A 71,656-nucleotide genomic window follows, 5' to 3' on the forward strand; every position below is an offset into this window, starting at 1 on the left:
AGCGTATTTTGTCAGGAAGCATTTATAGTACAATATTTTTGAATGAAACTCCACAGCCATATTCTTTCCTTTATCAGAATTGTGTAATGATGGAAGTAGAGATGTGTACCTTGAGTGAAACCATGGGGCCTTGAGTTCAAGTTCCACTACTGGCATATGTGTGTGCTTGTATACACACACACACACACACACACACACACACACACACACGGGGGGGAGGGGGAGAGAGAGAATTGTGGAATTGTGGAATGTGTACTGGAAGTTAAAACTTTTTACTCAAGAAGCCTAAGGGAAGTAAAAAATTTCTGTGGTTCCTCCAGACAACCTGGAGACTTTTTATATACCTGTCTACATAGTCTGGGCTCTCCTGTTCAGTTACAACATTTATGGTCCAACAGGTAAGTCAGAGTGCTACTATGGCCTGGTCATATCTGATTGTTGCCCTCAGTTGTCAAGCCCAGAAAGCAGCCCTAACAAGGTGTGTACTGTTCAGCTGGCAGCCCACCCTGCCTCCTGCCAGCAACAAAGCTCTAAATCCATCAAATAGCAGTCTGTAGCTAATTAATGAAAAAATAGGTCATGTAGATCTTAAATCGCAACATACTGGGTAAAATAGAATACAAATTCTTCAAATCTGATTTCATACCAACTTGAGTTTCTTACCAACTCAAGCCAAGCACCAGGTTGGATTTTTCATAGTTGGTTGGTTGATCACTAGACTCGAGTCCCAATCAAGGTAAATATCTCATGCAATTTTTTTTAATTTTAGCAATTTTTGAGATGCTTACAACAGTTTAAGAAGAGTTACTGATGTAGAAATTCAAATTTATTAAGTTTTTGTCCTTAAATCAAAGCCTAAAATTTAAACTCCTTCAATACCAGGCTTGTAAAGGAGAAAGCCACCCATTCCAGGTCTCTCCACTCTACTGATTTGGGTGCTCTTTTCTGCAATGTTTCCACATACTTGTAGTCACTGTGTACAATGTTGTATTCTGGTGATTTTCATTCACCTTGTGCTTCTATAAAGCCCTCAGAACCTCTACATCCCATGTCTATATCCCCTGTAGAGAATTCTCCATAAGTTGCTCACTTATTTTTCATTGGTTATCATAAGGAATGCCAAATGAAATTCTACAAGGTTGTTGTGTTTCCAGATGTGCTCATATCAGGTCAAAACCATGCCTCAGCCTTTGTCTCAAAGATAGAAGGTAACAAACAATAGGAAGCTTATGGCTTTTACTAAGTTTTTTCAGGTTTGGTTTCAATTTAAGAACCACTAGATCATTAATGATAAAGTTTTGGTTTACCGTTGTTTTGTCTTCAGGAAGCTTAGTCTTCACATTCTCTGGCCTCTATTGATTTCCACCAGGCCCTGCCAGAAGCTGCACCCTATCCCTGTCCCCTGCCCGCTGTTCTTCCAACACCCTGGATGGTAACCATCTTGTCATGTCATTATGCAAACTCACTTTTGCCAATTTCCATGCTTTCCCCACTATAACAAGATGAAAGCACTGGGAAAGAAGGCTGTTCTCTGTTTTGATTGTTGCTACATCCAGTGCCCTAAACCCAGAGAGCCACGAAGAGCTGGCAACACTGCCCTTGCTCACATCCCTGGCTTTGTGTTGTGTCTGGTGGGGTCTCAGCACTCAAGCCCATATCTAGACATATGTCCCTACATCCTGTTCACCATTCTTCTTGAGCACTCTGTTTCTGGGTTCATCTCTATGAATTGCTATGTCTGTAGAGTTTATTGTATGAAATATCCTAATAGCATAGCCCAAATAGTAACAAATATGCAAATTCTGATTTCTCAGAAGAGCATATCAGTACCCAGTGCCCTCACAGCACAGCAATACTGGCTTTGCTTGATCACACTCTTGTCAGAGCCCTCAGAAAGGGCAAACACAATTTCATGGCTCTAACTTCACAACCATGTCTTCTTGTCCTTTGTGCTTGTTCTCTGATCCTTTGAGACCACACTGCTTCCTGAGGAATGCTTACCTTAAAGAGAGGCTGTAAAGAGCATCCAGGAAGAGTTCTCCGTGGTCTCACAAGGAAAGCATAAGCTCCCTGTAAGCGTTACAATGTTTAAGGATTCTCAGCCTTGGAGCCTTGGAGCTCAGAAGTGAAACACTGGCAAGTCTTTTGTAGGCTGTGCCTAAGTCCAAGAAGGTTCCAGAGCATCTGAAAGCAGACCCTCCCAAGAATAGTGAGGACAGAGTGATGAAGCTGAGAGGGTGACTTTGAAATTACCAAGTTCTGAGGTTTTGCAGCTATGTGTTCTTTGCACTCTAATTGAGGAGCAAAATGGCAAAACCATAGAGCAGCAATACTCTTATTTTCAGTGCTATCAAAGGTTTTCAACAATTTCTCTTAAAAAGTAGGTAAAGCAGGTGTTGGTGGCTCATGCCTATAATCCTGGCTACTATGGAGGCTGAGATCTGAGGATTATGGTTTGGAGCCAACTCAGGCAGAAAAGTCTGTGAGACTTATCTGCAATTAACCACCAAAAAGCTGGAAGTGGTGCTATGGCTCCAGGGGTAGAACACTAGTCTTGTGCAAAAAATAGCTCAGGGACAGTGCCCAGGCCAAGTTCAAGCCTCAGGATTAACAACAGCAAAAACACCAAAAACAACAACAATAAAACACAAACAAAAATTAAACAGAAACTCTTTAAGTCTATTACAAGTGTGGTTTGTGCTTGTTTGTTCTTCTGGGTCTGGCCTTAAACACTCAACTTCCCATTTCTGCCTCCAGAGTAGGTGAGATTACAGGCATGAGCCGCCACACATAGCCTAGTATTGGCATTTCAGTTAGCCATGAGTTAAAATATTTGGTTATCCCTATTTCATAGGGTTTTATGTTTTTTTGTTTTTTTTTTTTTTTTGGCCAGTCCTGGGCCTTGGACTCAGGGCCTAAGCACTGTCCCTGGCTTCTTCCCGCTCAAGGCTAGCACTCTGCCACTTGAGCCACAGCGCCGCTTCTGGCCATTTTCTGTATATGTGGTGCTGGGGAATCGAACCTAGGGCCTTGGGTATACCGAGGCAGGCACTCTTGCCACTAGGCTATATCCCCAGCCCCGGGTTTTATGTTTTAACCTTTGGTTTAGGAAATACTGTCATTATAGCGACACTGCCTTTTTTCACCAATTACAGCAGATCTGCCTTGGACTTGATTTCTCTTCTGAGAATAAAAAGAAAACATGAAAAATATCCTATAACACCAGGTTGACACACCTGTCCCAGGTAGTGACACTGAGAGCAGTGCAGGCCAACTCTGGTAAACCAAAGGCACTGAGTTAAACACAAGAAAAACAAATCTCTTCTTGCATTCTCCTGAAGCCAAATCCTGCTTAAAATACCAGGCTACCCCACCGAAGCCCACAGCTTTGTTGAAATTTTGCCTCATGATTTTGTGGATATTTTCTGCTATTGTCATCAAAACAAAATCCTCAACTGAGGATCTCAGTGACTGTATATACTTGGGTCCTTAGATTACCATAGCAGGGGTCATTTGAAAGAAATTTACTTAAATACAATAAATGAAATAGAAATGCTTGGGAGGGATGAAGGGAGAGTGAGTGAGTCTTAATGGTTAGATGTTGGAAAAAAGCATTTCAATGTATACTCTGAACATTTGTTCCTGTTTATAAAAGAATATGGTTCCAAGAAAGATCCTGTTCTGATTTTTGTCTCTTCAAACTGTAACCAGTTCCCTTCTCTTTCCTTCCTCTCTCCCCTTACCAACCATATACATACTTCACATGCCTCTAATAAGGTTGGTTTACTGGCTTTGTCTTCTGTTCTTTGCACTTAGATATGAGAATGAACTAAGGTATAATGAATTCCCACAAGGTGTCATACTCCCAGGTTATTAACAGAATTTATGATTGGGCTCAGGTTCCTTACAAGAACTCAGGTGAGGAGCCCTGGGTAATTGCAGGGAAAAAACCAGGAGGTTTAGAGGCAAGTACATACTGCCATCTGGAGGCTCCTAGAAGAGTGATACAGAGCCTGGCATTCCTAGTTTCCAAGAGCTTGGTTAATTTGGGGTCTACTTGAGGCCAAAGCTTGAGGCCCATGCTTCAGGTGACTTATGCTTACTAAATCATCCTATAAATGTCTGTCCACATTGCTGTGATGTATTTAGAATAATTTACAATGATGATTCACAAGCTCTAAGGAGAGCAACATAGCTGAAGTTTTTATCTGGATTTAAAATGTACAGGGTACTAGTGGACATCCTATGAAGGCAGACAATAAGGGAAGCACTCAAGAATGAAGATCTCAGTTGGGCTCCAATGGCTCATGCCTGTAATCCTAGGTACTTAGGAGAGTGAGATCTGAGGATCACAGTTCAAAGCCAGCCCAGGCAAAAAAAAGTCCTTGAGACTATCTCCAATAAATTACAACTCCCTCCCTCCCCCCCAAAAAAAACAACAACCTGGACATGGAGCTGTGGCTTAGGAGGTAGAGCATTAACCTTGAGCAAAGAAGCTCAGGGACAGCACCCAGGCACCAAATTCAAGCTCCAGGACTGGCACCAAAACGTACATATGGGACTGGGACTGGGACTTAGTGGTAAAGAGTACTTGCCTAGCATGCATGAGGCCCTGGGTGCAATTCCTCAGTACCACATACACAGAAAAGACCAAAAGTGGCATTGTGGCTTAAGTGGTAACGCTGGCCTTGACCAAAAAGAAGCTCAGGGACAGTGCTCAGGGCCTGAATTCAAGCCCCAGAAGTGGCAAACAAAACAACAAAACAAAACAAATGTACATATGATCACCTAAGATAATGCTAAGTGCAATGAACTCCAAGATATGAAAACAAGCAGTTTATCATTGTTGTTATTTTTAACATACTATGTGAAATTATTTTTTCTTTTGTTTATCTTACCTTTGGTTTAGCCCTTATCACTGTATTTGATTTTGGTACCCTGGGTACTTTATATATGTTTGTCTGAATTAAGGAAGGGAAGGGGAACATCAAAATGGTGAGACAAAGGGTAAAAGGAGAACCAATACAACAGCAATACTTACAAGACAGTATGTTGTAAACTAACTGTACAACTGGGTGGGGGGGGTGGATGATGGGGAAAGAGGGAAGGTTGAAGAAAAATGAGGAAGGAGGTAACAATTTTGACAAGAAATGTACTCACTACCTTACATGTGTAACTGTAATCCCTCTGTACATCACCTTCACAATAAAAATTAAAAACAAAAAACAACAAAACACCTGATGCCAGCTACCACTGGCTCACACCTATAAGCCTAATCTGGAAGCTCAGATCTGAAAATTGTAGTTCAAAGCCGGCTAGGCAGACAAATCAACAAGACTCATCTCCAGTTAACCAACAAAAACAAAGAACTGCAACAAAACAGAATTGGAGATGTGGCTCAAAGAGTTCCAGCAGTGAGAGGCAAAGCTGAGCAAAAGGGAACAAGAAGGCCCTGAGTTCACAGACACACACACACACACACACACCCTTTAAAGTCATTACTTCATACCCCCTTTATTGAAGCAGCCTAGCTAATCAAGAGTTGAGCCCAATGCCTATGGTTCATGCCTGTAATCATAACTACTCAGTAGGCTGAGATCCAAGGATCATGGTTCAAAGTCAGCCCAGGCAGGAAAGTCTGTGAGACTTATTTCCAGTTAATCACCAGAAGTGGCGCTGTCACCCACAGATCTCCAGATGCGCAAATCACAAAGAAATATAACAGTTCATCAAAGGGCAAGCCAACTCGCCAGCTCCAAAAAGCAGCATGACCGAAGAGGAGATGCAGAATAAAAAACCAACTGAGGCCATGTTAGCAGAAATGATGGAAAGCTTCAGAAACGAAATCAGAAAACAATTCCAGGAGTTTAGAGTGGAAGTCTTGAAGGACATCCAGGAAGCCAAGAAAGAAATGGAAGCAAAAATGGATACAATGCAAACCTCCTTTAAAGAAGACCTTAACATCCTGAGAAGTGAAATGCATGAAAAAATAGACTTAAAATACAACTCTTTAAAGGAAGAAACTTCCACGATCAGAGCTCATCTGGCAACCATAAATAGCTCTCTGACATCCATAAACTCTGCAATTGAATCCACAGCACAAAGAATTGACCATATGGAATCCAGAATCTCTCTCTTGGACGATGATGCAGCCGACAAGAACCAGAAAATTACCACACTCCAAGAAACGGTGAAGCTTCAGGGCAGACTAATCCATGAGCTAGTGGACAAAGACAAGAGATATAATCTGAGCATAATTGGAATAGAAGAAGGAGCCAAATACCAGAGCTGAGGGCTTCAACATATCTTCTAAAGTTATTGCAGAAAACTTCCCCAATCTCACAAGGGACCCCATCCAGGTAACCGAAGCCTATAGGACACCTGGCAGGCCAGACCCCAGAAAAGCCACGCCAAGGCACATAATATTCAAGACTTCAGATCTCAAGAATAAAGAGCAAATTTTGAATGCAGCCAAAGCAAAGAAAGAAATTTACTACAATGGGAAGAGGATCCGAATAACAGCAGACCTCTCCACACAAACCTACCACGCTCAAAGAGAGTGGAAGAACACTATCCAAGTTCTACAAGCCAACAACTGCCAACCTAGGATAAAATATCCAGCGAAGTTGGAGTTCACATTTGAGTGGAAAACCAGATCTTTCCATAGCAAAGAGGATCTAAAGGAGTATGTGAATAAAAAACCAGCCCTACAGTGAATTCTAAGAGGGGAATCCCACCCAACAGAAATCATACAGGACACACAGACAGAAACAGAAAGAAACTACAATAGCCAGAACCCAACAGAAAGAGCAGCTCACTAAAGACAAGAAAAAAACAAAAGAAAAGAGGAAAAACAGCCCAACAAGAAAATGGAAGGAGAATAAACACTCTTATCTTTGATATCTTTGAATATAAACGGTATAAACTTTCCAATGAAGAGGAGCAGACTGGCAGAATGGATCCAAAAACAAAAAGTTGCCATCTGTTGTCTACAAGAGACCCACCTTACAGCAAGGGACAAAAACAGGCTTCGAATGAAAGGATGGAGCAAGATCTTCCAAGCGAATGCACCTACCAAAACGGCAGGTGTAGCCATCCTGATCTCAGACAAGCTGGACTTTTCATTAAAATCAACTCAAAAAGACAAAGAAGGTCACTACATTTTAATACAAGGAAAAATCCAGAATCAAGACATCACGGTGATAAATGTATACTCGACGAACAAAAGAGGCCCTACATATGTCAAGCAAATACTCACAGAACTACAGAACAAGATAGACCCAAACACAATCATAGTGGGGACTAATACCCCACTCTCTCCGAGAGACAGATCCAACACCCAGAGGATCAGCAAGGGAGCTGAGGACCTAAGTAACATCATATCCCAAATGGATCTGACAGATCTATACAGAATCTTCCACCCTACAGAGACCCAATACACCTTCTTCTCAGTAGCCCATGGATCATACTCCAAAATAGACCATGTCATAGCCCACACAAAGAACCTCAACAAATACAAAAGTACTGACGTCATTCCATGTATTATATATGACCACAGTGGATTAAAGGTAACCCTCAATTACAATGGTTACCACAGAGGCTATACACATTCTTGGAGGCTAAACCCCACACTGTTATCCAACACTTGGGCCACAGACCAAATTAAAGATGAAATCAACAAATTCATAAGCCACAATGACAATGGAAATACATCACAAAGAAACCTATGGGACACAGCTAAGGCAGTACTGAGGGGCAAGATCATTGCCCTCAGCACTCACATTAAAAAAAATGTAAGCAGAGCAGGTGAATAACGTCACGATGAAACTAAAGCAACTGGAGAAAAAAGAAATGATCGAATCTAAAATGACTAGGAGGAGAGAGATCACAAAGATTAAAGAAGAGATAAATCTGATTGAAAATAGAAAGACCATTCAACAAATAAATAAGACTAAAAGCTGGTTCTTTGAGAAAATAAATAAAGTTGACAGACCCTTCACAAGACTTACAAAAAAAAAAAAAAAAAGAAGAGAAGAGAAGAGACTCATACGTAAAATCAGGGACTTCACCGGAAAAATTACAAGTACACACAATATTCAAACAATCATAAGGAACTATTTCCAGAACCTCTACTCACTGAAAAACAATAGTTTTACAGAAATGGATCAATTCTTAGAGAAGTATAAACTGCCCAAACTGAACCAAGAAGAAATAAATTAACTAAATAAACCAATAACTTACAGCGAGATACCGGGGATAATCAAGAACCTCCCAACAAAGAAAAGCCCAGGCCCAGATGGATTCACCAATGAATTCTATAAAACCTTTAGTGAGGAGCTAATACCAATACTCCTCAAACTCTTCCATGAAATAGAAACAGAGGGAGAAATCCCAAACTCATTCTATGAAGCTAATATCATACTCATTCCCAAACCAGGCAAAGACCCAACAAAAAAAGAGAACTACAGACCAATATCACTAATGAACACAGACGCAAAGCTCCTCAATAAAATATTAGCTAACAGGATCCAGAAACTGATCAAGAAAATTATACATCATGACCAAGTAGGCTTCATCCCACAGTCACAAGGATGGTTCAACATCCATAAATCAATCAATGTAATTCACCACATCAACAGAACTAAAATCAAGAATCACATTGTTATCTCAGTCAATGCCCAAAAAGCCTTTGACAAACTACAACATCCATACTTACTAAAAGCTCTGGAGAGAACAGCAATAGATGGAACATTCCTCAAAACAATAAAAGCCATATACAACAGACCAACTGCTAACATCATATTAAATGGAGAGAAACTTAAATCATTCCCCCTAAACTCAGGAACAAGACAAGAATGCCCAGTCTCCCCACTTCTTTTCAACGTCGTGCTGGAATCCCGAGCCATAGCAATAAGGCAGGAGGAGGACATCAAAGGGATCCACATCGGCAAGGAAGAAATAAAGCTATCCCTATTTGCAGATGACATGATCTTATATCTGAAGGACCCAAAAAACTCAGTCCCCATGGGCTGGGGATATGGCCTAGTGGCAAGAGTGCTTGCCTCACATACATGAAGCCCTGGGTTCGATTCCCCAGCACCACATATATAGAAAATGGCCAGAAGTGGCACTGTGGCTCAAGTGGCAGAGTGCTAGCCTTGAACAAAAAGAAGCCAGGGACAGTGTTCAGGCCCTAAGTCCAGGGCCCAGGAATGGCAAAAAAAACAAAAACAAAAACAAAAAACTCAGTCCCCAAATTCCTACACCTAATAAGCCATTTTGGCAAAGTAGCAGGATACAAAGTCAATCCACAAAAGTCAGCAGCTTTTCTGTACACCAGCAATGTACAAGCAGAAAAGGAAATTATGGAAACAATTCCATTTACAGTAGCCAAAAAAAGAATAATGTACCTAGGGATCAACCTAACCAAGGACATGACGGACCTATTTAATGAGAACTATAAAAATCTAATAAGGGAAATCAAAGAAGACACAAGGAGATGGAAAGACCTCCCATGCTCATGGGTAGGCAGAATCAATATAGTGAAAATGGCCATATTGCCCAAATTGTTATACAAATTCAATGCAATCCCTATCAAAATCCTAGCCACATTCTTCACTGAAATAGAGAAAGCAATCCATACATTCATATGGAACAGCAAAAGACCTAGAATAGCCAAAGCAATTCTAGGCAAAAAAAGCAATGCAGGAGGTATCACAATACCAGACTTCAAGCTCTACTATAGGGCCATCATAACAAAAACAGCCTGATATTGGTATAAAAACAGACCGGAAGACCAATGGATTAGAATTGAAGATCCAGAAATAAAACCACACTCTTACAGTCAGCTGATATTCGACAAAGGAGCTAAAGACACACAATGGAATAAACATAGCCTCTTCAACTACTGGTGCTGGGAGAACTGGGCAGCCATATGCAGAAAACTCAAAGTAGACCCAAGCCTATCACCATGCACCAAGATCAACTCAAAATGGATCAAGGACCTCAATATCAGACCTGAATCCTTGAAACTACTGAAGGACAGAGTAGGGAAGACGCTAGAACTTATAGGCACAGGAAGGAACTTCCTGAATATAGTCCCAGGGGCACAACAAATAGGGGAGAGACTCGACAAATGAGACTACTACAAATTAAAAAGTTTCTGCACAGCTAAGGACATAGCCACCAAAATAGAAAGACAGCCAACCATATGGGAAAGGATCTTTACCAGCACAGCAACAGATAAGGCCTAATATCTGTCATCTACAGAGAACTCAAAAAACTAAGCCCCTCCAAGCCCAATAAACCAATTAGGAAATGGGCAAAGGAGCCCAAGAGAGACTTCACAAGAGAAGAGATAAAAATGGCAAAGAAACATATGAGGAAATGTTCAACATCCCTGGTAGTAAAGGAAATGCAAATGAAAACAACCCTGAGATACCACCTCACTGCAGTTAGAATGGCCTATACTCTGAACTCAGGCAACAACAAATGCTGGAGGGGGTGCGGGGAAAGAGGAACCCTTCTCCATTGTTGGTGGGAGTGCAAATTAGTACAACCACTTTGGAGAACAGTATGGAGGTTTCTCAAAAAGCTCAATATAGACCTATCCTATGACCCAGCCATACCACTCCTAGGCATCTATCCTGAATAGCAGGTCCCAAGATATCAAAAAGACATTTGTACTTCCATGTTTATCGCTGCACAATTTACAATAGCCAAAATATGGAAACAACCCAGATGCCCCTCCACAGATGAATGGATCCAAAAAATATGGTACCTATACACAATGGAATACTACATAGCGATTAGGAATGGTGAAATATTGCTATTCGCAGGGAAATGGTCAGAACTCGAACAAATAATGTTGAGCGAGACAAGCATAGAACACAGAAAACAAAGGGGCATGATCTCCCTGATATATGACTGTTAAGAAGGGGTGATGGAGAGACAGTAGAGACCAGGTCTGTGAAACCAAAAACTGCTTGTGAAATGGTATTTCCTACAGGACTGGGTCAGTGACCCAAGGTTATCTAACTAAAACCAAACAACTACTCAACATATAAAGGTCAAAAATTGACCTCTCAGTGGAATACTAGCTCAAAAGCTATGTATGTACGTTCATATAAGACTACTGTCAACATATTGTCTAATATCGACATTACATTTAAAGCCCTAGGCGAATTTTCTTGGGCGTAGGCCATTGGGCTACTGTATATGTTCTTGGTACATTGTGTATTGTATATGTCTACCTGACCCAGGGAAGGGAAAGAAAAACAGGGTGTAAGATATCACAAGAAATGTACACACTGCCCTATATAACTGTACCCTTTTTGTACAACACCTTGTCAAAAAATTTGTTTAATTAATAAATAAATTAGAAAAAAAATAAAGAAGTGGTGCTGTGATTCAAGTAGTAAAATGCTAGCTAGCCTTGAGCTAAAGGAGCTCAGGGACAGGCCCCAGGCCCAGAGTTCAAGCCCCAGGATCCAGATCCACCAAAAAAAGAGCTGAATAGGGAGAAAGGTTGACCTCTGTGGAGAGATCTGAAAGTGGTGGGGGAAGACTTGAAGCTCATGAGGTAATGAAAATAACTGATGAGCAAGGGGTCTGCATTGTGTGGGCTGGAAACCCAGAGAGGAGTCAGGCACTAGTTGTCTTGTGTTCAGATGGTATAATGGGCTGACATGACCCTCGTGTGTTCTTCACCTGATAGCTCACCTGGTGGACTGCCTATCTCCCCCAACAACCCTTACCAACTGTTTTTTTTCTCCAGCTTCTCAGCTCAGGGCTGGTGCTTAGAACATGAAAAAGGAGGCTGATCTTTGCTCTAGCATCTTCAAGCTTCAAGACCATAGATAGTCCATTCAGCCATTTTTGTACTTCATACTACTCTTCATAATTACCACCACTGCCTTCATTTCTACCACCCACACTGTCCCACTGCATGCCACTGACCCTCCCATGGCATCACAGACCTCCCCTACCATAGCCTCCCCTAGCTCACACCACATCTCCCTACTCCAAACCAATACCACTTCCAACAGCCTAGAGGGTGGATTTGGGGTTTAGGTTTTTCATGAGGTATTTCTGATTGATCCTAGCTGTAGAGTTACAGTTCTCTAATTCTATATGTATAACCATCACCTAGGTATTTGTTAATAAAAATGCAGATTTTTTCATATCTTATTTCTGATACCACAACAGCAGGTCTGGAACAGTTTCAGGAGTTAATTCGAGATACTCTATGTAATTATGATATAAAGTGAAAGATTATTTGTGTACATATACTTGAGTCATGAAGGGCTAACCTTTCTAATCAGAGGTATTTGGTAGCAAAGGACATTTTCTTATTAGCTCATAATTCTGTTATAGGTGGGCTGCTTCACATTGAGCAGGACTCTGGGAATTATGACTGCATAAGAGCAGCATCTACAGGCCATGGGCTCAGCTCCTATTTCCGCCTTTCATGACCATACCACCTACTCTGAGCAGACTATTAACAAGTATTTCTTACCTGTTTGTCTAATAATTATAGAAAAAGACATCTAGCTGCATCCAAACTCAGTATGAAGTTATGGCTAATTATCTCTAAAAAGTAAGTTTGCCCTAATAATTCTCTAAGATACTGTCATTCTGTGGTAGACAGGGATAAAATTCTGTACATAATGGCAGCATTTCAAGTAGTATCTTAAAAGCTAACCGTAAAATATATGTTTAATCTTAACCAAAGGTTAGCACACATCTATAATTCCAGCACTTAAGATACCAGTCTGAGCTACTTTTCAAGATAATGCCTCAAACCAAAAAGTGTAAAGATTTTCTTTATGGGCAGGGAATTGTTGCTAGGTGATCTATAATTGCTGTGTCACATGACATTTTGTTGTCTGCAGGGAAATGGATAGAATGGAAAATAATCATGTTAAGGAAAGCCATGTTTGGGCTGGGGATATGGCCTAGTGGCAAGAGTGCCTGCCTCATATACATGAGGCCCTGGGTTCGGTTCCCCAGCACCACATATACAGAAAATGGCCAGAAGTGGCGCTGCGGCTCAAGTGGCAGAGTGCTAGCCTTGAGCAAAAAGAAGCCAGGGACAGTGCTCAGGCCGAGTCCAAGCCCCAGGACTGGCCAAAAAAAAAAAAAAAAAAAAGGAAAGCCAGGTTTGGAGGAAAAAGGTTGCTTTTTTTCATGTGTATGCTAGACCTAAAAGATAACATAAACACAACACAAAACCAGATACATGCTCATTTGTAACTTGGATGAACAGAATAAAGATAGCAAATGAAACTCAATAAAAGATGAATAGAGGGGATGGAGGCAGGGAAAGTAACTAGGGAGTCTAATTAAAATACTGTATTTGGGCTGGGGATATAGCCTAGTGGCAAGAGTGCCTGCCTCGGATACACGAGGCCCTAGGTTCGATTCCCCAGCACCACATATACAGAAAACGGCCAGAAGCGGCGCTGTGGCTAAAGTGGCAGAGTGCTAGCCTTGAGCGGGAAGAAGCCAGGGACAGTGCTCCGGCCCTGAGTCCAAGGCCCAGGACTGGCCAAAAAAAAAAAAAAAACTGTATTTATGTGCCTGAAATACACAGTAAAATGACTTTGAACAATTATATTTTACCAAAAAAGGTGGAGAAGAGATATACAAAATAGGGCTTCTTCCTTATGGGATGGGGAAGGACAAATGAAGAGGGTGAATATGATCAAAGTATTTTATAGATATGTGTGAAAATACATATGTGTGAAAATACAACAATGAAGTTTGTTGAGAATGCTCTGGGAAGAGGAGGGTGAAGGACTGTCATGAGATGAGTCTGATCAAGGTCCATTCTGTGCAGATAAGACCTGACAAAATGAAATAATGTTAATAAAAGTTAGCAAGACTCCATTTCAGAAATAAGCCAGGTGTGAGAGTACATGAGGCCAAACCCCTGGCAAAATTTCAAGACTGTCTGAAAAATGACCCCATACAACAACAAAGGACTAAGAGTAGGACTCAAGTGGTAAAGCACCTGCTTAGCCAAAGCCCTTGAATCAAACTGCCCCTCCTAAAACCCCTGAAAGATGGAAACTGTGTTGGAATGAAACAAATGATCATTGTAGTTTCTTGCTTAGAGAAGACACAAAGACATGTACATGTTGTAATGAAATGAGTATTTCAGGATTCTTTTTAATAAAACAAACTTGTCCCAGCAGCTCCAAGGTAGGCCCATCAATCAGTCCTTCCTCAGGGGAACGGTCTCCTCCCTGATGCCCTCTTTGGTCACAATGCAGATTCTGAGGGCATCCCCAGTGTATACATCCCTCTCCGCTGCAGAGATGAAGACATCTTTCACCAGTCGCATGGCTCTATCCAAAGACAGTGGTACATGTTCCACATTCTGCATGTTCTTGAAACCAACCTGGAAGGACAGGAGTTTTGGATGAGATGCCATGAGACAGTAAGGGAGGTTACAGATTTCCCCAACATCTCACATGTCTCAAGATTCAGTGGAAACATACAATGCCATAGGATGTCTTCATAGTGAGGAAACTGAGGCCTGTCCAGTCTTTGCTAAATTATACATAGCTGACAAATATTTACTGGCAAAGCTCCCACTCTTTTTTTTTTTTTTTTGCCAGTCCTGGGCCTTGAACTCAGGGCCTGAGCACTGTCCCTGGCTTCTTTTTGCTCAAGGCTAGCACTCTGCCACTTGAGCCACAGCGCCACTTCTGGTCATTTTCTGTATATGTGGTGCTGGGGAATCGAACCCAGGGCCTCATGTATATGAGGCAGGCACTCTTGCCACTAGGCCATATCCCCAGCCCCAAAGCTCCCACTCTTGAAAAGTGCAAAGGTAGACACCTGTTGAGGTATCATAGCCAAGAGCCACAAACAACCCTCAACTAAGTCTAATGGGTAGGTGGGAGCTGAATGCACTGAACATTCCTAACCAAGGGGGATGTGGTATCAGATAAGAGGAATACATCATTTCATGAAAAACTGTATTTGGATGTGGTATGGGTGATAAGAAGTGAGGCAAATAAACGAAAGGCAGAAGGGTAGCTACATAAATCATTTACCACAGAAGTGAGTAGGATGAATTTAAAAATTTAAGCCTAGAAGCACAGAGTACACTGAGAAATAAACTTAATATTGCAGGTTTGAATAGCTAGAATATAAAATTAGGTCAGAAACTGTGGGTAAGGAAGAGAAAGGCATTTAGATGACTTCAGGTGAAGGTGTCATGAAGAGGACTGAAACACCACCAATTACTGCAAACTCATGGGAGTGGGTGGGGACTTGCAAGCAGAATGGAGACCGGATGGTTTAGGCAGCATGTGAAGAAAATGAGAGTGGATGGCAACACTCAATCTTAGTTGTCATAGGTGGGATACATGCTCATACCTGGTTGTCAAGCAGGGGTTGCAACATCGCACTTGCTGAGCCTCCGGCCTTGAAGGAGTCTCTCTGGTAGGAGCCAACTGGGTCAAAACTGTACACAGCTCCCTTCCCTTAAAGAAGAAAACAGTCTCTGTAAGGACAGCAGCATTACATCATCACCAAGAGCCATGGTGAAAATAAATCCAGTAAAAACTTGACACAAAATACACTTCCAACTATGCTACAAAAGTCAGCTGAAAGTCAGAAAACATTTACTGTTGTGAAAGCAGACATTCTGGGTGTTGCAGATGGTCTTCACAGAATGTGGTCAGAGCTGAGAAACATAAACCCTGTGGCTAACCTGTCATGAGAACTAATGTTCCTGAGGAGAATCCTGTGGTCCTAGACAGGTGGCTTCACTGACACACTGACCAGTGGTCACGGGCCCTGATTTAATTCTAACCAAACTGCTTAGGATCGTCCTTAAAAATAAATTTCAACACAAACCTAATGGCATACAATTTCCTAGAGCTAAATGTGTAAGTGATTACACAAAACACAGTTTCACTAAGGGTAGTTAATTTCTATTTTTTTATATTTTTCAACCTTATTTTCTACACCTAAATATGGGTAGACAAACTAATCACAATGTTCTCTGAAACCCTATATGGGGAGTACAGTCAAAGAAAGAAAGAAAGGCTTCTATAACAGAGTGGGTAAGAAATACAAAGCAGAAAGGCAATAAAACTGAGTCTGGTTTCCTTCTTATTCTACATTTCCCTTCAGATGAGCAGGTCACCAGGTCCCTATACCTTCCTTCTGTCTTTAATGAGAAAAATGTAGTATATTGTTTGTGACTTGACTAGTTATGTTGTTCCTGGGAGGCTTGAGCCCAAGGCAGGATTATTGCTGGAGACAATGCGATTTCCTCATACCCTTCCCTCATCTGTATTCCATCTCTGGGAGACCCAGGTAGGGAAGATCTCTTTTGTGCTGCCTCCTGGAAGGATTGCCTCAGCACTGTATAGTTCCCTAACAAATGCTTCAGCATGACTTTTTTGAATCTCAACTAAGTTTGGGGCCATCCTTTGATGGAACTCTTTCTCTTGTGCCAGTTTCAGGGAGATTCCAGCTACTACTAGTTTTTCTGAACAGAACACAGAAGATGAACTTTTTCCATGGTACCCTTGACCAGATGTTTTAATAGCATCTCATCACAATGGACTTCTCTAAAGAGCAGTACAGATCATTGCTGGAAGACTGTAGTTGGTTTTTAGAAGCAACTGAAATCTAAATAAGAACTGGTGGAAAACATTAGTGCTTTGGGTTTATGCAGCTTTGGATCAAAAACAGGATTGGAAATGCCAGGTCCTAAGACTGACTTTTCTCGTCTTACTCTAACAGAAAATCAAAGGTGCGTCATAAACATCTGAATATACTGTAGGAAGTACAGGTATCACAAATGACATCTCAGATATAATTTTCAATAATTCTTTAGCACAACTATGGTTGTTACATCTCACTTAGAAGTCACATTTAGGTCAAACTTCTCTAAGTCACATCTTTCTATGTGCTAAAAATACTAACAAAGCGGGCTGGGGATATGGCCTAGTGGCAAGAGTGCCTGCCTCATACACATGAGGTCCTGGGTTCTATTCCCCAGCACCACATATACAGAAAATGGCCAGAAGTGGCGCTGTGGCTCAAGTGGCAGAGTGCTAGCCTTGAGCAAAAAGAAGCCAGGGACAGTGCTCAGGCCCTGAGTCCAAGCCCCAGGACTGGCAAAAAAAAAAAAAAATACTAACAAAGCTGGATGCCAGTGGCTCACACCTGTAATCCTAGCTACTCAGGAGGCTGAGATCTGAGGATCTCTGTTCGAGGCCAGGCAGGGAAGTCCATGAGACCTTATCTCCAATTTACTAACAAAAAGACCAAAAGTGAAGCTGTAGCTCAAGTGGTAGAGTGCTAGACTAGAGCAAAACAGTTCAGAGGGCTGGGGATATAGCCTAGTGGCAAGAGTGCCTGCCTCGGATACACGAGGCCCTAGGTTCGATTCCCCAGCACCACATATACAGAAAACGGCCAGAAGCGGCACTGTGGCTCAAGTGGCAGAGTGCTAGCCTTGAGCGGGAAGAAGCCAGGGACAGTGCTCAGGCCCTGAGTCCAAGGCCCAGGACTGGCCAAAAAGAAAACAGTTCAGGGACAGTGCCTAGGCCCCGAGTTCAAGCCTCAGAACAGGCACCAAAAAAAAAGAAAAAAAGCTTATGCATCTAAGAGCCTGAGAAAACAGTGAAATAACTGGCTGCTCAATGTACAATGCATACATAACTTGCTATGTGACTCTGGATGTCAATAATCACACCTGAACTTGCGGTTCTCGATATTGGACTAGATGGTAATTATGCCTCTTTTTAACTCCTGGTGGAAATGTACATGTCTAGATGATGTCACCCCTCCCTTTGCCAGAAAGCAAGATTCTACCTTCTTCATCCAGTCCACCGATGATGTTGTACACATAGTATGGAAAGAAGCGCCTCGAGTAAAGGATGGTGGACAGCATTGCAGCAATAGCCCCAGTCGTCATGGCCTTGTTATTGGAATGCTTGTACATCTGCATGATTTGATAGAAATAACAGGTATGGGGAGGTAGAACCTGTCAGTCTACAACAAGTAGGTGGTAAAAGCATACTTCAGTGAAAAAGAAGAGCTTACTATTTCTTTCATGCTCAAGTAACATAATATTACTAAAAGTATAGATAATTATATATAATTTGGAGGGGGACCTATAATTTTTTTAAGGGAAAAAATTTGCCTTCAAGTTATTTGAATAACATATTTTCCCTGCCATCCTCAACCAGGCATGACAGTTTAAGAGTAAATATACAAAAGCAACGCATATGGGATGATCTACAGAAGATATAACCATGCACCTAGACCAAGGGTCAGAAAAGCATAGTCCAAAGGCAAAATCTAGCATACTGTTTACTTTTATAACTAAAAATTTCCCACAGAGGAGTGTTGGGGGCTCATGCCTGTATCCTACTCAGTTAGTTGAGACTGGAGGATTATGGTTTGAAACAAGCCCACAAAGAAAAATCCATGAGACTCCATCTCTAGATAACCAGCAAAAAGCAGGATGAGAGGTGTGGTTCAAATGGTAGAGAGCTAAGAAAGGATGATACTCTGTGAGTTCAAACTCTACTACTACCAGATTAAAAAGTATATATATATATATATTCTAGAACAGATTTATACCTTTCATTATTACCTTCTTATTATAACAGCAGAAGTGCTAATTATGATAGATACCAAAGAGCCATGAAGCTGAAAATATTTACTACTGTGGTCTTTTACAGACAAAAGTCTGCTGGCCTTCAGTCACTCTTGAGTGTGGTCCTTCTCTTTGCAGACACCTGTGTGAAAATATCATCTAGGGGCAGCACCCTTACTTGACGTGATTCTAAGAGAGAGCAGTGTTCTTGCTCCTCAAAGAATCTGCAATGAAAAACACAAGTATCAAAAATAGGATCTTAGGATAACAATAGTGATTACTTTTTTTGTCAGCCATGGGTCTTGAACTCAGAGCCTGGGCTCTGTCCCTGGGTTCTTTCGTTCAAGGCTGTGCTCTACTACTTTAAGCCATAGTGCCTCTCCCAGTTAATTGAAAATAACAGTCTCATAGACTTTCTTGCCTAGGCTAGCTTTGAACTGCGATCCTCAGATCTCAACCTCCTGAGTACTCAGCTAGGATTACAAGTGTGAATCACCAGAGCCTGGCTACAATATATTTTGGGGGGGGGGGGGGCTTGGACTCAGGGCCTGAGCACTGTCCCTGGCTTCTTTTTGCTCAAGGCTAGCACTCTACCACTTGAGCCACAGCGCCACTTTTCAGGCCTTTTCTGTTTATGTGTGGCTTAATGGTAGAGTGCTTGCCTAGCATGCAGGAAGCCCTGGGTTCGATTCCTAGTCACCACATAAAAGGAAAAAGCTGAAAGTGGTGCTGTGGCTCAAGTGGTAGAGTGGTAGCTTTGAGGAAAAGGAAACCAAGGACAGTTGCTCAGGCCCCAAGTTCAAGACCCAGGACTGGCAACAAGTACACAGAACCATTTCTTTGTAACCAAAATCAAGCATCAGTTAAGGCACACTTGTTCTGGTGATGATGTTACTCATGAGTCAATTATAAGTAATTAAACAGGCCAATATGAATGTAATCACTTGTTAATATGCTCATGTCAATCTGTTCCTCAGGTGACACACTCAGAGTCTGCCAGGTTAGAAGGCTATCCTTCTCATCCATCCTCCCGTTTTATTTCTATATCTTACACTGTTCTAACTCTCAGGAAGAAATTTCTTGTGTAAATCAATGTGCCTGTTACATGTAGTACAGCTCATTTCCATTTCTCTGCATTTTGACTGTCATGATTCTATGGTACTTTTAGGTTTCTCTTTAAATATGCTAGACACAAACCCAGGCACTAGTGGCTTACTCCTGTAATCCTAGCTACTTGGGAGGTTGAGATCTAAGGATTATGGTTCAAAGCCAGCCTGGTCAGGCAAGTCCATGAGATTCTGATCTCCAATAAATTACCAAAAAAGATGAAAGTGAAACTGTGGCTTAAATGGTAGAGTACTATCTTTGAGCCAAAAAGCTGAGGGATAGCACCATGCCACTGACTGCACGTGCCCAGGACTGGCACGAAAAAGAAAAAAAAAAGATGCTTGAAACATAACTGACAAAAGTGATTTAACTTAAATCTATTTTGTTTGTAATTTTTGTAAAATTTCTCTTTCAGTGGAAAGGCATGAGGAGGGAAAAGCTGATTAATGAGCAGTGTTCCAAATTACACTTCTGGTACAGACTGACCAGTTTTGTTTCAGAGAAAAGGGAAACTTCAGAAGTGCTGTCTGGAACTAGGCTATACGTCTACCTACTCAGGTGACTGAGATTTGATAATCAATGCTTAAAGCCAGCTAGGGTAGACGATCCTAGAGACCCCTGTCTCCAATTAACTAGCAAAAATCTAGACGTGGAGCTGTGAACCAAAAGCCAAGCAAGAATAACAGGCCTGGAGTTCAAGTACCAATACCAACAATTTAAAAAAAAAGTCTCTGAGCTGCCAAAGTTAGAGAACCCTTAGATAGCACAGAGATTTTAACAGATGCAATGGGCTAGGTAGGGTTGCATGTCATATGACTGCAATGGCCTATGTTGATGAATACGTATTGTTTAATTTCTAGGATAAGCTAAAATGCCTACTAACATGGTGTCTCTTCAGCTATTGTAAGCAATCATGGTGCTAGCTTAAAAGAATTTAATGAATTGTTAATTTTCTATAGAAAAATATCTACCTTTAGTCTTGCTTCAATAATCTTTGTCAGGGTAAGGCAGTCTCCATGAAAACCACTGCATCCAATGACTGTTCTGTCTGTTCTACAAAAAGCACATTTCATAAAAAAAAAAAAAAAAGGTTGGTCAGACTATAAAGCAAACAAATTACATTTTGGGCAATTTTAAACTTCAAACTCCTACTATCTCCAAATGGTAAAGGGACAACTAGCTGCCCTTTTTGGGGCAGAGAGTCTACATTCCTACTTTTTCTTTTCTCAGTGGGCCAAAAATTCATAGGAAAAAATTGTAACTATAAATTGACTACATAAAACATTTTTTAAAATCTTGGGCTTAGGAGGTTAAGCATGACACAACCTAAACACCTCACAGAATTTCCTTAAATTTGACTATTTAGGAGATAAAAACTTCTACAGTAAAACACACACACATACACGATGAACAGTTAAAAAGATATATTGGGAGCACATATGACCAAAGACTTATTTTAATTTCCTTAGCCTATTATGGGCTCCTTCAAATATGGTCTTAACAATATAATAGAAAGATGGGTAGAGTTCTATCAACAGACAAGTCACACTTTGACAGTATCTAACATTTATTTAAATTGACAACTCTTTGATGCACTAGAAATCGCTATCTTATCTATCACTAGAATTCCATCCTACCAGTATACATACATATGCCACTTTGTAGAGCTGTGCTCTAGGCTTACTTGTGAATACTTATTTTGCAGTTTTTGAGCTAGGTCCTTGCTAACTTTGTCTCTACTGGCCTCCCAAATTCACAATCCTTCTGGTCCTACCTCCCAGGTTGCTGAAATTACAGATGAACCCCAGCAATACTGGGCTGAGCACATGTTATCGTAACTCCCCAAACAAACTAATATACAAAAAACAATTTAAGTGCTCATTAGCAGGATTCTGATGGCATTTTGGTATACCAGATTCAACATGGCATCTTAAAAGGAAAAACCTAAATCTTGATAGCAATCTGTAAGGAAGTCTAAACGAATCTTATCAAAAACTGTTTAGGAGAAACAACTTAGGGATTTTATGAATGTCCCACATAAATCAAGCTTGTCCAGTAAATGAGACTTCTCACACCAGTACTTCCTGATCAGTCCTAAAAACAAACTTCAAGATGCTTGCTCTAAGTAACCACACATCTTAAAGGAACCCAGTTTTCACTGGAAAGAACAGTCAGCAAGAACAGAGACTCAAACAAGGAAGGGAAAGCTTGACTGTAAAAATATTCAACAATGTTGTATTGCTTTTCAACTTTGTATCCAAAGTGCTTCATAAAAATGAATGAGTGGGGCTGGGGATACGGCCTAGTGGCAAGAGTGCTTGCCTTGTATACATGAAGCCCTGGGTTCGATTCCCCAGCACCACGTATACAGAAAACGGCCAGAAGTGGCACTGTGGCTCAAATGGCTGAGTGCTAGCATTAAGAAAAAAAAAAAAGGGGGCTGGGGATATAGCCTAGTGGCAAGAGTGCCTGCCTCGGATACACGAGGCCCTAGGTTCGATTCCCCAGCACCACATATGCAGAAAACGGCCAGAAGCGGCGCTGTGGCTCAAGTGGCAGAGTGCTAGCCTTGAGCGGGAAGAAGCCAGGGACAGTGCTCAGGCCCTGAGTCCAAGGCCCAGGACTGGCCAAAAAAACAAACAAAAAGAAAAAAAAAAAAGCCAGGGACAGTGCTCAGGCCTTGAGTCCAAGGCCCAGGATTGGTTAAAAAAAAAAAAAGAGAGAGAGAGAGAGAGAGAGAGACAAAGAGAGAGAGAGACAAAGCACTGGCATAAAAATATTTACCAAATGAACTTCTAGTACCCAGACATGACAAATATCATGGACTAGATACTCAATTTTTAGGAAACATTTGCTTTTGTTGATATAAGAATCCATGAGGGCTGGGATGTAGCTAAGTAGCAAAGTGCTTGCCTGGCAAGTGCAATGGCCACACACACACAAAAATACACAGCTAAAAAAAAAAAAAAGAACCCCAGAACAAAACAAAACAAAAAGAACCCATGAAACAAACTGCCCCAACAAGTGGAATTTAATGTAGCATTAAGTCAAAGCAAAGGCATTCTTAGAAATATATACTTACAATTTGTAACATTTGGGGCTATCTCTGGTATGAATGGAATATCCTTCACTCAATCTAGTGTCAGAAGCAACAATTGAAAAATCTTCTCCAGCAATGGCCAGGACAGTACTGAGGGAGGAAAAACAGTATTAATAATTCTTCTCACTAGCAGTATTCTTCCCAGTAGCAATCCTTTTTCTTCAAATAGGAGAGTGCTCCACAGGACAAAAAATTCACTAGATGAGATAAAATCTATATGTTAGAGTAGAATTCAAATAAAAGGAAATACTGGGTTGAAGAAAGGACCCCAAACTAGAAGTTACCTACAAAATAACTAATTTTAAACCAGAGGAAAGGCTCCTTGGCAGGAAGCAATGTGAAATCCACAGAATTATCTTTACTATCATCAAAGAACTAAAGACAAGATGGGAACCAGTGGGAAGGAGTGGGGTAAAAAATAAAAGGGTGGAAATGAGAATAATTGTGATTGGAGTACTTTGTTGTTGGCATGTATAAAAATGAAACATTGAAAATTGTTGAAAATGTTTTAAGGGGAAGAGAAGGAAGTAAGGGAGCCCCATAAAGGTTCAAGTTTAATTGGGACATATTGTAGATACATGTGTGGAAATATCACAATAAAACCACTCTTATAACACTAATGTATGCTACTGAAAAAGATAAATACCTACATATATGGTTAGTGATATTACAGAACACACATCATGGTCCAATGATACAAGCAGTCATGAGTTCAGAAATGAGGGCAGTAGCACACATTTCCTTATAGGCAAGCCCTTACACAAATAGTAGTGACTCAGTATTTGCTGATGAATGAAGTTTTTTTCTTTTCTGGTTATGCAATTTGATAACTTACTAAAGAGCTTCATAGTACAACTCCAAAAGCAGACCACCTGGTGGTCCTACTTCTGACTTAGCAGGTATGATGTGGGTAAGCTACTTTTCGAGGACACACTTTCTTCCTATATACGGAGATTTTAATGTTAGCTATCTCATTTAAGTGTTGCTAGATTTAATAAGTTGAAAAATCTTAAGCCCTCATGATGGTACCTAGTGTGTAACTGAGACTAATGAACTAACTATGGCATGTGATGAAAGAGTGTGATGACTAAGCAACTGGGTTACCTGAGTCAGAGACTCTTTCCACTTTGCTGTGTGCTTTTTGGATAATCTCTCTATTTCTAGTTGAGGTAACAACAGTGCCTACATTCGAGAGAGTCTATACAGGTAAGTGACTGAATTCACAGCACACTTAGGATAGTGTCTCACAGAACATAAGCACTCAGAAAACTGTGGCTACTATTTTTACTGTAGCAAAGTCTGCCTTAGAGTTCCAGAGAAGAAAATAATGGCATTCTAGGTACCATAAACAGCAAGCAAAGGAGAAAGGTAATAATTACAACTATATCTGTAACATATTCTAAGGGGGCTCTGTTTGTGTTATACTATGAACCAGTGGCCAGTTTTAGAAAATTAAAATGCCAAGCTAGTTTCAATTTTAAGAAAGGAACTCTGGGGCTGGGGATATAGCCTAGTGGCAAGAAGTGCCTGCCTCGGATACACGAGGCCCTAGGTTCGATTCCCCAGCACCACATATACAGAAAACGGCCAGAAGCAGCGCTGTGGCTCAAGTGGCGGAGTGCTAGCCTTGAGCGGGAAGAAGCCAGGGACAGTGCTCAGGCCCTGAGTCCAAGGCCCAGGACTGGCCAAAAAAAAAAAAAAAGAGAGAGAAAGGAACTCTGAAGGCTTAGCAAGAATGAGAAGTTTCATCTGCAAAGTAGCATTGTAATACTATTTTGCCAACTAACATATTACGTGAAATGGGGCAAAAACGATGTTCCATGAAGAGTTGTCAACAGGAGGAAGCAAGATAAAGAGGAAAACGTTTTTACCAACAATAGCCACTTTACTCACACAATAGCCATTTTTTTTTTTGGGGGGGGGGCAATCCTGGGCTTGAACTCAAGGCCCGGGCACTGTCCCTATGCTTCATTTTGCTCAAGACTAGCACTCTACCACTTGAGCCACAGTGTTACTTCTGACATTTTCTGTTTATGTGGTAGGGAGGCATACTAGGCAAGCACTGTACCATTAAGTCACATTGCCAGCCCCTATTTTGTTTATTTTCCTGTCTGGGGGGTTGAACTCAGGGTCTCTACCACTTTGAGCCACAGCACCACTTCCAGTTTTCTGGTGGTTAACTGGAGATAAGAGTCTCATGGTCTTTCCTGCTCAGGCTGGATTTGAACCTTGATCCTCAGATCTCAGCCTCCTGAGTAGCTAGGATTACAGGCATGAGCCACCAGTGCCCGGCACAGCCAAGTTTTTATAACTGCCAAAATATGCTAAAAGTGGGAAAGACAATTACAACATTCACAGCCTTAAACTTATACAAGTAGGATAACAGGATAACTGTAAGGTGTAGAAAAGGTGGTTGAGAAGAATTGGCTCAAGAAACATTCCACTCAAGAAGTCCCTCAAGAACTGAGGGACTTATGGGAAATAAAATTGGAGAAACAGATTTGGGAATTATCCTTCCAGGGATGAGACATGAGGAAGTGACAAGTAAACTTGGACGCTATTGACTTGTTGTTTAGAGGTAGAAGTCACCCACCATGAATGTTTAAAAGAACAAACATGGCAAAAGGGTGATTTAGGAATTGGAAAGTTATTAGTAATTTTAGGTGGAGTAATGGCTTAAACTAAATTATAAGGGGCTAAAAAGTGTTGAGTACTGCATATTAACACCTCGATAATTCTTACTAGGAAAATTTATAATAGCTTTATGAAATGGTTTTAATAACTCCTTACACTATAAATATTAAGTCATCACAAGGTGTTAGAAAAGCAAACACAAACTGGTTGGTGAGAAAGCTATGAATGTAAGATCTGGCTCAGTACACACCAGCTCTGCAATCAGGGCAATTTAACTTCTAAGAGCACCATAAAGCTAACAGAATCTGGGCTGGGGATATGGCCTAGTGGCAAGAGAGCCTGCCTCTATACATGAGGCCCTGGGTTCGATTCCCCAGCACCACATATACAGAAAACGGCCAGAAGTGGCGCTGTGGCTCAAGTGGCAGAGTGCTAGCCTTGAGCAAAAGGAAGCCAGGGACAGTGCTCAGGCCCTGAGTCCAAGGCCCAGGACTGGCCAAAAAAAAAAAAAAAAAAGCTAACAGAATCTAACACTAATTCTCTTATCTTGAAGATTGAAGAAGGTAACTGCATGTATGTAGTTCACAAGACATCTTTACTTTTTCCCCTAAACTTCGTTTATTTGTTTTGTTTTTGTTGCCAGTCCTGGGGTGTGGACTCAGGGAGGGCCCTGGCTTCTTTTTGCTCAAGGCTAGCACTCTACCTCTTGAGTCACAGTGCCACTTCTGGCTTTTTTTTCTATATATGTGGTGCTGAGGAATCAAACCCAGGGCTTCATGTATATGAGGCGAGCACTTTACCACTAGGCCATATTCCCAGCCCCCCTTTTCCCCTAAACTTTCAAGATAAAAAATTTAGGTTCAAGAAGTTAAAGCTACCCAAGGTCTAAATTGCCCTTTAGTGGAAAAATCAAGGTTAAAATAAATCTTTCACTCTACTCCAAAAATCTGCATATTCACTTTTTAATATTTAAAATTATTACTATTATTATTTTGGTCGTGGGGCTTGAACTCTGGGTCTGGGCACCCAGGTCCCTGAGCTCTTCAGCTCAATGCTAGCACTCTGCCACTTGAACCACAGCTCCACTTCCGGTTTACTGGTGGTCAATTGGAGATAAGTCTCATGGATTTCCCTGCCCTGGCTGGCTTTGAACCACGATCCTTAGATCTCAGCCTCCTGAGTAGCTAGGATGACAGGTGTGAGCCACCAGCACCCGGCTCAATATTTAAATTTCTGAAGAACATGATCGATGTCTTTAATTTTCTTAACAAACCATGGGTAGTTAGAATTGGTTGTATACCTTCTAGCGTATAAAATTAGCGAGATTATAACTACACTAATTTTATAGGTTTTCATTGTCTTTCTACAACTTTAGTTCTACCAAGGAAAAGCAATTGAAAAATAAAGCGGGTAATTAGAAAGGTAAAACAACCTACATGTAAAAATACACATATTAGGGGCTGGGGATATGGCCTAGTGGCAAGAGTGCCTGCCTCGTATACATGAGGCCCTGGGTTCGGTTCCCCAGCACCACATATACAGAAAATGGCCAGAAGTGGCGCTGCGGCTCAAGTGGCAGAGTGCTAGCCTTGAGCAAAAAGAAGCCAGGGACAGTGCTCAGGCCCTGAGTCCAAGGCCCAGGACTGGCAAAAATAAATAAATAAATAAATAAATATAAATACACGTATTAGCCAGCCACCGGCGGCGCATGCCTGTAATCCTAGCAACTCAGCAAGATGAGATCTGAGATTGCAGCTCAAAGCCAGCTTTAAAATCTGTGAGACTCTAACCTAAAATTAACCACTTCAAAACAGCCAGAAGTGGAGCTGGGGCTCACTATAGAACTATAGAGCACCAGCCTGAGTACAAAAGCCGGGACAGTGCCCAGGCCTCGAGTTCAAGCCGCAGGGTCCGCATGATCAAATAACAGGGCATTGGCCTAGAGAAGCCAAGGCAGAGAGCTCGAGTCCCCAGTACCAGCAGAGGAGAAAAACCAAAACACGAATCTGTGACGTTAAGTCGACCCAGCCATTTTCACTTCCTATTTGGAATAACTGAATCACAGACAAGACGCAACAACTAACATCTCGGAACAGGCAATCAAGACCTTCGAATTAGAAAAAACAAGGCTCACAAGTCAAGAGCCCATCTCAGTCTCGCCCCGGCTCCCGATCAACGAAGAGCCGCAAACCCCACAGCACCCCGGGCGGACCCGGGAGATCGGAATCGCAGAGCCCCGGGCGCAGGCACCCAAAGGTAGAGCTGCAGAGCTCCGGGCGCCGCCGGCCGCTGACGCCCGGGCCTAGGAGCTGCCAAGGCCCCGCCGCAGCCAGGGGACCTCTGCGCCCCAGGCCCCAGGGCCTCCGCCGCAGCCACCAGGGACGTCGGAGCCGCAGAACCCCCAGCGCGGCCACCCGGAGACCGGAGCCCCAGGCCGCAGCGGAAGGCCGAGCTGAGGGGAGCCCGGGTCCCAAACCTTTACCCTCCGTTGAAGGCGTAGGGCGAAAAGCGGAGCTGCACAGGGCCCGCGGCGCAGCGCGGCTCCATCCCCAGCTCCCTGCCGGGACCCCGGTACTCGGCAGCAGAAGACAACATCGCACGCCGACTCCTGCAGTCTCACGGAAAGATGGCGGCGCCCGCCGGAACCTGCTCGCTTCCGGCCGCTCTATCCCACAGTCCTCGTTGCTCCGGGCGAGCGGCCCCTTTGGTCCTCCGCTGGAGGACTGCCCTTGGTCCTCCGCTGGCCTGCCACTAGCCCCGCACCGCCTAGTTCAAGAAAGCTGAGGGCGCGCAAAATTTACTCTTGGCAGACAAAATGTAGAAGCCTAACCGTCCTAAAAATGTGGCCCTGCCGGCGTCAGTGGCGCACGCCTGTCATCCTGGCTATTCGGGAGGCTGAGGTCTGAGGATCGCGGCTGAAGCCGGCCCCGGCAGAACAGTCCCGAGACTCTTATCACCCCAAAAGCCTAAGTGGAGCCGCGGCTCCCGAGGCCGAGCGCCGCCCGGAGCACTAAGGATTCACCATCCCGACCCACAGCCCCGTTCCATGACTGACCAAGCAAGCAAACAAAAGTGGCCAAACCTTGGGTCAGCGGCAACTTGAATGACCCATGGCTGGAGAGTACGTTGGCCCAGCGTTTGGAAAAGATTAGCATCTCCCAGCAAGGTTATCCCCTAGATAGAAGGCACCCACGAACTTGTTCTTAAAGCCCAAATGGACAGAAACCAAATATCATAAACAGCAGAGTGGACAAATTAACGGAGGTGTACTTGTACAATGGAGTAGTCACCGCGGAGACACAATCCAGCTACAGCGAGAAAGGAAGATGGGAAGACCTATCAACATGGATATGTCATATAAGCACAATATTGAGCAAAAGAATACATTGCTTAACAGTGAAGTATGAGCAGAAAGGGCCAATTTGACTTAGGTTGAGAAGGGGTGTCCTGGTGCTAACAATATTGGTTCTTTACTTAACTATTTGTTAATCTGTACAACATATATTTCTTTTATCAGGATGGGGGCGGTACTGGGGCTTGGATTCAGAGCCTTTTGCTCTTGCTTGGCCTTTAGCCAGTAAAGGCTGGTATTCTACCTCTTGAGCAACATCTCCACTTCCATGTACATTCCTTTTGTTGTTGTGGCTGTTGGTTATAGGGCTTGAACTCAGAGCCTGGGCCTAAACACATGGCAAACGTTCTCTTATGATATCAGGGAAGATATGAGATGACTGTAGCAGATTAGAATGTAAATTTGTAAGGACAAGCTTTTTCTTATCCTACTCTTTTCAAGAATAACACAAGACATTGTAAGGAACAAGCACAAGCTTGCTGTGTGCCAGGCTCTATTGCTACAATTATCAATCTCACATTTCGGAAAGGCAAACACTTGTATGTGTGTGTGTGCACGTGTGCACAAACATGGGCTGGTACTGGGGCTTGAACTCAAGGCCTCAGCACTGTCTCTTAGCTTTTTTCTTTTGTGCCTGTTCTGGGGCCTGAACTCAGGAACTGGGTGTGTTGTCCCTGAGGTTTTATTTGCTCAAGGCTAGTGCTCCACCATTTGAACCACAACTCCACTTCTGCCCATTTTTTAAAGAAATTATGTTTTACTGTGGTTCAATGGTGATACTAGTCTCCTGGACTTTGCTGACCAGGCTGGCTTTGAACTGCAATCCTTAGATCTCAACCTCCTGAGGCAAAATATTATTTGCAAAGAAAAAGAACCATTAGTTTGTAAAAAGTAATTCCAAAAGGGTTGCAGATTCAATCCCAGCATTGGAAAACAAAAAACAAAAGTGGGAATCAATGTTTATTTTTGGCAGCACTGGGGTTTGAACTCACTTTTATGGTTGCTAGGCAGCCGCTCTATTAATCAAACTGTGTCTCCAGGGGGAAAAAAAGTTTAAAAAATCGGCATCTTGCAGGTCACTGGCACCAGTGGCTTACACCTGCTATCCTAGCTACTCAGGGAGGCTGAGATCTGAGTATTGTGACTTGAAGCCTTTGGGGGAAGAAAAGTCTTGGAGACTTAGCTCCACTAAACTGGAAATGGAGCTGTGGCTCAAGTGGTGCAGAGATGGCCTTGAGCAAAATGTAGGTTATGGACAGAGTCCAGGCCCTGAGTTCAAGCCCCAGGATCAGCTGGGTGTCAGTGGCTCACGGCCTGTAATCCTAAATACTGTGCTCTGGAAGCTGCGATGTGCGAATGCTGTTCAAAGCCAGTTTAGGCAGAAATCTACTAGGTCCAATTTGCTAGCAAAAAAAAATGTATATATATATATATATATATATATTTTTTTTTTTTTTAAATCCAGAAGTGCAGTTAAAGCCCTGGTGTAGTTTCAGGGCCAGCCTGGAGCAAAAATGCCTGAGAGCTCCGGGACCAGCACCAGAAGCCCGTCTCCACCCCCACAACCGTATCTTTCTTGCGTTAGTTAGCGACCAATAAGAGATGGCCCCACCCCGGAAGTTCTGGAGAGTCCTGCCCCCTTGTCCTTATTAAACCAGGCCAAGCGCCTAGGGAGCACCGGAAGTGACCGAGCGCCCACACTTCCCATGGCGGTTTCTCTGGCGGCGACACCTCGCTGAAGCTGAGGGTAGAACTGGCGGAAGTGACATTTTCAACGCGCGCCCGGCCCGGAATCTTGTAGGGTCGGGGAGGGTCGCCTTGGCGGGCGACTGGGCCGACTTCGGTTTAACTTCGCTTCTGCGGGCGTGTCGTCCTCTGTGCGGTCGTTCCAGGTAACAACCCCTTTCGCTTTCCTTTTTTTTTGAGGTCGTCTTGGATAGCAGGCCCCGGCAGCCCGGCTGGCGGGCGGCCAAGTGAAGGAGGGAAGGAAGCGGAGCGCGGGCCCACGAGGGACGTTCCTCCGCTCGCGCTGCCGCCGCTCAGGCCTCTACCGGCCGCTCGGCCCCAGCTCCAGCCCCGGTGCCTGGCTCGGCGGTGATTCCCGTCGTAAGACGCGGGGTGCGTGGTGGGTCCGCCCGGCTCACCGAGGACCGAGTCGGCCCTGTCCGACGCTCCTCTGGATAGAAAGCGGTTTCACTCAGGCCTGTGACTACCCATTTTGCTTCCAAACGGAGTGGCTTATAATAAAGCGATGTTTGAGACTTTTTACACACTCACTCAGAAACTTGAGACTTGCTGTATGGTGGCCCTTAAGATATATATACATGGTGTCTGTGTAGGAAAAAAAAAAAGAGTATAAACGCAGCACTTTCTTTAAAAGCTCTCCTCCAGTCTCAGGCTAATATGGTTTCCCAAACGCAGGGCCTTTCTGGGAAAAGTACTATGTCTCAGTTATGCAGTGGGTTGAAAACTGAAGAAATAATTTGCCTCTTCAAAATATCTAATTTGATTCTTCAGTTTTCAAAGGGTGAAAGTACTGCAAGCACTCTACCACTAAGCCACATTCTCTCTTTCATATATATATATATATATATATATATATATATATTTTTTTTTTTTTTTTTTTTGCCAGTTCTGGGCCTTGGACTCAGGGCCTGAGCACTGTCCCTGGCTTCCTTTTTTGCTCAAGGCTAGCACTCTGCCACTTGAGCCACAGTGCCACTTCTGGCCATTTTCTGTATATGTGGTGCTGGGGAATCGAACCCAGGGCTTCATGTATACGAGGCGAGCACTCTTGCCACTAGGCCATATCCCCAGCCCCATAAATTTTATTTACCTTGTTAGACCTGGGTTAGATGTTTCCTGCTTTTGGGGAAAAAAAAACTGTCCTTTTTTCAGAGTACTTTAGTCTATATTCTGTACTTTCCCACAATGTATGTGCATTAATTCATGATCATATACCATGTACCAGGCATGGTGGTAGGTACAGAGAGATTTCAAAAACGTGCGTGGTGGTTTCTGCTTTCATGGATCTTTGCTTAGTGTATACACTAAGTGCATACTCAGCTTCCTTAGTTCATACTGAACTGTTTGATGCAGAGGACTGTATACTCCTCATCTTTATATCTATAGCACTTCTGTTATTATAGGCTAATATCCTCCCTTTTTCCTTCCCTCCCTCCCTCTCTGTCCCCATTTGTGTGGATTTTTCAGTGACAAATGTGGAAGATAATAATCTTAGGGTACTTTCACTGATTAAGCAAATATCAGATGAATGTGCCTACTTTTTACTCTTGAAGTTAATATAGGTCTTTGGACATAATGCCTGTGTGAGATAAATGTTTTATATGAGACTATCTTCTGACAAAATTGAAATCTAATAATAGCTAATATTTTCCTATGCATACTATATAGCTACTTTTGATGTGTTAACTCATTCAGTCATTTAATCTTTTGTGGATTCATCCCATTTTCATTGCAAGTTATTGGTCTGTCTAAGCTGAACTAATAAGGTCTCTTACTTGCTGTAGCCCTTTGTATAGCTTATGTAAAGTTCTGGATTGATCTTCACCACAGGGGGATGGGAAGGAAGGTCTTCTAGTAGTTACATTTCCTTTATTAGCTAGTAATTTCAAATGCCAGCCAAGATGGGTGTGGTGGTGCACCTCTGTAAGCTTACTGAGGAAAAATGTAACAGAGGATTTTGAGTTCAAGGCCATCTTAGGCTACATCTTAGCTGGAAAAAAGAAAAAGAAAAATGCTACATAAGGCAGCTTGCATTAATGTGTTCTAAGAGGTAAAATAATTTCCTTCCTTTCCTTTTTCGTTTCCTTTCCCCCTCCCCTCCCCTCTCCTCCTCTCTCCTCCCCTCTTTCCTTTCCTTCTTTCTTTCCCCATACCTGGGACTTGGACTCAGGCCTGAGCACTGTCCCTGGCTTCTTTTTCTCAAGGCTAGCACTTTACCACTTGAGCCACAGCTCTGCTTCTGGCTTTTCTGTTTATGTGGTACTGAGGAACTGAACCCAGGGCTTCATGTATACTAGACAAGCCCCCTACTACTAAGCCAAATTCCCAGCCCTTACATTTCTAAAAACATTTTATGTAGTTGCGTCTGCAATCTTTCATTACAGTTGGAGCTCAATAAATGACCACACTAAGGCATATTGAATCCAACTCAATATTTATTAAACCTCATGCCCAAGATATTGTGAAAGGTATAAAATTGAGTAGAAGGTTTAAAAGCCTGAACTTGGCCTAATAGTGCTATATTTATAATATTTAACAAGTGGTCTGCCTTTTATGTATTTTTCTCAAGTCAGTCATGGGGCTTGAACCCTGGGCCTGGGCGCTGTCCCTGAGCTCTTAAGCTCGAGGCTGGCGCTTAACCACTGGAGCCACAGTGCCATTTTTTGTTTTCTGGTGGTTAATTGGAGAGAAGAGTCTCATGGATTTTCCTGGCTTGGGGTTGGCTTTGAACCATGATACTCAGATCTCAGCCTCCTGAGTAGCTAGAATTACAGGTGTGAGCCACTAGCACCAGACAAGTGGTCTGTTTTGATAGTACAGTTTGCATTGGAATTTGTTCCCTTTAGGTGTTTTTCCCCAAAAGTTTTATTTTTCTGGATCTTAAGACAGTCTCAGGGTTGAGGATATGGCCTAGTGGTGGAGTGCTTACCTCGCATACATGAAGCCCTGGGTTCGATTCCTCAGCACCACATATATAGAAAAAGCCAGCAGTGGCGCTGTGGCTCAAGAGGTAGAGTGCTAGCATTGAGCAAAAAGAAGCCAGGGACAGTGCTCAGACCCTGAGTCCAAGCCCCAGGACTGGCAAAAAAAAAAAAAAAAAAAAAAAGTCACTAGCTGATCTTAGATAACTGCTGTTATTAAAATTAAACAATAAAGAAAATTTTTAAAAGTCTCACTTCACACTTATCCTTCAGTTTCAGTCCCCTGAGTACAGGAATCGTAGGCATTTACCAACAAATCTAGCATCTCCAAAATTTTTTTTTTTCAGTACTAGCGGTTTTGAACTCAGGGCCTTGGTGCTTGCTAGACAAGAGGCTTCCTCGTGAGTTATACCTCTAGCCCTTTTCGCTTCAGGCTATTTTTTCAGATTTGGTCTCATGCTTTTTGCTCTAGCTAGCCAAGACTATAATCCTCTTACCTGTGTTTCCCACTTAGGTGTTATAAGGTCCACCCCTGGGAGGGCTCTATGTAGATGAGGAGCCCTCCCTTCCCCTCTGAGTCTCTACCCAGTGCCTGCGTTACCTAGGTAACTGGCACCCCTGGAGGCAGTTACCTCCCCCTTCTTTGAAGTCATATCTGAATCCACCTGGCCACACCTCCTGCCCCTGCTCTAGACTAGTCTTGGCTGGACATTGCTTCAGCCCTTGCTTCAGCCTGTCTCTCCTGCCTGAATACCGTGTGTTGTTCTCGTTCACTGGCTACCTACTTTAATAACTCTTACACATGGTGCCACCAGGCCATACCTTATCTAGGGCAGGGGTGGATGTGTGGCCAGGTGGATTTGGATGATATCTCAGAGAAGAGAAAGGTAACTGCCTCCTGGTGTGCCAGTTACCTAGGTAACTAACTGGGCAGAGACTTAGACATGGTGGGGAGGAGTGTCTGCCCTACCATACCTGCCATGTTTGTTGAGGATGAGGTCTCACTGTATTTTTTTTCTTTTATGCTAGTGCAGGGGCTTGAACTTTGGGCCTGGATGCTATCCTTTAGCTTTTGTTTAAGGCTAGTAGTACTCGCCACAGCTCCATTTCTGGCTTTTTGTGGGTCATTGGATAGAAGAATTTTGTTTACTTTTCTGCCTTGGTTGGCTTTGAACCTTGGTCCTCAGATCTCAGTCTTGTGAGTAGCTAGGATTATAGGCATGAGGCACACTCACTCATTTATTTTTTTGATAAGTCAAAAACTTTTGGTTTCAGGGTGTTTGTTTTGTTTTTTTCCTTTCCTTTTTGGTAGTACTAGGGTTTGAACTCAGGTCCTCATATTTGCTTGGCTGGTGTTCTACCACTTGAGTCATACATTTTTTTTTCCAGTCCTGGGGCTTGAACTCAGGGCCTGGGCACTGTCCCTGAGCTTCTTTTGCTCAAGGCTAGCAGTCTGTCACTGGAGCTGGCCTTTTTTGTCTATGTGGTACTGAGGAATCGAACCCAGAGCTTTATGCATGGTAGGCAAGCACTCTACCGCTAAGCTACATTCCCAGCCCACTTGAGTCATACATCTAACCATGCTTCTGCTCGTTTTTTGAGGTGGAGTCTACAGAACTTTTCTGTTTAAGACATCCTCAAACTAAAATCTTAGATCCAAACTCAGTTTTTAATGCTGATTTTGACACTTTTAGTTTTGAACCTTGTCAGAGCATAAAACATGTAACAACAAATAATTTTAGTTTTGGGCATGTTGACATTTGGGTATGTAATTACAAGAAATGTGGAAAGAATAGGCTTTATGAGGCCAGAAATGAAATATTCCAAAATAGTTTAATTGGTTTCCTTTAATTTTTTTTTCTTGCCAGGCACTGGTGGCTTACACCTCTAATTGTAGCTACTCAGGCTGAGTTCTAAGGATTTCAGTTCAAAACCAGCTTGGGCAGGCAAGTCCACAAGACTTCTCTCTCCAGTGCTTCTGTGGCTTGAAGTGGTAGAGCACTAGCCTTGATCTGAAGCGCTCAGGGACGGTGCCCAGGCCCTGAATTCAAGCCCCATGACAACCCAAAAAAATTTTTTTTCTTTTATTTTCCTTGTGTATACTAGGCTAAGTGCTTTATCACTTTTTGTTTTGCATTTTGTTTTACTATTTTAATTGTTATTATAAAGGTGATATACCGAGGAGTTATCATTTCACCTGCCAAGTTTGCCTGAAACTCGAAGTCCTCCTGCCTCCATATTCTGGTTAATCAGGATTACAGGTATGAACCACTATGCCTGGATGCTTCATTGATTTTCTTTCTTTCTTTTTTTTTAATGTAACCATAAAACTGTAGTTATAAGACAGACGTTACCTGTTATCTGTGTCCTTATATTAAACTTCAGATTTTCTTCCAAGCAGCATCATTGTTTACTGATGTATGAAGATAACCCAGAGAACTGAGAAAGTTGCTGAGGAGAGTATACTGGGGATGCTCTAGGAAAAGACTGAGTACTGAAGAAAGTGAGCACCATGGATCAGAATAACAGCCTGCCTCCTTATGCTCAGGGCTTGGCCTCCCCCCAGGTAATCAAGTAGGAGGGAGGTTGGACACATGTACTGTAAGGAGGTACATTTAACTATGTTTTATTAAAAATGAGTATTTTTCTTTCAAGCTTCTCTTATTTTTTGAAAAATTCTGTTAGGCCCTCTATAGATACAACACTGTGTTACTTTGGGAATTTGTTTGGAAGCTAACTTATATATTTTGTATATAAGACATCTATCTATCTATCTATCTATCTATCTGTGCTGGTCCTGGGGCTTGAACTCAGGTATTGGGTGCTGTCTCTGGGCTTTTGTGCTCAAAGCTAGCACGCTACCACTGGAACCACAGCTCTACTTCTGGCTTTTTAGTGGTTAATTGGAGATGAGTGTCACGGACTTTCCTGCTTGAGATGGCTTTGAACCGTGATCTCAATCTCTTGAGTAGCTAGGATTACAGGTGTGAGCCACTGGTGCCTAACCTCTCCTTTTGTATTCTTGCTATAACATAATTATCTTAGACAAGTTTATCTTGTATTGTTTGCCAAATAAAATGGTAAAAGAAGGAAAATATCATGGCTCTTTGTGTTTCTCATGAATTTAAGAATCAAATTAAAACTTGGCACCCTCTATGTAGAAAACACACATAGAACATTGCACATGATGTTAAGAGATTTACAAAGCCACATTCAAGCCTCTGCATGTTCTGTGAGCCTCACGGATTCTGCTGCCAAGGAAAGGTTGGGTTAGGATATGCTAGAGACCTGTGATCTTGGGCATGTCATTTACTTTCTTTTGGTATAAATTTCTTGGCCCTCTCTTCTTTTCTTTCTTTGTCTTTTCCATTCTTCCTTTCCATTTCCCCCTCCCTTTCCTTCTCTTCCTTTCGAGTGCTGATTCTGGGGCTTGAACTGAGTGCCTGGGTGCTTGAGCTTTTTTGCTCAAGGGTACTAGCACTCTACCACTTGAGCCATAGTTCTACCGCTGTTTTGCTTGTTAATTGGAGATAAGAGCATAGACTTTCCTGCCTGTACTTGCTTTGAATGGCAATCCTCAGATCTCAGCCTTCTGTGTAGCTAGAATTACAGGCTGAGCCACTGGTGCCCATCTCAGTTTCCTATCTTTACATGGGAAGACCGCTCTATTTCACTTCCCAAAGTACTGTTATGAGACTTAGATAGATTAGTAAATTTAACAATGCCCAAAAAGTTTTGAAGTGTTAGAGAAAAATAGTTTGCTAGGATATGCTTTATTATTTTATACTTTGGTGAGAACCAAGTGAGCAACTTTTTCAATAGTATTCTAATAGTAATAATCATTCTTATGATTGTTTAACATTTCAGCATTTTGTAAATGCCTGCTACATGGAACACTTAGGTAGATATCTTTAGGTGAACATGTAATTGGTCATTCACATTGAGACCAGTGAGTACTCCTCAAGTAGTAAATACTCTAAACAGGGATATGAATTGCTCTGGTTATGTCCCTTCTCCTAAATATGTTTTGGAGATTAGGCAACTTCCTCATAAGTGGCATTTGGATTCCAATTCTAAGCTCTCATCTATTGTATTCACTATTAAGGTACAATATGTGTTTCTGAATAGCAAGTTTCTTTACACTTTATACATCTTACCTGTGGTATCACCAGGCAAGGCCCACAACCAATACCATTAGCCTAACCCATTGTTTCCCTTGATTTCTTTTACAGGGTGCTATGACTCCTGGAATACCTATCTTTAGTCCAATGATGCCTTATGGCACAGGTCTGACTCCACAGCCTATTCAGAACACCAATAGTTTGTCTATTTTGGAAGAGCAACAAAGACAACAGCAGCAGCAACAGCAGCAGCAGCAGCAGCAGCAGCAGCAGCAGCAGCAGCAGGCAGTGGCAACTGCAGCAGCCTCAGTACAGCAATCAACTTCTCAGCAGGGGACACAGGGAGCCTCAGGGCAGACTCCTCAACTGTTTCATTCTCAGACTCTGACCACTGCACCCTTGCCAGGCACCACTCCCCTGTATCCCTCTCCCATGACACCTATGACCCCTATCACTCCTGCCACACCAGCCTCTGAGAGCTCTGGGATCGTACCGCAGTTGCAGTGAGTACTTGGCGTGTGGGTGCCCTGTGCCTGATGCCTGATGAGGCCCTTAGAACTATGTTACACTCTTTACTTTCAGATAGGTAATATACTTAAAAGCATGGTAGAGGGTTGTCATGTGTCACAAGTGGCTTCATCTGCCTTTTAAGAGGGAATAAGAGCTGTGAGTCAGTGCCCTCAGCAAATGGGTCTCCTACATTTATAGAAACCGGGTCACGTTTGTTTTCTGTACTTGAGCCACTAAAATACGAGATGAATTTCATTGTTGTTCTCGCTGGACATTTCTTGTAGCTGATTTGCTGAGTCAGTCATGTGAATTGGAGGGTTAACTATAGTGTTGGTACTGGTCATAATGGTTCTGGTTTTTCTTCTTATTCATATTTTTCAGGAGGGCTGCATACAGATCTATGAAGATCTGTGTCCCTCCCACAAGATGAGAATGGTATCTTCTATATGAGATTTCTGCGTAAACGAAGTACCCTATATGTAACAGTGTTTTAGGGGCAGGGGAAAAAATATTCTCCTTCCTGAAAAACAGCCAAAAGTTGTCTGTTATTAGTCAATGGGAAGAATGTAGCATTTACTGTGGAGAAGCTTTTGGACAAATTAGAGGAATCTTTATAATAAAAATCATTCACTTTTCTTGTGCAGCTTATCTCCTTTACATATACAGTTGTCATTTATAAGTCAGCTCTGGCCACTTTTGGAACTCAGTGGTGTGTAGTTGTGGATCCAGCAAAGTTTTTGCATAACTTCAGTTATAGGCATTCAAGTATGTATTATTTCTGGTTAAAGTCATAAATTGTAGCCAGTTTGGGCTGTGTATTTGTTTTTCATGTTCCATAAGTCATCCAGTTAGCCACATTATTGAATTTCCATTATTTAATAATACTCTTATTGGATGACAGTTATCATTCTCTAAAAATTTTAGATTTATGCAGAATTAAGGTGAATATTTAATGAGAATGCATTTTACAATTACATGACTAAATTTGTGACATATGCACCATAATTTACTTGATCAGACCATGGACAAACGATGCAAGCATGTGTATATACAAAGGTGACAGGAAGGAAATAGATAATTGAGAAATGAAAGCATTCAACCTATTTGGGTCTTACGTTTATGTTTCAAAGATCACTCTTTGCAACAACATTTTGAGCCATTAGACTTTAAACGTATGAGAAATAATAGTCAGAAGCAACATTGAGTTAGAATATTTTGTCTGTGTGTACTAGAATCAGAATCTTCAGGATGGCACAGTTCCAGGTCTGTGTAGTATAATTGCATTCAGAGGATGTTATCCATTTCATATTTACATGCTATAAAAAACTAGGAAAATGTAGAATAAGAAGTTGAATTTGCTGTGTTTCAGTTTTCATTAATATTTATACTAAGGTTCAAGATAATTCAAGATAAGAGCCTGCCTGTGCTGGCTTTGAACCATGATCCTCATATGTCAGCCTCCCAAGTAGCTAGGATTACAGGTATGAGTCACTGGTGTCCAGCTTCATTATATCTTTTTTTCCCCCTTTTTTTGGTTGGTTGTGAGGCTTGAACTTGGCCTGGTTGCTGTCTCTGAGCCTTTTTTTCCCCCTCTCCGTTCAAGACTAGCAGTGTACCACTTTGAGCCACAGTGCCACTTCCAGTTTTCACATGGCTAGTTCTCCAATTCACCAGAGGCTCATGGATTTTCCTGCCCATGCTTGTTTTTAACCGTGATCCTCAGATCTCAGCCTCCTGAGTAGATAGGATTACAGGCATGACCCACCAACACCTGGCTTCATTATATCTTTTTCTTTCATGAATTATTTATAAAATGATTTAAGAATACATACAAAAGTCTTCTGGACCAAAGTGGCTAATGTTGATTCTATTTATCCTGAATTACTGAAGCAAATCAAATGAGGAATCAGGTCTTTTCCATTGCCTAAGAAATGGAATTCTCATCCTTCCAAAAATTAACATTTTTGGGAGGCCTGAGAAAATTTTGCCTGCCTGTTTTCATTACAGATACTTTTTAGAAATAGTCTTTTTTTTTGCTAGTCCTGGGGCTTGGACTCAAGGCCTGAGTACTGTCCCTGGCTTCTTTTTGCGCTCAATGCTAGCACTCTGCCACTTGAGCCACAGCGCCACTTCTGGCCGTTTTCTGTATATGTGGTGCTGGGGAATTGAACCCAGGGCTTCATGTATGCGAGGCAAGCACTCTTGCCACTAGCCCATATTCCCAGCCCCTATAGATACTTTTTAATAATGAGATGATGTTGGTAGTATTTCAGAGCTCAGAGAAAGAACTGAGCTGATTAGAAATGGCTTACGAGACAGACCCAAGCCCTAGCTCCTCTACCTGGATCTCACATTTACTTTCTCCAGAAGTCTCAGCTCCTCCTACTGTGAATGTTAGTAATTACCACCTCATTGTACAGGTTAGATGATATGTGTGCATGTGATTGAGAGGGAGGAGGAGGAGAGAAAGAGAGGTAGAGGGAATAGGGAGAGAGAAAGACAGGGAGGGGGAGAGGAGGGGACAGGTGGGGAGAGAAAAAAGAGAACAAGTACTTAAATACTACTAGAAAGAATAATGCCTAGTGAAATATCAGATTCCTAGATCATCACTTAAACCACATTGTGTAAAAGTTAAGTAACTTGACTTGTTTTATTTTTATATTTCTTGCAGAAATATTGTATCCACAGTGAATCTTGGTTGTAAACTTGATCTGAAGACCATTGCACTTCGTGCTCGAAATGCTGAATATAATCCTAAGGTCAGAGCCATTTTTATGTATTTCAAACTATGCAGTAAAACAAATTTTCTAGTAGTCCCTAGTTCTGAAAACTATATTATGCATTAGTTCTTTGGCACCAGCAAAATGAGCATCATTTCTTTTCTTTTTCTGTTGGTTGTGAGGCTTGAACTTAGGGCCTACGTGCTGTCCCTGAGCTCTTTTGCCCAAGGCTAGCACTCTACCACTTTGAGCCACTGCACCATTTCCACTTTTCTGGTGGTTAATTGGAGATAATGTTTCTCATCACTAGTTCTCTAAACAAACAACTTCACTAATGCTTTTCTGTTACCACTTTAGCGGTTTGCTGCCGTAATCATGAGAATAAGAGAACCACGGACCACAGCGCTGATTTTCAGTTCAGGAAAAATGGTGTGCACAGGAGCTAAGAGGTAATGTTAAGGAATTCAGTCTCCTGGTCTGTGTGTTGTAAAAGAAAAGGTGACATCACATGGTTTCTAGGTTGTTAGGATAGCACTTTTTACATGTGATTGTTAAAGTGGTTGATTGTAATCACTAGATAGGATGCCGTTCACTCTTGTAAAATCAAGAATCAGTTTTGGACATACAATGCTTATTCATTTCTACAATGTCTACAGTTAAGTTATATATGCTACATATAGTATAACATCAAAACTATATTAATAGGGTCTTGGAATGTGTCTTAGTGGTAGAGTGCTTGCCTAGCATGCATGAAGCTCTGGGTTTGATTCCTCAGTACCACATAAGCAGAAAAGGCCGGAAATGACGCTTGTGGACAGTGCCCAGGTCCTGAGTTCAAGCCCCATGACTGTCAAAAGAAAACAACAAAAACAACTATTAATAAAGGTTGCTGTATGTAAAAATAGTTATATAACTTTTTGTTTCTGAAAAAGTGCGGCAGTAGAACTCACTGGGCACTGATTAAACTATACAACTAATGGGTGGGGAAAAAAGCAAATTCATTAAGAAATTGATTATGTGGGCTGGGAATATGGCCTAGTGGCAAGAGCGCTTGCCTCGTATACTTGAAGCCCTGGGTTCGATTCCTCAGCACCACATATATGGGAAACGGCCAGAAGTGGCGCTGTGGCTCAAGTGGCTCAAGTGAGCAAAAGGAAGCCAGGGACAGTGCTCAGGCCCTGAGTCCAAGCACCAGGACTGGCAAAAAAAAAAGAAAAAAAGAAATTGATTATGAATCATAGTCCTTCAAAGCTGATGGTTTGAGTGCACTTCAGACCTTGATGGCTCTGGCAGTGTGGCAGTATCATGTATGGTGGCCACAATAGCAGCTGCCCCTCGTTGGAACTAATTTCAGTTGTGGTTACAAGTTATATATGTCTTAAGATATATGCCTGTCAAAAGATGCCATTGCTTGAGTTCTACATCTGCATAGCTTTGTATGAACTAAAACTTGAAAAGATGATTAAAATGTGCTTAGTTTATCAATACATAGAGAGCTGTGGATATTTTTGCTTATTCTGAGCCTTAAAATTTACTTTTCTTGTTATTGTTACTTTCCCCTGGATAGAACATCAGAAACTTTTGGTTTATTGACTAGATGTTTCTGACTCTTTCCAAGACAGACTTTATCTTTTTCCTTAATTTTGTTTTTGGTGCTGGTCCTGGACCTCAGGGCCTGGGCATTGTCCCTGAGCTTCGTTTTTGCTCAAGGGTAGCACTCTTAACACTTGAGCCATAGCTCCACTTCCACCTTTTTTGGAGTTGAAGAGTCTCGTAGACTTTCCTGTCTGGGTTGGCTTATTTATTGTCAGTGATATACAGAATATATTTTTATATTGCTATAAATAGCAAATATGCTTAAAAATATTTAATATTCTGTCATTGAAAATGTTATGGCAGGGCTAGGAATATGGCCTAGTGACAAGAGTGCTTGCTTCATATACATGAAGCCCTGGGTTCGATTCCTCAGCACCACATATATAGAAAAATCCAGAAGTGGCGCTGTGGCTCAAGTGGCAGAGTGCTAGCCTTGAGCAAAAAAGAAGCCAGGGACAGTGCTCAGGCCCGGAATTTAAGGCCCAGGACTGGCAAAAGAAAAGAAAAGAAAATGTTTTGGCAAGCAAACTTAATAATTTTAGTGACTCATAGTTTATCCAACTGATAAATCCACTCTCTTTTTTTTTGTCAGCATTTTTTTGTTTGCATAAGGACTTTTATTAGTTCAAGGGCAGTTTCATTGTAACATTTTTGTATATGCATCCCGATTAAATGTATCTTGATTAGTCTCACCCTGTATCACTTTCCTTTCTCTCCTTTCCTAAAACTATTTTTTCATAGGTGCATAAACTAGTGCAACCATATTCACCGTCATTCACTGTCAGCCTTTCCCATTCCTGCTAATACCCACCACCCCTCCTTCTCATCTTCTACCTTAGCAAAACCAAGATGGTCTTTTTCATGCAATATTTAACTATCATTGTCCGAGAGCATCTGCAGATTGAATATTGTGTATTTACCAAGGACAGACCAAAACAGAAAAATTTGTTTTCCTGAGGGAAAAGAAAACACAGCATATTTCTGTGGTTACTTTTGGCATTTCTGATGCCCTGCACATGACAGTCTTTTGTGGTATTATCACTTGAATTTTACTGGTCTTACATAAACTCTAAGTTTCTTAGTCATAGTTTTGTCTAATAATAGAGTCATAGAATAATGAACAAAGAATGATAGAAAGGATAGAACTGTAATAGGATGGAATTTTAACTATATGTTCTTAGTCATTCTTATCAGCATTTTTCTGTTAAGATAAAGCTAAGTTTTCATCTCTGTAGTATTAACAGTGATGGTGATACTGGTACTACATATTGCATGCCTAAAGATATGATACAAAGGTTGATCATCTTGGTAGACCCACAGTTTTCCATTGAAGATGCAGGAATACTTTATGAAGAACTTGTTAATATGTGTTGCTGTTTTTTTCCTATTAGAAGGAGAGTGACCAGTTTGTATCTGATAAGTTAATTTGGACTTTGAATAAGTCATTTTTCTAAATGATTCAATCAGCTCACTCAGGACAAATGTACTTTTTCTTTTCTCTAGTGAAGAACAGTCCAGACTAGCAGCAAGAAAATATGCCAGGGTTGTACAGAAGTTGGGTTTTCCAGCCAAGTTTTTAGACTTCAAGATTCAGAACATGGTGGGAAGTTGTGATGTCAAATTCCCCATAAGATTAGAAGGCCTTGTGCTCACCCACCAGCAGTTCAGTAGGTGAGTCTGAAATGTGCTGGGATTACTTTTGACAACACTTTACTATATTTTGTTTTTGTTTTTGTTTTTTTTTTTGCCAGTCCTGGGGCTTGAACTCAGGGCCTGAGCACTGTCCCTGGCTTCTTTTTGCTCAAGGCTAGCACTCTACCACTTGAGCCACAGCGCCACTTCTGGCCTTTCCTATATATGTGGTACTGAGGAACTAAACCCAGGGCTTCATGTATATGAGGCGAGCACTCTACCACTAGGCCATATTCCCAGCCCAACACTTTACTATATGTACACATTGTTCAGAATAAAACACAACAGAGATTCAGAGGATGTAATCATAATGTGTAAAATATGTAAACACAGGATATAGTTAATGATTGTATTTTGAGCAGGATTTTTTTCCTGCTGTTCTAAGGAATAACAACATCTTCCCCAGTTTGTCACTTCCCACGTCACTTAATGATACCCCGAAGTACCCTTAACTAGAATGAATTGTATTTTACTTTGTTGTTGCTCAGTGAATATATTTTAAGTACATAAATTGAGTGCACAACCTCATGTATAAAGGGAAGAGTGAGAATCTGGATAAAGAACAGTTAGAACACAGACCACACTCTTTCATCTTTCCTCTTTGACTGTCTTTCATGCTTTCTCTTTAGGTATGTATATGTATTATGTATGTATACATACTCTCCAGATGTCACATAGCCCAGGCTCATTGGAACTAGAACTAGGTGACAGGAGGGTACATAACCAGTAGTTATCTTGTTTATGGCAAGTTTGTCTTACTACTGTAAATGTTCTCTTTTGGGTGCTATTGGAGCACTATTTTACCTTTGGGAGGGTGGCTTGCTTCTTCAGCATTTCCCTCGTACAAGGCTTTGTTATATCTGGAAACACAGGAAGCTTTATGATTTCTAAACTTTTTCTCATTCTCCTTCTAGCTATGAGCCAGAGTTATTTCCTGGATTAATCTACAGAATGATCAAACCCAGAATTGTTCTTCTTATTTTTGTTTCAGGAAAAGTTGTATTAACAGGTAAGTTACAAGGGGAAGTAGAGATTTACAAGGATAGAATTTTCTCAGTGCGAAAAAGGAATTTGTATTGGTACATTTGTCTAACAACATATTGAAGATATCTTTTCCTTTTTTTTTTTTGTAACTCAGGACCTGGGTACTGTCCCTGAGGTTCTCTTGCTCAAGGCTAGCACTCTACCACTTACTTGGGCTGGCTTTGAACTGTGATCCTCAAATCTCAGTCTCCTGAGTAGGATTATAGGCGTGAGTCATCTGTGCCAAGTGCTTTTAAAAAAATTCTCTCCTTACCCTAACCCTAGTGAGAATCAGACCCTCTGGAGTCTGGTCTCAGCCTTTTATCACACTTGGTGGTAGCAATGAGTGGTGGTAAGGGGTTGGGGGGCAGGGTATGGCAACACTGATAAACTATAATAGATGATGTGTTTAGTTGGACTTAATCCTATGGAGTTTGGGGTTCATCGGTGTACCATTATGAGGCAACAAAGGAAAAGTATAGTTTAGCTGAGGGTGCCATCGGGGAGAAATGAGGTTTTGCCCCACCCCCACCCCCCCCGCCCCGCCAGTGCTGCTCACTTACATCTGGTGCAGGATAAAATGTGAGCTACACTTGTGGACAGTGGTCTGTATTATGAATTTGTACAGGACCGAGTGTGGGGAAGAGCTGTGGGGCTAGTGTTTTTGTAATTAAATATCTGTCTAAAGTAGATTACTGAAGTGGCCCTCACCTATAGCCCTAGCTACTCAGGAGGCTGAGATCTACAGGTTTGTGAGTCTAGGCTAGCCTATGCAGAGAGATTCCATCTCTCTAAAAAGAGCAAAGCTGGGCTGGAGTTATGGAGTTATGGAGTTATGGCTTGCAGATGATGACATTACATGCCATCTCACATTTATCTCTATCTATAGGTGCTAAAGTCAGAGCAGAAATTTATGAAGCATTTGAAAACATCTACCCCATCCTAAAGGGATTCAGGAAGACCACGTAGTAGCTGCCCACTTACTCCTGCCTTCCTCACCCACTTGTTTTTTATAAACAAATCATTTTGGGTACCTCTGATGGTGCAGTTGTGAGAAGATGGACACTTAGTTACAGTTTGCGGCACCAGGCGATGCTCTTCAGTGTCCCAGTGCAAGTTGCTGAGAAGGTTACTTTTTCTGCACTGAGATCACCCTGCAGCATTACTGTGAGTTGCTCGTACTGTGCTGCTATTTGGGCTGCATTGCCCACTTATTTATATTTTAAACACTGCTGTTGACAAGTTGGTTGGTTAAAGGGACAGACTTCTAAGTGTTCAAGACACCTGTACAATTGAAGTTTTTAATTTTTCCCCATAAGCCAGTTTTTATATTTCTTATGAAAATGAATCTTTTTTAAAAGTGTTGTTTTTCTAATTTGTAACTCTTAGGGATTATTTTTGTGCCAGACACATTCCACCTTTCCAGTATTGCAGGAGAGAATTAGCTGTATTAATGAAAGCAAATGGGTGTACATATGTTTCTTCTTCACAGTACTCTGTACAAAGAAAAAAATGCAGTTTACAAAAGTGTTAGATTGTTCTTTTATCTTTTGAGTCATGTGACCATATTGTTAAAAATTGTATTTTAGATATAATGTCTGAAACCATTTTGATGTTTGTCATTTGTTTTGGTCAACATTTGCCATGAAAATGGACATACCACCTGAAAACATACTCAAAATGATCACCCTTACAACAACCCTATCTTAAGAAAGTTACCTCTTAGAGTGCTTGGGATACTCACCAAGCCAATTAGGTTTGTCCCTCTTTTAGAGGTAAAGAGCTTGGGCTCCCACCAGATTTGCCATGTTTTATAGCTATGCTAAGAGTCAAAAAATAGTCTGAGTCTGCTGTGTAAAAATGTCCTGTCTACACACTGCAGGGTCTCTAGTATATAAGCAGAAGGAAATGGTCTTCGTCTCCCTTTTGCCTGCTTCCCAGGTTAATGTCCAGAGTAGTGTGTCTTTGTTTTGCCTTTTTTTTTTTTTTCCAGAGGCACTTTTGGTCTTGTTTTGTAGAACAATACTAAAGCGTATGTTCACTATGTGGCTTGTTTTTCAGTCTCTCTCAGTTGTATCTCCAAGATCTCAATATAGCGTTCTCCTAGTGGCCTTTATTGAGCCACTCTCTTAGTGATGGCCATTTGCATTTTCTCCAGTGCTCTCTGCAAAGAGCAATTCTGGTCTATTAAAGACCATTTAAAATTTCTAAGTTTGGAAAGAACTTATATCAGGCTGTGTCATTAAGGGAAAAGTGTACAAGGTACCCTTAACTCATCTCCTAGTTACTGAGGCAATAATGTATAGCTTACTTGAAAGGCATTTCAACAGTACCTGCTTCTCTCCAAGAAAGAGTGTCTTTCTGTGTAAGTAAGTGTTCTCTATATTCCTTGGAAAAGTTTATTTTTTCATGCAATGCTTTTAAATTTTATAAGCTAATATATTATAGTTCATTAGTGGAATATTTGACATATTTTTGAATTCTCATCTGTTTACTGAATTCTTGAGTTCTGATCATGTAATTGCTTGCAAATAGTTTTACATTTTCCTTTCCAATATTTTTCTTTATTTCAGAAATAAAAGTGGAAATGGGATATCTCATCATCTTTTCTGTCAGGGTTGGCCTCAAACCACAATCCTCTTTATCAATCTTCCAAATAGCTAGGATCGCTGGGGCAAAGACACATAGTGTCTGGCCCCATTATTTCTTTTTCCTATCTCAGTGGCTGGGACTTTTAGCCCAGGCCTCTAACTTGTGAATGTCCTGCCTTAGTCTTTTGAGTGCTGAAATAATATGCTGAATTTTCAAAATTTTCTCAGAACTGTAAAATACAGCACATGCAGCAATGCTCAGCTTAAAGTGTTACTCAGAGGCCAACCTCAAGTCCTAAGAACTCTTGGTGTTCACAAGCCAATCACATGTCACGAAAACCATAATCCTAGTTACATTAGTATAGGTTCTCATTTAAAAGTAAGTGTTTCAACATTTAAGTTCTGTTTCCATCTTCTTCCCTCTGGAGTCACCAGCTATGTGACTCATATAGCTTCTTTTGACTAAATTTGCTAGCTACAAACAGGTAGTACAGCATGTTGTTTTATTTCCTGCATATGGGAAGCTGATTTCTAGACCTGGGCTACATTTATTTATTTTACATTTATTAACTAGAATATTTTGTTAAAAAAAACGCAACAACTTTAGTAGAGGCAAATAAATACTGTTTCATTTTACTTGGTGCCAGTATTGGGGCTTACAATTTGGGCCTGGGTGTTGTGCTCTAGCTTTTTGGTTCAGGGCTGGCACTGTTCCTGTACTACATGAGCCACAGCACCACTCTCTGCTTTTTTGTCAACTGGATGTAAGAGTTTCATAGACTTTACTTCCAGTGATTTTCAGATCTCAACATCTTGAGTAACTAGGATTACTGGCATGTGATTGGTTTCATGCTTTGCTTTCCAAGGTAAAATATTTCACAGGTTCATACTGACAGAGCCAATTAGAATCCAGGGTTACAAGCATACTACACCCTTACCTTTTCTAGTTACTGGTTATACTATTTATCTTATTCACTCACTTAACAAGGTTTAATATCAGTCTGATGATCTGGTTGGATTCTTTTAACTAAACACTAACAATTTAGGGGGAAAAGAGTGAAACTTTTTTGAGTTCATTAAGCACATAGTTAATTTTTATGATAGAAAAAATATGTACATATAACTAAAAAGATCCTGCCACTTGGTCCCACCATTCATAGGTAACCAGTATTATCTTTCCAGATTGATTTCTGTGAAAATATACATGTGTGAATATTTCTTGAGAGCTTGTTAGGAGGTTCTAGCAGGGGAGCGCAGCTACTCGTATACCCTTGACCGAAGACCGGTCCTCTTCTATCGGGGATGGTCGTCCTCTTCGACCAAGCGTGCAGCTTTGGGAGGGACACACATGGAGCGGTGAGGGAGGAAGGGGACACCCGCCTAGCCAGCCAGATCAGCCGAATCAACCCTGGCAATCAATGGGGTGACAGATGTTGCAGCCAGATCGCCCTCACATCCATATGTGAATATTTCTAAAAAACCAAACAGCAAACCATGAGTACCATCCATAATGATATCCTGCTGTTCACTGAGACATTATTTGGTGTTCATATAGTCCATTAGAACGATCTTCCACTGTGGACATGGAAACTTAAAATGTATTTTAATTTCCTGTCATTGGATAGTTTTGTTGTATTAACATGTAAAAAGGCATTAGAAATAATGCGTCAAGCAGTATTTTTGTTCCTCATCTCTTGAACAAGAAACTAAAGTTATAAGGTAATAACACATAAGGTTTATCTTCAAGGTGCCTCTGGTATATCCTGTTTCCATACAAATTCCTCTGTGTAGCCAGTGCCCAAGCTGCAGTTCTCAGCGCAGATGAAGACAGCCAGGACACCCCAGTTAACACTCTTGCCCAGTCTGTCTGCCTTTGGGTGGTTCAGCAGCTGTGGCATGACCTGAGGAGACAATGAGTGGGAACATGGCTTCAACATTATAGCTACTTTCCATATGACCCTGATGATGAATGTGCACCTATATTTCATTTTATTCTGATGTCCACAAATAAAAGCAGTTGCTTATATACTGAAGCAGTCCACATTTAAGGCTGTACCTGAAATTTAAATATTCTCTCGGTACCACAGGGGCAGTTTGGAATATCCTTTTCTTGAGTTATATTTCCACCAGAAATCCAGATGGGCCCAATACCTCTGCCATACCAGAGAATCTAAAATAAAATGAAAACCATATTCGAACAACACCTCACCTAAGAGTTTACACCAGTGGCAACATGATGGTCATTTAGAGAAATGTATACATGCCCTTAGACTTGACAAGAGTACTGTTAATACCTTCTCATTCTCCCCCAAAGCTATTTCACAATTTTCTTAAAAGGACTGCTTTTGACTCTCAGTAAATATATTCTTCATTAAAAATAATAAAGAGGGCTGGGGAGATAGCCTAGTGGCAAGAGTGCCTGCCTCGGATACACGAGGCCCTAGGTTCGATTCCCCAACACCACATATACAGAAAAACGGCCAGAAGCGGCGCTGTGGCTCAAGTGGCGGAGTGCTAGCCTTGAGCGGGAAGAAGCCAGGGACAGTGCTCAGGCCCTGAGTCCAAGGCCCAGGACTGGCCTAAATAAATAAAGAACTTTAGACATTTTAATAGGGACAAATACCTACTGAAACGTGATGTTTAGATAAAACTTATAAACAGATAAATTATAATTCCCTTTCTTAACAAGGGAGTAGTTTTCCTGGGAGTTTGTTTAGGACAAAATCTTCTGTGGCCAATGACTTAAAAAAATTTGGCTGAATTACCTTCCATGATTAGTTTATAGTCAAAATAATGGAGAAAGTACTGTGTTAATGTCAAGTTCATTTTTAGCCACGTATTTTAGATAACATCTCCTTTACCTTCTATCATGGATCCCCCCCCCCCCCCCCCGCCCCAGGATGGGCCTTAAAACCTGATAGTCTTTCCAAGAATATCCAGCTTCTTGCTTGGATAACAGTTGCATAGCACCCCCAGTTTATCGATATTGATGAGGTCTTATTTCATTTTCATTTTCTCCTCCAGGCTGGCCACAAAGTGAGAGTCATGGAATTAGTTTTCCTGAATAGCTTGGGATTACATGCCCAGCTCTAAATACTTTCTGATACCCCATATATCCTTCAGTCTTTCAATGTGGTACCCATCTTTTCAGTATTTCATCTTTAACAGTATTTTTAAGAAGCCTGCTCTTAGAGGCTCCAAAGGAACAGAGAAGCTTTACTACAGAGGACTGTTTCTTAGGGGTTATATTCTGAACACTTGGCTGAAAAAAACACAAGAGGTGTAAGTTCTGTTTTACCTGCTCTGGTTCAAGGGCTATCTGAGTTTTAAACTTCTGGAAAACTTGATCCTCCCTAATTCATGCCTTGCCATAGAATCTAGTTCTTCAAGTGCTTCCTCTGAAAAAGCAACATAATGATTTCTGAGAGCAGGGAGCATTCCCCGTAACTCTACAATTCACAAGGTACAGCGGGAACCCAATTTTAATCAGATGGTTTTTAGTCACCTAGGAGTGTGTGCTTATTTCCTGGTCTTCCATGAAGCATTATGTAACTACTATGCATCCACTCCAAAGACTCAAAAGATGGACTCAAGAATGAAACTAGGCACTGTATCTCATCTGAGTACACTGGTATATACTGGTATTAGAACTAGGGAAGTGAAAGGGAATATCAAAATTGAGAGACAAAGGATAAAAAGACAAACGACTCCAAAAGCAATACTTGCAAAACTATTTGGTGTAAACCAACTGAACAACTCATGGGGGGAGAGGGAAAGAGGGAGGAGGTAACAAACAGTACAAGAAAAGTACCCAAGGCCTAATGTATGCAGCTAACCTCTCTGTATATCACTTTGACAATAAGTAAAAAAAAAAAAAGAATGAAAATAGGGAGACTATACCATTTATACAGCATTGTGTTGTATTAAAGAACCCAGGTACATTAAAGTTTTAGATTTAATAAATGTGCCAAGAGGGCTGGGAATATGGCCTAGTGGCAAGAGTGCTTGCTTCGTATACATGAAGCCCTTGGTTCGATTCCTCAGCATCACATATATAAAAAATGCCAGAAGTGGTGCTGTGGCTCAAGTGGCAGAGTGCTAGCCTTGAGCAAAAAGAAGCCAGGGACAGTGCTCAGGCCCTGAGTCCAAGTCCCCGGACTGGCCAAAAAAAAAAAGTGCCAAGAATGAATTCTTTTTTTTTGCCAGTCCTGGGCCTTGGACTCAGGGCCTGAGCACTGTCCCTGGCTTCTTCCCGCTCAAGGCTAGCACTCTGCCACTTGAGCCACAGCGCCGCTTCTGGCCGTTTTCTGTATATGTGGTGCTGGGGAATCGAACCTAGGGCCTCGTGTATCCGAGGCAGGCACTCTTGCCGCTAGGCTATATCCCCAGCCCAAGAATGAATTCTTAAAATAGTGACTAGTAGTTTAAACGTGCCAGAATTTCAGATAGCCTGAAAGTTTGGACATCTTTATTGAAGAGCTACTATATTTAAAATTCCAAAACATCAAACTATAAGGTAAATTTTATAATACATCTTTAAAGCAGTATCTTCCATGTAACACTGTGTATGCCTACATTTTACTAAATATATTTGAGTGGAGAAAAAAGGTATAGTTAAAAATTCAAAGACTTGGGGGCTAGGGATATGACCTAGTGGTAAAGTGCTCGCCTCATATACATGAAGCCCTGGGTTCGATTCCTCACCACCACATATATAGAAAACGGCCAGAAGTGGCGCCTGTGGCTCAAGTGGCAGAGTGCTAGCCTTGAGCAAAAAAGAAGCCAGGGACAGTGCTCAGACCCTGAGTTCAAGCCCCAGGACTGGCAAAAAAAAAAAAAAAAACCCTCAAAGACTTAAGTAGTACCTTATATATTTTTGTTGTATAGGAGTTGATCCCTAGAATGTATGGAATGATGGTGGTAGATCAAATGACTTAGGGATTAAATTATCCTGTCAGTGGTTATATAAATTGAGACTCTGAAAGGCAGTGACCACTATTTTATGCTCTCATTCTGAAGGGATGTACACCTTCAAGAATGGGATTTATCATTTTCCTAACTATGAATATTTTGCCTACGGTACACTAGTCAGGAAGACTACTGAAAACTTTTGCACTTAGATTTTAAGAGTTATCCTTTTCTGTAATCCTGGTTACTTACTCAAGAGGCTGAGATGTAAGGATTGTGGTTCAAAGCCAGTCCAGGCAGGAAAGTCTATGATACTCATTTCCAATTAACCATAAGAAAATGAAGTGGCACTGTGACTCAAAGTGGTAGAGTGCCACCCTTGAGCCTATAAGTTCAGGGAAAGCACCCAGGCCCTAAGTTCATCCCATCACCCACCCCACCCACCCACCCAAACACAAAAATAGTAGAATCAGATTGTTCATGCCAAAATGTCTTTTCTCTGATCACAAATAATACTGAGTATCTCTTATGATGTTGTAAAAAGGAGTTAATACAAATAAACTTCACAACATTAAAAAATAAGAAAGGGGCTGGGGATATAGCCTAGTGGCAAGAGTGCCTGCCTCGGATACACGAGGCCCTAGGTTCGATTCCCCAGCACCACATATACAGAAAACGGCCAGAAGCGGCACTGTGGCTCAAGTGGCAGAGTGCTAGCCTTGAGCGGGAAGAAGCCAGGGACAGTGCTCAGGCCCTGAGTTCAAGGCCCAGGACTGGCCAAAAATAAATAAATAAATAAATAAGAAAGGATTCAAGACATCACTGTTCAGCAAATCACTGGACTCCTTATCAGTACTATCCTTAAGCCAATTAGACTATTCAAGTTATCTTATGTCTTACACATCTTTTTCCAGTTGGTGTTTAACTCAGTCCTTCATCCAATGTTCATTTCCTGCTCTACATTCATATTTGGAGTTCCAGCAACCATAGACTATTGCTGACCCAACACACGAAGTGACTGTCAGTACAGCCTTTAGTCTTGGTAATGTAAAGTCAGCATGGTTGCTTAGGCCTTTAATCTCAGCTACTAAGGAGACCGGGATTGGGAGAATTGCACTTTGAGATTGGCCTGAGTAAAAAAAAGAAATCAATGATCTGCTATGTCAACAAATAGTGGGATAGGGTAGTACCTGTCTGTATCTCAGTTATGTTGGAGACTGCGATTGGGAGAATCATGATTTTAGGACATCCTGGGCAAAATTTCACAGGACTTCCATCTTCAGTGAAAAAGCTGAGTGCTACATGCCTGTCATTCCTACTAACCCTGGAAGAACAAATAAACAGGCTCAAGACTATACTTTCAGGGATCATTTCTATAGTTTGTTACAAATAAATAGGCCCAGTCCAGCCTGAAGGGAAACCAGGACCCTATCTCTAAATTACAGTAAAAGGGATAGAGGGTTAGAATTATAGCACTTGTTTGACAGATCACCAGTTGAAATTGCAGCACCATCCAAAAGCACATACACACTCTCGATAGATAGATATATTAGACAGAGATATCTTGAGCTAACATGAAATAAAATTTCTTCATTTTGATAAACCTGGGAAGGCATTCATTAATGTCACTTTACTGACAAAATCTGTCAAGTGTAGTAGCAAAGCCTTTAGACCTTGAGATGTTCCTTCAGGTTCTTTTGCTTCCTGCTGACACCAACTTTTTCATCTAGGTGAAACTAAGTGACAGCTAGCACACAGTTACTTTAAGCATTTAGTACAGTGAATTACCAAGTACTAATAATCAGCTTCAAGTAAGATTTCAAGACCCCAACTTACTGTGCTTTATCTCATTCATATTATTATGAAGAATTCACTTTCACTCTTGAAAGAAAAAAACTTCTATTTGGCGTGGTTTAATAGTTGCATAGTTATTGTTTTTGTTAATGGTCAAACTGTGCCCTGTGCCAATAGGAGCCTTGTCATATTAGTTGTTGAATCCCTTTGACAAAAGGCCTTACAAATCGGTAATTTCCTTGCTCTCTGGCATGACCATGTTCCAAAATTATTTAGCAGTAACTTGCAATTTCTGGATACAACCACTTCTCCAAAGAGATTAGAACATTTATACTTACTGCAACTGATTTGATCATTATTTCTGTGCCTTTTCAGTAGGTAAATTACATCATGACTTTACACTCACGCTTCTCAATATAAATTCAGAGGTAAATCTTATGCATGTACTCTATTCTATGTCAACATACCAACATAATGACTCATTTATTGTATTCCCTAATTCACAACTACTTGAAAATAACAGTTGTATTATGTTCATGGAAAACTTTTTCTTCTGGAGACACACTACCAAAATCACTATGTCTTAAAGTTGTTATGTGACTATTGGTTTATTGAATTATTCAATATTTATATTTTTCTTACGTATGGCTGTCTTTTACAAATGTTACAATTTTATAGATGATAACATGGCTCTAGTCACACATACCTAAAATACGATGCTAAGTCCCAACTTTGCCTTCCCATTCTATAATGGTGTCCGCTAAGCATTTTCATTCACCATTTCTGTAAACATGAGCAATAGTACACACACAAGCTGTTTTTCATGTGTAAGCTCCTCTAGATAGTTCCCCCAAGAACTGTACTATTTATTGGTTATCACAGGGTATTTAACTGCCCTGAAAGACAAACTTTATGCAGGCTCCTCCCTTGTACTAAACAGTGGTGTATGGTTGCTTTCTGTTGTGTCCCCTAACCAAGAAAGATTTTCAAACTTGTCTTTCATATATTGAGTTATATGGACCACAAACCAGCAAGCTGACATTTTTAGTTTCCTCTATCTGGTGGCACTATTGAGGGGTTTGGGTGGTAAGAGTGCTAACTGAATGAATGGGTCCACCCACTGATGAGTTCACAGCTGATAGGCTTTAGAAGGTGAGGTCTGTTTCGATGAAGTAGGTCACTGAAGGCACCTGTTTCAATGGCATACCTATTCCCTCTGTGGCTCTTGCTTCCTGGACAACATTTGGTAAACAAATCTGTGTGCCACAAACTTGTGCTACATGATATTCTGCTCTATGACAAGCTTGCAGTAACGGAGCAAGCAAACCAACAACCAAAAACATCTAAAACCATGACCTCTGATACAGATCTTTCATCCTTTATCTTTCAAGTAGTTGGTCACAACAATGTAAGATTAACACTGACTTCTTAACCATACTTCCAATAATCTCAGAGTCATCTTCTTTACCACAACTTTAGGTGGAATCTCATCTTCTGTTTCTATTACAGTTTCAAATCTGGAAAAAGCAAGCTGTGGTCTGGAAATGTATGGTCCAAATTATCTGAAACTAATTAACTAAAGTTACCATAATTATTAGTGAACCTTTAGTTTTGAAGATGGTCTAAGACTGTCACATTTCTAAAGTATAGCCGTGGGTTGCATGACAACTTCTGAGAACTGTATCACTCCACAATTTCAGCACTGTTTCAACATCAAAATACACAAACTTAGATGGTGCAGGCCACTCACATGGCCTCACAAGGCTGTTGCCAGTGTAACACAGCATACTGTTTTCCAGTACAGATTTTTTATTAATAGGGTTTTGTTTTAAGCACAAAAAATGGTTATCACGGTATGTATTATATATTATACATGCTATGTTCATGTTTGTAAGAATGGCAGCATAGGTTTTTTGTTTTGGTGACATGCACATGAAAAATATGCTACAATGGCTAAGTCACCAAACAGGCTTCTTCATCTCTATGATAACTTATTGGATTTCCTGTGTTTGACATGTTATCGACTGAAGCATGGGGATGCAGTACATGACTATTCCATGTAGTGCAGTTTCGTAAATTAACTCAGGTGGTTCTGGTGTTTTAGAGGTTAAACATTAAATTCCAGGCTATAGGTGTGCTTGCCTGGCAAGTGCAAGGCTGCCTGTATTAAGACCAGTCTGCTCACAAAAACTCAAGTGATTAAAACTAAACTTAAAAATAAAATTGGGCAGGGGTTGAAGTCCTGGGGCTTGAACTAAAAGCCTGGGTGCTGTCCTGGAGCTTTTGTGCTCAAGGCTAGTGCTTGCTTTACCACTTGAGCCCAGCTCTACTTCTAGCTTTTTGGTGGGTAATTGGAGATAAGACTCCCACACTTTCCTGCCTGGGCTGGCTTCCAACCAAGATCCTCAGCTCTCAGTCCCTGAGTATCTAGGCTCTCTGGTGTGAGGCACTGGTGCCTGGCCTAAAAACTAGGCTGCTTTTATTAAGGTATTCACATCATCAGTTAATAAAACTTCATTTTTTTGGTTCATGAAAACTATTCAGTTGTTGAGATGGGGGAAAGGGAAGGAATACAAAGACGGCAGAGAAGACTTACCTAGCTGTGTACAAGCCTGCTTATGTCCCAATCTCCAGTCTAGCATCTGATGCTCTTTACTGCAGTAATGTGCCTGGTGCACACGTTTTAGGACCTAAACAGCCACAGACTCTGGAGAGATGAGCTCCAGACTGAAGCTGAAGATGCAAAGATTATCCTGCTTCTGCAGGAGGGTTCTCAGAAGGAGGGTCATATGAATAAAACTCGTTATTCCTGGGTAACTGGTTCCTGAAAACAGAATAAGGAGGAAAAAGTCTGAAATATTTTCAGTGAAGGGAAATAACAAGACATCTGTATCTCCCTCTATGGAACTCTTGGTGAAATGCAAGGGCATCCTTTCCCGTATTTTATTCTTAGAGGAGAGATTCAAATTTGAAAGTCCACCTTTCTGCTCCCTTCCCGCGTCCATCAGGGCGCGTGGAGTCAGACACCTGTCGGCCCGGACACGAGAAGTTGGTTCCCCTTGCTCCCGCTCCTCCCCAATCCTCGGCCAGGAGCAAACCTTCGGCCCGCACCTTAAAGACCTGAGCAGCACGGTGGCTCGCGGCAGCAGAACGGGAAGAGGGCCCGGTGGAAGGCGTCGGCCCGGCCCGGTAGGAGCACATACACCTGCAGCAGGGAAGCGGGCTGCCAGCCGCACCGCGGACGGGACAGAGCGTCGGGCTCTGGCAGCCCTGCCGCTCCCAGTCAGGCCGGCCGCCCCCCCCCCCCCCCGACCTTGCTAGAGAACTGCTCGCCGGCGCCTCCTTTGTAGAGCCCAGTTCCACCCTCCGGAGCTGGGCAGCAGCTACCGAACCGCGGCCCATCTCAGCCATCAAGTCTCCGGCCGGAAGACCTTGGGCGGGACCGGAAGCGGCCGAAGAAGAGGCCGAAACCGGCAGGTGGGCTGAGCGGAAACGAGCGGAAAGTTAGGAGCTAGCGAGACAGACACGAAACAAACCTTTCCTCTTGTTAGCTCGCCTCCCGCCGCGTTTCCCCTGGATCCTGCGACGGCCGGGCGGCTTTCAGGACCGAGCGGTGAGGGGAAGGTCTGCGTGTGCCCTACCTCTGGAAGGGCGTGTGAGTGAGGAGGCCCGCCCCGCCGCGGCCCGTGTGGAAGGGTGGAGTCAAGTGGAGGCTTCAGAGGCTCGACCTCTGGCCGTCTGAGAGACTTGTGTATGCTCCTGTGCTTGTGGGGTTTACAGACTCCTAGGAAAATGGGTAGACTGGATGAAAACCTTGCCCGTTAGTGGGCAGGTCAGGCAGTGATGCTGTGTGAAATAGTGCCTGTTAATCAGGCTGTTCTTTCCTTTGAGAGACTCATAAAACTGTTTTCCTTTTTGAGTGCAGATACTGAAGCAGAGTGACTATATCTTGTTTGCGCAAGTAAACAGCCAACATATGTCAGAGATGTGAAAGAGATGTGCTTTGTAATAAGGGATTACCACCTATGCAATTAAGCACTCCTAGCTATGTTGGGCCCTTTTTCGAAATACAGGCCCTTGAGCTTACTGAATAGAGCATAACCTAGTAATAATGCAAGCCCTTTGCCTGGATCATACAAAGGAAGGACTCCTTTGTGGGGTATGCAGTGAGGCAGCACACACACCCCTGGTCAGCAGACCATCGAATGTGTACATAGAGGATGATTGATCAACAAGCAGGTTCCAGGTTATTAACACGGTTCATTTCTGCTTGACATGACCAACTCTGTTGCTCTCGATCCAATAAGTCTGGAATCAACTTTGTTCTTTTGATAAACATATCTGGAACTTTGTGACAATAGTGTGTCTCATAGCTTTGTGTGTGGGTTCATAAATCTGAGTGGTTTCTTTATGTTAATGACCCAGCACCTGCAATGATTGTATTTGCATCTCTATCAGCTTTCTGCCTTTAACATTTAAAAATGCAGTGAGCACCTAGACCTTCAGGACAAGGTCAGTCCTGACTATGAGGAACCATGGAGAGAAGTAAGAGGAGATAAAGTCACATCCTAAATGGAGTCACTTTAAACTTGCCTTTACAAAATTAATCAGAACCGGGAGATCAAGAGGAATACTCGTGTTATGCCAGATTTCCGGTCCCCAAAGACCACGAAGGAGCCGATACTGATGCAAACGCACGAGAGTCTTTATTGCAAGCTCGAGCCTGGACTCCCAACTGTCACCGTCACAGCGGATCAGGATTGAGGGTCCCGACCCTCAGATAGGCAAGGTTTTTATTATGATTACAACAGGGGCCGGGTATTTCCAACTTGGCAGATACTTGATTGGATGACATTTAGCAAGCAAGTCTTGTCCTATTTCCATTGGCTATCTACCCTTTCAGTTACCTATTTTGGCTTTGATAATGGGAAGTGGCCTCCATATCAGGAATTGACAACAGGTGGTCACATAGCACTGATGCAGGGGGTTAGTGCAGGGGGTAGAGCAAGTCACAAATGGGTTAAACAAGCCGTTTACAGAAGCAGAATATTGCAGTCAGGCTGACCTAGTACCAACTTTATTTGAACAATTGTGACCATGTTTTCCCATTACCACTAAGCAAGCTTGAGTGGGCTAAAACAATCCAGTACTCAATCGTAAGTAAACCAACCCAACAGTTACCATGGCATTTCTACTACTATTATGGTTATTTCCATAGTCTATGACTATGATCAAAGTTTTAACTGTCCGTTACCATGGTTGTTACCCAGGTACAGAGGGGAACAAGGGCTCCCTACATTTTTAAATGTCAAACTATAAGAAACTAGTCTCACGGGTGGGGGTGCAGCCCTCTATCATGGAGTCATTACCAGAGTTTAGAAGCTGTTATAATTTTAACACTAAAACTTATATTTAGTTACTCCAGTTTTCAGGTCAGCCCTTACACTTGCTTGCCCACCTAATGTCCATACCTGTCCACTTTCCATCCGGACTGGAACTTACATTCTTGCCTTTGTTACTTACTATTTGTATATATACTAGCCTCTTACTGGTTACTCCCAACCAGTCCACTATCCAGTTGCCCACCAAAAATACCCCTAAACACTCCCTTCCTGCCCCTAATCCAGTTATTTCTCCTTCCTTATATGGGCTGCAATTGGGTTTATGCTCCAAATGGAAATTTTCTGGCTTGTGGCCAGGGTGTGTTCTCCCATGTCATTCATGTTAACTGGTCCTGTAAACATTTCAGTGTTACGGGGTTCGAGGGAGGGGATTCCCTGTCCTTCCAAGAGTCTACCGCTTAGAAACAGACTCAAGCAAAAAGATGGGTTTATTGTGGAAGCAAGAAGCAAACTGACTGGCCAGGGGCGCAACACACACTCGGTAGCTGAAACTGCGACTGAAAAGCAGGCTGACCAGCCAGGGATGGATGCTGACGCTGTGACCATAGAAAGTGGGCTCACCAGCCAGAGACACAGTGCAGACTCAGGTGCTAAGACTGCCCCCTAACAGTCCTCAAGCTGTGGTTTATAAAGGTAAAAATGTATCACAGATGTAGTGGGTTGACGCAGGGGGTAGAGCAAACAAGCCATTTACAGAAGCAGAATTTTGGGGTCAGGTTGACCTACTCCTCCCAACATTTCCTACCATGTTTCCCTAGTCAAGATGGAGTAATCTCTGCTCCCTACAACATCAGCCTTTTTCCTGATCTTTTCAAAAGCCTCTTTTAACAGGATAACATCCCTCACCCAGGACACCACCTGGGAACTTGAAGTTCAAGGCCATCCTGTTACTACAGGCAATTGGATGCTTCACTTACATTGCTCTGACCAGCGCAGATCTGGATCCTGAAGACTCCAGCCCCAGTGACTCCTTGATGTGCCCAAGCACATCAAGGACATCAAGCACAGCCAGAAGAGACCATGACACCCATTGGCTCTGATAACTATTCTCATGGAAATGATGAGGACCTTTACCAACCAAACTGTCAAGCAAATAATTCTTGGATGGTACCCAGCCAAACGATGAATCAGGGACCCCTGTTTACTTCTCCCCTTTACAGCAGGAAGTAGCTCCAGATGAAACAACCTCCGCCCATACTTCCCTAGTTATTAATAAACAACAAATGGGGGAATGTTAGCATTTCCCCTGCCTCAGGTCCTCAGCTCCTCCCATTAGCCCCCAGATCCACCCATACCTAAACTCCCTTCCCTAGAACTATAATGGGCTACTCCCACTCACCATTAAGACCTACATACTTCCTGTTCAGCCCCAGAAAAGCTGCCACCTGGATAAGGTGCAGAAGCCAGCTACCATGTTGCTCCCTCTCCCATGGGAGATATGGACACACTAATAAACCTTCTTACCAACCTTCTCCTGTCTCTGACTATCTCCACATGGTCCCCTGGGATGACTGGGGCATATCCTTTCACTTGGGAGGAAAGATAGTCCCTTAAAACAAGAGATAACCTCAGACTGTTGTTGATAGCTCATACTCTGCTGAAAAAGAGGCAAGTAGAGGCTGGGGGGCTGGTAACTCATCTGTAATCCTAGCTACTCAGGAAAATGAGATCTGAGGATTGTGGTTTGAAGCCAGCCTGGGCAGGAAAGCCCATGAGACTCTTCTCCAATAGACTACTCACAAAAAGTCAGATGTGGGGGCTGGGGATATGGCCTAGTGGCAAGAGTGCCTGCCTCATATACATGAGGCCCTGGGCTCGATTCCCCAGCACCACATATACAGAAAATGGCCAGAAGTGGCGCTGTGGCTCAAGTGGCAGAGTGCTAGCCTTGAGCAAAAAGAAGCCAGGGACAGTGCTCAGGCCCAGAGTCCAAGCCCCAGGACTGGCCAAAAAAAAAAAAAAAAAAAGAAAACAAAAAGTCAGATGTGGAGCTGTGGCTCAAGTGGTCAGTAGCTTTGAGCAAAAAGCTCAACGACAGTACCCAAGCCTTGAGTTCAAGCCAAAGGGAAGGCTTGGAGTACGAGGAGGAGGAGGAAGAGTGGGGAACAAATTGCAAACAAAAGAATTAAAACTGGACCTGGGCTAGTCACCCCAAGTCCCTCTCCTTCCGCCTTTGTCACTGTAATTCTTCTGCCCTCCCTGTGGACGGGTGAGACATATGGACCATGGAATCGTCTCCCTGATGTCTCTCTTCGCTGCCGTTCCTGACATGTGAGGGTACCGGAGAGGGGGGTCTCGGCATTTCTCCTCAGCTTAGCGTAGTCCATAAGAACACGCTTTGTTCCTTCTGCGGGTGGGAGGGATAAAGCTGAGTGTTCTTTCATAGTTTGGGATTCAGGCATCCCCCTGGGAGATAGGGGGAAAGGGTCCCAAGCCCGCAACAGGCCTGCCCACCCAGGGGTTCCTGAGCTCAGAAGATGTGTTGGCAGCATAGGGCAGCTATTGGCGGGGGATGGGGTGGGGGTGGGCAGTGAAGGTGGGAAGCTCTCTGTCTGCCTGCCCCAGGAGGACTGGATCCTTTTTCCTACCAGGCCGGCTCCTCCAGAGTCAGAGGGAGGCAGCAATGACTACTGCATTTTAGGCTGCTGTGGTGAGTTCCATCTGTCTGTCTTCCTCATGGAGAACCCCAGGCCCATTCCAGGCCTGTGGTCTTTCCTATATTCAGCAGAGCCAAGACACTCAGCAAAGGGCTACTTTTGAGGAATCTGGCCACAGTCAGAGGTGCAGACTGCTTGAGGACTCAAAGGGCATTTCTCTCTCTCCCATTGTGGGTAGGCAGCAGGCTCTCTCTGACCTGGCCAGCTGCTTCATGTTCACATTGAGGAAAGTGGGTTAATGCCTCTGTTGCTGAGTGTTGGTGGGCCTGGGCCTCCTGAGAAGGTCACTTGCATACTGTACAGAAGCCCTGATGTTGATGGAGTAGGAACACTTCATCAATCCTCAGTTCTGTGGGGAAGGGTCCCTACCCTTAACATCCTGACACCCAGCCTCTTTCCTGCATTTCCCCCTTCTGGTTTTGCCCCAGGCCTCTCTGAGAGGGGTGTGGATACACATCCTGTTCTATGCTTCCTACTTTAAAGGCCCAGCCACGGCTCGGTGGACATAGGTGAGATGCCATGACCAGGTGGAACAGCCTCTTCATGCATCTTCCTGAGTCACATTCCCAACTGAGTTTACAAGGGATGTCTTGGCTCTTCCAAAGTATAGATGACCAACTCTGGGTCCTGCTGATGCAGCATCATCAGGGTAGAAGCCCACCAAATTCAGAAAGTTATACCTCTTACTTGTCTTAATTTTCCCACTGCCCCTGAGATTGAGAGCTGAGGCCAGGGATAGCAGACAGACTGAAACCACCCCCTGGAAGTAGCCATGGCCTGTGAAGGGCCCTGTTTCCCACAAAACCATATTGGGTGACCTAGAGGGAGGCACCCATGGTCTGGAGAGAGTGTAGACAGAACACAACATTTATGTGTTATTTCCCTAGGGTTACTATGACAAGGCACTGCATACTGGGAGCAATGGAGATCTTCTTTCACAGCTCTGAAGTCCAACAGGTGGAACAAGGTCCAACAGTGGATGCAAGGTGTATTATAGGCCACATTTCCTTGAGAGGTTCAAGGGCATGGTGTGTTCCAGGTCTTGTCCTGGTTTCTAAACCTATGAGGGAATAGCATAGTTTGTAGAATAACTCCCCTGTGTGTATTTCTGTGACTGAGTTTCCAACTTTTTTCCCCCAGTCCTGGGCCTTGGACTGAGGGCCTGAGCACTGTCCCTGGCTTCTTTTTGCTCAAGGCTAGCACTCCGCCACTTGATCCACAGTGTCACATCTGGCCATTTCCTATATATGTGGTGCTGAGGAATCGAACTCAGGGCTTCATGTATATGAGGCAAACACTCTTGCTACAAGGCCATACTCTCAGCCCCAGTTTCTACCTTTTAAGGGGCACAATAATAGTGTTTTAGAGTGGAAGTGAGGGTACAGAAGACACTACACAATAAAGCACAAAAAAAGTGACTTAGGGATGACCCTAACAACACTTGCCAAGAGCCCATTTCTGTATATGGTCACATTCATAGGTACTCAGTGGTGAGAACTTCCACATATGAATTTAGGGGACACACCCATTACAATGCCACTGCTGGTGGTCTTTACCTCTCATTCTCTAGGCAGATCCCTGCTGACCCTGACTACTGGACTTTGGATCATACAGTGATGTAATTCAGTGAGTGCTGGGGACACTAAAGTTTGGAGCAGGATCAGAGAGAGCCTAGTCTGTCTCTGAGCACTGAGACATTGGGATACCTCCTTGGGGCTTCAAGTTTCCCTGTGACCTGGGCAGAAAGTAGTTGCAGCTACAGGCTTCCTAAGGCCAAAGCCTTTCCTAGCTAAGTAGGCATTGCTCTTGTGATCTGCAGAGACAACAGAGTTTCCTGGTGAACCTCAGTGGCCAGATCCTGTTCAGTAGCAGCAAGCCATGCCCAGAATAGGTCTTTAGCATCCAGAATGGGAGAGGTATGGGCAGAAGAGAGGCAGAGGCGTCCTCATGTGTAACCAAGTGTAAGACACTAGTGTGGATCTACTTCCTGGGTCCAGCCTCTGGGAGCCTCTGGTTAATGAGGGTCTGGATGCTTCACATAGAATCTGTGCCACTTCAGGGCCAGACACACGTGACCCCCTACAGCTAGAGTGCCCTGCCCCCATGTGTGGCCTGGGCTTATGTTCAATGGACTGTTAGATGTCCTGAGTAGTTCTTGGGGTTCTGACCCTGGATGGGAATCTGAGTGTGAGGGAATCTGAGTAAGAGGCTATGCAATTACAGGATCAGGGGTCACTTCATCTTGACTTCATCTTCCCTTCTACACGTGGGATTAAACACACATAGTGGGTTGTTGTGAGGTTTTTATTTTTTTGAGGAGGACACTTGCCCATGGTTGGTGCTGAGAGAACACGGATTTCCATTTATTGAGAGATGAAAACTGTCAGAAACCATTCTGAAGTTGGCATCACTGTAGGTCAGGGACACAACACTGTAATCACAGTCATCTGAGAGGCATCAGGGAGAAGGTGACAAGGACATGGTATGAAAAGATAGTCACTGGGTTTATGTTAGGAGCTGAGTAAACAAGGTGACTGGGACACAAATATGCAGACTCTGGCTGGCCATGCTCCAGGTAGCACTGGGCTGTGGTGGGACTTGTAAGCTATGCTGAGATGGCACCATGATGTCACCAGGAAAATGACTTCTTAACCTTCAGGAGTTAAGGACTCCATCTCTTAAATGAGAAATGGGGCTCTGTTTCTCCCACAGATTTTTCTTATTTTCTGGCTGAAGTATAAACTCTCTATCACTGCATAACCAGCTGTTGGTTTTGTTATTGGTTCCATAATTTGTAGAGGGAGAAAGAATCTCATTTGTGTCAGATATGAGTAACAATGGTAAGTGAATTCCTCCTAAGAGTATTCTGGGAACTCAATCTTTTTAAAGATTGAAGTAAAGTTCACATGATACAGAAGGACTTGAACACTTAATGATGCACACTGCCTATGATGTGTGTCTCTTTGTCTTAGATATTTTGCTTGTTTCCATTAAATTGCTGTTGTGCATAATCTGTGTGAATGTTTTCACTTGTGTCAGCATATGTAGGAATGGAATTTCTGGATCTTATGGAAATTCAAGTGTTAGCTTTTGTTTGACGTGTGCCAAATTGGTTTCTGCAGCTGCTGCACAATTTCACATTTCTATGAACAATGTCTACCTCTTTATATTTTCTCATTAATACTTGATAATTTTTATGTGTTTTTTCTGTTTCTGAAGTGATGTCTTGTGGTTTTGATTCTTATTTCCCTCATGGGTAATGACATTGAGCGAGTTTTTTCTTTTGTTTTTTGGGGGGAGGATTTCACTGTGTGGCCTTGAACTCACGATCGATCTTCACAGCACACCAGATGGCTGCAACGAACCAACAGAGCATGGGGCAACTTGATTGTGGTGTCCTGCTCACCTATGGGGTTGCTAGGGTATATGAAGGCATGTGTGAAGCCACTGGTGTTGGTGGGCGACTCTGTGGAGAAAGGCACACCATGTCCATCCCAGGATACATGGAGGTGCATGCTCACAGTATCTTGCTCTAAGGAGATGCTGTCTATCTGGAGCATACCTGCACAAGGGCGTCCATAAGCGTCTAGCCTCTCCCGGTACCCACTGAGCACTGAAGCTTCAGAAGCTAAACAGAAGATCTCAGGAAAGGTCACTGTGATGTTTGGGCTGGACAAAGCTGAAGCCTGGAGATTCGTAGGTGCTATAGGGGGTGACAGAAAATCTACTAGCCTGAGCATTGTCCCCAGCTTCTTTTTGCTCAGGGCTAGCTCTCTGCCTCTTGATCCACAGCACCACTTCTGGCCATTTTCTATATATGTGGTGCTGAGGAATGGAGCACAGGGCTTCATGTATACAAGGCAAGCACTCTTGCCACTAGGCCATATTCCCAGCCCAAAACCTACAACTTTATAATGTAGATTTTTTTCTAATTTAAGATAGTCATAAATTTATATAACTAAAGTGTTCCCTAAAATTCTAATTTTTGTGCACAAATATTGAATCACTTGTTAAAATGTAGGGCTATTACAACACCATGAAATCCACATTTGAATAGTAGTGGACTACAGATGAAGATCCAGAAATAGGCACACATGTAAGTAAAGTAGATTGCCCAAACTTTTCACTGTAGTTCTTCATTTTCATATTATAACAAATTCAGTGACTCGTTCTACTGACATTAGTTGTTGGGAGGAAAGATAGTCCCTTAAAGCAAGAGACAACTGTTGTAGGGAGCAGATGACTCCATCTTGACTAGGGAAACTCTTGGGGAGACTGGAATCTCCTCCCTCCAATGCCATAACAATAACAACCTCAGACTGTTGTTGATGGCTCATATTCTGCTGATAAAGAGGCAATAGATGCTGGGGGGCTGGTGACTCATCTGTAATCCTAGTTACTCAGGAAAATGAGATCCAAGTGTTTTGAAGCCAGCTAGGGCAGGAAAGCCCATGAGACTTCTCCAATAAACTACTCACAAAAAGCCAGCTATGGAGCTGTGGCTCAAGAGGTCAGTAGCCTTGGGCTGGGGATATAGCCTAGTGGCAAGAGTGTCTGCCTCATATACACGAGGCCCTAGGTTCGATTCCCCAGCACCACATATACAGAAAACGGCCAGAAGCGGCGCTGTGGCTCAAGTGGCAGAGTGCTAGCCTTGAGCGGGAAGAAGCCAGGGACAGTTCTCAGGCCCTGAGTCCAAGGCCCAGGACTGGCCAAAAAAAAAAAAAAAAAAAAAAAAGAGGTCAGTAGCCTTGAGCAAAAGAAGCTCAGCGACAGAACCCAAGTCTTGAGTTCAAGCCAAAGGACAGGCTTGGAGGCGGAGGAGGAGGAGGAAGAGTGGAGAATAAACTGCAAACAAAAGAAAACCTGGAGCTGTGGCTGGTGGGTGCCGCCTGTAATCCTACCTACTCAGGAAGCTGAGATCTGAGGACCACAGTTCAAAGCCAGCTCTGGCAGGAAAGTCCTGGAGACTGTTATTTCTAGTTAACCACCAGAAAGCTGGAAGTGTCACTGTGGCTTAAGTGGTAGAGCACTAGCCTTGAGCTGAAGAGTTTAGGGACAGCACCCAAGGCCAGAGTTCAAGTGCAATGATAAAAAAGAAAAGAAAAGAAAAAAAAAAAGAAAGAAAAAGAAGAAAAGAAAAAAGAAAAAAAAGAAAAAGAAAAATTGGAATCACTGTCAAATCAAACAATGATTTGACAATAATAGTCACAGTGCTTGATAATCCATAAGAACAATGAATTCCCCAGAAAGAGCATCAGAGTGACTAATGTCTAATTAAACAGTGAGCTAGTTTCCTCAGCTGTAAACAGAAATAATCTCTCTGCTCACTGTACAGGGTTGCTAAAATTCAAATGCAATTACTCTTGTATCTAGTGCCTTACACTGCACTTACAGTTTTAGTCTAGAGCTGGTTGCTCACGCCTGTAATCTTGGTTACTCAATAGGCTGAGATCTGAGGATCCTGGTTAGAAGCCAGCTTGGTGAAGAATAGCCCCTGATATTCTTATCTCTGATAAACTACTCAGAAAAATCCAGAAGTGGTGCTGTGACTCAAGTGTAGAAGGCTAGCCTTGAGCAGAAAGAGGCTCAGGGTGTGTGACCAGGCCCTGAGTTTGAGCCCCACAATCAACAAAAACCAAAGCCCAAGGAAAGGGGGGTGGGGGTGGGGGCGGCGGACCAGTATCCACTTCATGCTATATTATCAAAATGTTTTTGTTTTGTTATTTATTTTTACTTTTAGAGTTTAAAGAGCTATTTTATACTCACATTAATCATGTTGTTACTTAATCAGGTATACTTTTGCTATTGAAAGTTCTAGATAATATTTGAAGTACTGGAATATGTTAAATTTTACTGTGGGGAAGAGTATGAAATTTATATCCTCAAACATTTTCAGGGAATTACTTCTAGCAAACTGGAATTAAGTGTAGGTGTCAAAAATAATTAGCACTTTGTCCCAGACCAGGGCTTTTTATTAGCCAGCAGGCCCTCAACAAAGTCACTCAACTGAGTCTTCTCAGCATCTCTTAGGATCATTATCATAGTGTATGTAGTTTTAGTACAGGATAGTTAACATAATCACTTATAGTTAGCAAAAGTGTACTCTTATAAAAACACGTCTATGTCATCAAACACTGGAACTCCTACTATGTGAGATATGTATTATCATACAAAAAAAGAACAGGAAAATGTACAGAAGTTAAAAATGTTTCTGAGTTATAAGAGTCATGTACTACATAAACAAGATTCAGAGGGAAGGGTGACATTGCAATAACTGCAAGCATCAGGTTTTAAGATATTTTTGCTTATAATGATTACTTTTTATAATTAAAATGACACAGAAGTGTTAATTTATTTAAGAAAAAGTAACTTAGAAATCCAATATGGAAATTTTGGCCTGAAACAGACCTCAGCAAATCTTTGCCAATTTTTTTGCTTTTGCTAATAAAGTGTCATTTTAGTATTAACATTTTAAAGTTAAAATGTACGTACAGAATGTACATCAACTTCATTTTGACTGAAAGTACAGAAATTTAATGCTTTACAAAGTTAAAAACATATTTTCAACAAAGAATATATATAAGTAATTAAGAATGGATATCCAGAAAAGTTACCCTTTAAAAACGTAAAACTAAAATGGAATTCTCATTTTTTCTATTAATTTTCTATAATGCATGGCCACTGGTCTCTTTAATGCAATTGCCAAAAATTTGTGGATAACTTACAAGGCATGTTTTACAAGGAAAGCATGAAAGTTTTGGAAAAATAATTTTAAAAGTAAGCCATGACAGAGTTGGTGCCCTGAGGAGGGGCCTTTAATCCTAGCTACTCAGGTGACTGGGATATGAGGATTGTGGCTCAAAGCCAGCCCCAGCAGGAAAACCATGAGAATCTTAGCTCCAATTAATCACCTAAAAGGTGCGGAGGGAGCTGCCACTCAAGTGGTAGAGTGTTAGCCTTGAGCAGAGAAGCTCAGAGACAGTGCCTAGGACCTGAGTATAAGCCTCAGGACTGGCACACAACACACACACACACACACACACACACACACACACGAAAGGAACTTTCTGGGCAGAGTTTTGGGGCTCAACAAATTGGTAATGAAACATGAAAATGAGATTGCATCAAACTAAAAAGTTTCTGTGCAGCAAAAGACATAGTTACTAAGCTAAAAAGGCAGCCTACAGCATGGGGGATCATTACCTTTATTTATTTATTTATTTATTTATTTATTTATTTATTTATTTATTTATTTATTTATTTATTTTTGCCATTCCTGGGCCTTGGACTCAGGGCCTGAGCACTGTCCCTGGCTTCTTTTTGCTCAAGGCTATCACTCTGCCACTTGAGCCACAGCGCCACTTCTGGACGTTTTCTGTATATGTGGTACTGGGGAACTGAACCCAGGGCTTCATGTATACAAGGCAAGCTCTCTTGCCACTAGGCCATATTCCCAGCCCGGATCTTTACCTTTTGATAAGAGCCTAACATCCAGAATATACAAATAGCTAGCACCTCCATTAATTACCCAAGGATAATGGGAAAAATGACTAAATAGAGACTTATCAGAAGAAAAAGTAAGAATGGCCTCTTAACACATGAGAAAGTATTCAATATCCCTATCCATAAAAAAAATGCAAATCAAATCTGTATTTAGTGGGAAAAAAATGAAGAGGGAGTAACACTGTTCGACAAGAAATGTAATCATTACCTTATGTAACTGTAACCCCTCTGTACATCACCTTTACAATAAAATTTAATTAAATAAAAAACTATATTGAGATTGCATCTCACTCCACTTAGATTGGGCAGCATAGAGAAAACGAGTACTAAAAAATCTTGGTGAGGATTCTGGGGGGAAAAGGAACATTGGTGCACTATTGGAGGGGATATAAACTAGTGAAACCACACTGGAAGGCACTTTGAAGATTCCTCAAAACACTAAATATAGAACTTCCCTATGACCTAATGATAGCACTTTGGGGCATCTATCTAGACATTGCAAGTCAGGATATGTCAAAGACACTTGAACACGCATACTCTTTATGGCACTATTCATGACAGCCAAGGCATGAAATTAGACCAGATGCCCTACAATGGATCAATGAGGCAAGAAAATAAGATATTTGGATATAGATAGATACAAATTTTACTCATCTGCTAGAAAGAAAAATGTTATATCATTTGCAGGGAAACAGACCTAGAAAAATGATGGTAAGTGAAGTAAGTCAGGTTCAGAGAGACAAACATCACTTTTTATTGTTGTTGTTGGTGGTCATGGGTCTTGAACTCAGGGCCTGGGCACTGTCCCTGAGCTTTTTCACTCAAGGCTAGTGTTCTACCACATGAGCCACATCACTACTTCTGGTTTTCTAATAGTTAATTGGAGATAAGAGTCTCATAAAAGCCGAGTCAAGTTTTAAAGAAGTGTTTGTGAAAATATTAAACAATAAAGTCAGTAATGCAAAACAATGCAATGCCCAAACAAAAAGATTTGTGTGTACTGTTAAAAAGAAATCAGTTAATGTACTCTTTACCTGACTTATGCAAATGTAACCCCTGTACACATCACTTTTATAATAACAATAAAAATACAGTTTCCATTGTTACATACGGGAGCAGTTATTTGTAGCTTTTCATTGTAATACTAAGTATCCTCTCAGTGTAAGTGTTCTGTTGCTCTGGTTTATTCAGATAGGTATGTGTTTTGGTTCTGAAACCTTGTACTGCTCCTCAAGTAGGAATCTTTTTTACATTAGACATTTAAAGCCTGAAAAATATGAATAAATTGTTGCAGCAGGGTCTTGGTAATTTAAAGGAAAGATCCTTTCCAGCTTTACCACAGTTGTTCTGTGAATGAATTTCTTGTACTGCTTCTTGGAATTTTCCTGAAACAGAATATCTCAATGCAAGGGGATTGTCCTTGGGAATGTAGTTGTGTGCCTGGTGATATGTTATTTTATGTGGTAGCGGCTGTCTTGAAGGGTATGTAGTTGGGTAAACAACTGTAAAACAAAACAAAAACAACTGTAGAAAACTGCAAGTTTCAGATGACAGCTCTTAAACAGAGGTGACCTAATTGTCTTTCCTTTTTATACACATTACCAATAAAAAGGATTTCTACAGCTCAGATGGTTTTGGG

At 42.1% G+C, this 71,656-nt stretch overlaps 3 protein-coding genes and 1 pseudogene across 4 annotated transcripts; 2 read left to right on the top strand and 2 right to left on the bottom strand.

The window, feature by feature from the left end:
* Positions 1-14,139: 14,139 nt before the first annotated feature.
* Psmb1 (proteasome 20S subunit beta 1) lies at positions 14,140-28,126 on the bottom strand. Its single transcript, XM_048354488.1, has 6 exons — positions 27,961-28,126; positions 22,827-22,934; positions 20,716-20,797; positions 17,848-17,977; positions 15,391-15,497; positions 14,140-14,404 (listed from the first exon to the last, which is right to left on the bottom strand). The coding sequence occupies exons 1-6, from the start codon at positions 28,071-28,073 to the stop codon at positions 14,219-14,221; spliced, it is 726 nt and encodes a 241-aa protein (XP_048210445.1). The 5' UTR covers positions 28,074-28,126; the 3' UTR covers positions 14,140-14,218.
* Positions 28,127-30,513: 2,387 nt separating this feature from the next.
* Positions 30,514-46,766, top strand: LOC125357508 (TATA-box binding protein). 2 transcript variants are annotated; one of them, XM_048354486.1, is made up of 9 exons: positions 30,516-30,722; positions 35,667-35,758; positions 35,883-36,063; positions 37,730-38,121; positions 40,800-40,887; positions 41,206-41,297; positions 43,948-44,115; positions 45,051-45,145; positions 46,049-46,766. In XM_048354486.1, exons 3-9 carry the CDS (start codon positions 36,010-36,012, stop codon positions 46,126-46,128), a joined length of 969 nt encoding a protein of 322 aa, XP_048210443.1. In that variant the 5' UTR covers positions 30,516-30,722; positions 35,667-35,758; positions 35,883-36,009; the 3' UTR covers positions 46,129-46,766. The 2 variants fall into 2 exon arrangements, with proteins under 2 accessions (XP_048210442.1, XP_048210443.1); XM_048354485.1 differs by lacking the exon at positions 46,049-46,766 and having other exon boundaries at positions 30,514-30,722; positions 45,051-45,283.
* Positions 46,767-54,006: 7,240 nt separating this feature from the next.
* LOC125357818 lies at positions 54,007-54,083 on the top strand (annotated as a pseudogene).
* A 915-nt stretch (positions 54,084-54,998) lies between these two features.
* Pdcd2 (programmed cell death 2) lies at positions 54,999-63,319 on the bottom strand. The gene is given in 7 exon segments (XM_048354576.1): positions 54,999-55,920; positions 55,923-55,970; positions 55,973-56,014; positions 57,049-57,128; positions 57,130-57,288; positions 57,569-57,794; positions 63,199-63,319. Coding segments are annotated over 7 exon segments (765 nt in total). The 3' UTR covers positions 54,999-55,831.
* Between the last annotated feature and the right edge of the window lie 8,337 nt (positions 63,320-71,656).

This window comes from Perognathus longimembris, chromosome 9 (assembly GCF_023159225.1).
Source record: "Perognathus longimembris pacificus isolate PPM17 chromosome 9, ASM2315922v1, whole genome shotgun sequence".
NCBI lineage: Eukaryota > Metazoa > Chordata > Mammalia > Rodentia > Heteromyidae > Perognathus > Perognathus longimembris.

Bases quoted from the DNA above. Each gene is read 5' to 3' on its own strand.
- Psmb1 (XM_048354488.1), bottom strand. From the start codon at position 28,073: ATGTTGTCTTCTGCTGCCGAGTACCGGGGTCCCGGCAGGGAGCTGGGG. The intron at 22,935-27,960 runs GTAAAGGTTTGG...TTCCTCCCTCAG, and splicing joins CCCTACGCCTTCAACGGAGG to TACTGTCCTGGCCATTGCTG. The intron at 14,405-15,390 runs GTATGAGCATGT...CTGTCCTTCCAG, and splicing joins AACCCCTGCTTGACAACCAG to GTTGGTTTCAAGAACATGCA.
- LOC125357508 (XM_048354485.1), top strand. From the start codon at position 36,010: ATGGATCAGAATAACAGCCTGCCTCCTTATGCTCAGGGCTTGGCCTCC. The intron at 40,888-41,205 runs GTCAGAGCCATT...TTACCACTTTAG, and splicing joins ATGCTGAATATAATCCTAAG to CGGTTTGCTGCCGTAATCAT. The intron at 44,116-45,050 runs GTGAGTCTGAAA...TTCTCCTTCTAG, and splicing joins ACCCACCAGCAGTTCAGTAG to CTATGAGCCAGAGTTATTTC.